The 72089-nt window shown below is 41.9% G+C and overlaps 1 protein-coding gene across 5 annotated transcripts; it reads right to left on the reverse strand.

The window, feature by feature from the left end:
- Positions 1-15989: 15989 nt before the first annotated feature.
- On the reverse strand, positions 15990-35990 carry LOC130874635 (NAD(P)H dehydrogenase [quinone] 1). Of its 5 annotated transcripts, none has more exons than XM_057770036.1 (8): positions 35944-35990; positions 33908-33985; positions 28552-28716; positions 28351-28481; positions 25697-25810; positions 24182-24283; positions 21292-21618; positions 15990-16012 (listed from the first exon to the last, which is right to left on the reverse strand). In XM_057770036.1, the coding sequence occupies exons 2-7, from the start codon at positions 33912-33914 to the stop codon at positions 21313-21315; spliced, it is 825 nt and encodes a 274-aa protein (XP_057626019.1). In that variant the 5' UTR covers positions 33915-33985; positions 35944-35990; the 3' UTR covers positions 15990-16012; positions 21292-21312. The 5 variants fall into 5 exon arrangements, 4 of the variants coding, with proteins under 4 accessions (XP_057626019.1, XP_057626014.1, XP_057626018.1 ...); XR_009057145.1 differs by lacking the exon at positions 15990-16012 and adding an exon at positions 20089-20740 and having other exon boundaries at positions 21210-21618; XM_057770035.1 differs by lacking the exon at positions 15990-16012 and adding an exon at positions 20090-20543.
- Positions 35991-72089: the final 36099 nt, after the last annotated feature.

A 72089-nucleotide genomic window follows, 5' to 3' on the forward strand; every position in this document is an offset into this window, starting at 1 on the left:
GTTTGAGTGGAAAACTAATGTGTGAAAATTCTTGCGAAAAACATTGGCAAAAAAAGAGAAAGGAATGTATTGTGGAGTGTTTAACATATTGTGAGCTGCACTAATTAAATCCTTTAAATACCAGTTTGAAATACAGATAGGTAAATAGAAGAGAAAACTTCGAAGTCAATGAAAACCAGCAGTGTTCACACTGTCCAGCCAGAAATCATGGGGTTCCTAAGGTCCTCCTAGAGAGATGTCACCACCCCAACACTACTCCTGACATGACCATGTAGCATTCATGTGAGATATGAACATATGACACCACAACAGCTGGCTTGGTGGTTCACCACTTCAATTGCAGCACTCAGGAGGTAAAGGGAGGTAGATCTGTGTGAGTATGAGACCCTGTCTAAAAAATAAAACAAAAAAGGGCAGGGGGATCTTTAGAAGCTACACATCAGACAAGGGGATGATATCCAGAATTTACAAAGAATTACAGAAATTAAATACCAGGGAAATAAAACTTCCAATCACCAAATGGGCAAGAGAGACGAGAGAGAGAGAGAGAGAGAGAGAGAGAGAGAGAGAGAGAGAGAGAGAGAGAGAGAGAATAATAAATTGGCTGAAGAGACAGATATATGAAGCCAGCTGCCTTTTTGCAAAAACCAATGAAAGAGCGCTTGACTCACTGAAGCACATTATTCGTGTTAACCAATATTTGACACGTTATGTTTAATAAGTATTTAACTTCTCTCTCTCTCTAACAGAATGATGTCAGCATTCTGGGGGACTTATTCTTCCCTCATTTCTTTCAGTGCACACTGTAGAGAACTCACCCCACAGAGCCTTTTTCACACTGCCATGCCTCCCACTTCTAAGGAATTATGAATAAACTTCATCCTTCATGACAGTCACTTGCCCATCTGCATCTTACAGATTTTAACTGAAATATGCCCTGAAGCCTATCCCAGACTTGGAGAATGAGTTTTCAATCCCACAGTCTTTCTTTGTCTCCACAGCCCCTTGGAAACTGCCACATGATTCTTGGCAAGGTCTTGTACTTATAAGAGGCCAGGCTTTAGTAGCTGGCTTCCTGTCACTGCTGAGACTGAGCCCAATGACTCTACTTCCATTTTTCTCTCCCTCCTTATTTGGTTTCCAGTATCCTGCCTGATGCATTACACCCTTAATGGCTCTGGTCACTATGTTATTCTCTGAGTCCTCTTTCTACATTTTGACGTCTTGAAATCTAAAAACAAACTTCCCCATTTCTAATCATTCCTATAATCTATGTCCCAACATTTCAGCCCTTCTTTACTCACTGAGAAATAATTCCCAGGCATCGTGCCAGGCATATAGCTGTAAAACAGAGAGACACAGTCTAGACTTTCCAGTAGGTCCAATGATTCCCTTTAGATGATGGAGAGATCCTCCTTTGTGTATGAATCTGAACAGTGTAGTACAATTCTATAGTCTGTCAATTATGTTTTAAATAAACACTGATTGGCCATTAGCCAGGCAGGATGTATAGGTGGGACAACCAGACTGGAAGTAGAGGTGGGGCAATGAGAACAGGAATATTCTGGAAAAAAAGAAGCTCTTCCCCAAGTCCTGCCCAGACCACTGAAGTAGAATATGACCTACCCCGCTGAAAAAGGTACTGAGCCATGTGGCTAAAACAGATAACAATGGGTTGATATAAGTTATAAGAGTTCGCAAGAAGCCTGAGCTAATGAGCCAATCCGTTTATAATCTTATGGAGACCTCTGTGTGATTTTCTTTGGGGCTAAATGGCTATGGGAACTGGGCAGGACAGAAGCCCCAACAAGCCTGCTCCTCATGTTACAGGATGGGATGTTGACACCTAACTGGACAGGTGCTCCATGGTATTCTCACTGCATTAGGAATTACACTTTCAGGTCCTCACATTGAAACCTCCTCAAATAGCTACAGGTCATGAACTTTGCCTGTCAGAAGCCCGACATACGACAACAAGAGGTAACCTTCTATACTTAAGGTAAGGGGGCAGGGTTCAAACAACTTTAGAGAATGCACAGAACACTAACTGAGATGAATCGCTCAACTTAACCTGGAAATAAGACCTTTTTAGAGCTGGAGAGATGGCTCAGCAGTTAAGAGCATTACCTGCTCTTCCAAAGGTCCTGAGTTCAATTCCCAGCAACCACATGGTGGCTCACAACCATCTGTAATGAGGTCTGGTGCCCTCTTCTGGCCTGCAGGCATACACACAGACAGAATATTGTATACGTAATAAAGAAAAAAAATATATTAAAACCTTTTTATCATTGTTGATCAAATTTAATTCATTCAATTCAAACTCTTTGTGGCTTAACACAAATTGGTAATAGGTGGGGAGAGGAATATCATAGTGAAAAGCTAATGTGGTTGAGCTCATTACATTTCAAGGTATTTAGTTTAACCAGTCAGGGTGGCTCATGCCTGCAATTCCAACATTTGGGAAACTGAGGCAGGAGGCGCTCCATGAATTTGAAACCAGCCTAGCTGCAGAGTAAGCTGCAGGTCAGCATTAGCGACCCTTCTTCAAAGAACAAAGCTTCATTTAATATTCCATACCTAAGAAGTAGATTCTATTGTCTGAATTTTATATACCAGAGCATAAAACTAAATAGCTAACCCAAGATCATACAGAGAGCAAGTGGTTGTCCTTGGTTAGCTGAGTCATATGCCAAATCTCTATCTCTTAGGACATTTTCTATCTGTCTTAGTTAAGGTTTCTATTGCTGTGAGGAGACACCGTGACCATAGCAACTGTTATAAAGGAGAACATTTAATTGGGTGGCTCACTTAAAGTTTCAGGGGTTTAGCTCTTTATCATCATGGTGGGACATGGTGGCATATAGGCAGACACAGTGCTAGAAGGCCGAGAGTCCTGCATCTTGTCCTGCAAGGCAACTGGAATTAGTGTCTGAGACACTGGGCATATCTTGAGCATAAAAGACTTCAAAGCCTGCCCCCACAGTGACACACTTCCTCCAACAAGGCCACACCTACTCCAACAAACCCACGCCTCCTGATAATGCCACTCCCTGTAGTGACATTTCATTTGTATTTTAATAAATAAAGCTCGCCTGAAGTTCAGAGAGTAAAACAGCCCCAATGGTCAGCCTTACAGACCAGGCAGTGGTGACACACACCTTTAATCCCAATAGCCGGGCTGGTTTGTCATAGAACCCAGGTGATAGTGGTGCACGCCTTTAATCTCAGCCCTAGAGAAGAATATAAGACGGGAGAGACAGCTCTCAGACACGGTCTCATTCTGAGATTTCTGGAGGCAGGATTGCCATTTCGCACTGAGATAGAAGTAAGAGACAGTGCTGGCTGTCTTGCTATTCTGACCTGCAGGTTGAAGCCCAATTTCTGTCTCTGGGTTTTTATTAATCGTGCTACAACTCCCTATGATTTTGGAGGGTCCAGTTACATTCAAGCTACCACACTGTCATTTAAGAGTATGCAGCTATTTCTATATAAAACCTTAACATTTCTGGCAAACATAGGTTCAGATTCTGTGCTATTCAAGCCCCTCCAGTTTCTCTCACACTGTAACCATCACATGAATTTTCTGAGATTTTTGTTAAAATGTAGGTTATGATTCAGTGGGTCTAGGATGAAAGCAAAGAGTAACTATTTCTAAAATGCTCCCAACTTCTGTTGGTATGGCTAGTCCACAGAATATGCTCTGGGAAGGTAATATCTCAGACCACTCCACTGCATTTTATGAGTGAGAAAATCAAGAGCCATTGTAGAAATCAATTAACCAGAGAAACAGCAAACAAGACCCAAAGTCCAATGCTTCTTGTACTCCCCTACAATCTCTATTTCACATAAAAAAGAATATTACAGAAGAGTATGTAGTGTAACAAGTCTAGAAATAGATTTAAAAATTAGAAAAATGCTGGCATTGATACAACTTTCTGCTTTTTATTTTTCAGAAAGAGTCAAAATGTTAGGGATAATTTTTTTTAAAACCTCAGTTACACATATTCTGGAAAACATTTGAATTATATTAAGTTTATATGCAAGTTTCAGTTACTGCCAAACAAATAACTTTCTATAGAACCATACGTGAACTACAAGGATTTTTAAAAACTGCTCTGGGGCCTGAAGAGATAACTTGATGACTAAGAAAACTTGTTTTTGTCACAGAAGACCCAGGTGCAGCTCACAGCACCTGCATGGTGGTTCACAACCAATTATCCAGTAGTTCCAGGGGATCTAAGGTCCTCCTCTGACCCCCACAGACACAGGCATGCATATGGTATACATACATACTGCAGGCAAATAAGCATACATGTGAAATAGATACATTTTTATTTAAATATAAGTTTATACTTTTATTTTTTCATTTTACTTAAGAAACCACTTTAGTTATAAAAAAAACTTCTTCAAAGGTTTAAGTCTTTCTTTCAACACAAAAACTTCATAGACATAAAAAAAATAATTCATCAAGTCTTAAGTCCCAGAATAAGTAATGTAAGAAAATATAAACCATTATAAATATGCCTAAATAACAAATGCATAAATGTAATTGTTTCCCAGATTTCAAGCACATTGCATATTAGGTCATAATTTTTCCATATTTTTTGAACCATAGAAGTAAATTTCCTTCCAAATTTATGCATGCCAGAACTAAATATAGATACCATTTGATATCCACAATAAGGAAAGGAAACTTGAAGAAAAAATGAGATACCAACAATCAATAAGCTATGGGGATTATTTTACTGTTTTATATTAAATTGCCAAGTAAAGACAAAGTCTTAATTAGAGCAGTCATCTCATGGAGGTGTGATTCTTAGGCTGATGCAGTTTGAAGTGTTGGACAGCTCAATTTGTCTGAGATACAGCCAAGTCAAAGCTCATCTTTCTTTATGGAGAAAAAAAGCATAATTAACTCTGTAACCACAGACTAAATAAAGTTATTGGCTTTTTATCTTTTTTGTAAGCATTCATTAAAATTGCCTTTAAGAAGTATTATAACAAGCATCTTAAGTCCCTTTAAATTGCCAGTTACCAACATTATAGCACGTGAATTGTCCCAAACTGACTGAAATCCTCATACTGACTCTGAAACATAGCTAGCCAGAAGGACGAACAGAATTTGGGACACAGCATGTTTCTATTAAAGGACTTCATCATTCCTTCCATCTTTGTCTTGTATTTGCTATCCACTGCTTGTGGAAGGTGCTTGAGGAATCACCCCAGCTCTCCATTAGAGTGGACAGTAGAAGACACCAGTGGTAGGGGTGGCAGAGCAAAGTCCCCAAGAAAGAATGACCAAGCTTTAATCCTAGAGCTCCCATAAGGTCTCCGTCCATGGGCAAATCACTCCAACTCTCTCTTTGGCCACTACAGAGCGATGGCTTTTCTTGGGGAAGATGCCACATGCATGCCCAATCAGACCAGAGAGGGAACTCACAACAGAACAAAGTACGGACACCACCAGAGTGCAACTTGGTGAAACAATGAGATGTATTGGGGTTACTTACAGGAGCAAAAAGGATTCAAAGACAACTGCCTCACTCAAACTCACCTCAGCATGCACCCCAGTTCATAACAGCCGGGAGCACACTGCACAGCTTCCAGGTGCCCTTCAGTGACTCTGGCCTAAACCTCTTCCAGGAAGTTCACTTCTTGCCGCTTCTTCCAGTCATCCCCCAGCTCTCTTTCCACTGTATTGTTTCCATTTTTGGGTCTTCTCATCTGACAGCAAGAGAGATGACACGTGCTACAGTCTGAAACCGTTCTCCATTACCCCAACACACAAGACAATGGTCCTTAAAATCCACAGTGTCTAGGAATTTCACCCCATTGGCCCATGTGGTTCACACACTGAACACCATGGCTATGGGAAAGGAGATAAAAACCAGTATATTAGGCTTGAGTCTCCTGCCTCTCTCAGACCCAGAGGTGAAGTAGGTCCCTGAGGCACCCGGATTAAGAGGTAGGATGACCACCATCTTGTCAGCAGGATGACCACCTCCTCAACATGACCAAAAGAAGTGTAATCAGATAACAGCACACACAAAACTAAAATGAACTCAGGATTTATCTTCCTAACTCTAACCAGCGATCAGCCACAGTCATCAAATAAGTGCACAAACTTACATTTTGAGATTCAATATTTGCTCTGAATTTAGTGTTTCTCCCAAATTTATACTTGATCTCTTCTCAAAACTGAGATGGTGTCCTATGGCCTCATCGGGTTTATTTTTATTGTTTCTGTCCATAACCCAGAGGAAAAAAAGAAATTGTTCTAGATTTCCTTCTTTCTCACCTTGTACACAATACACTACAGAATCAACCCCCAAGAGAGCTTCCAGTGTGTCCTGTGGCCAGCATACCGGTGTTGTGGGAGGTCCTTCCACTCCTCCAGCCAATAGCCGCTGAGATACCAGCCCATTGGGGCGTGGTCTCTCTCTTTAAAAAAGCAGCCACTTCCCTCTCGCTCTCTCTTTTGGCTTCATGCTCCCTTTCTGGCGACTAGACTCCTTCCTGATTGCGTAGAGGGCTGTTGTCTGGGAAGGTGATCTGAAAGTTTTTTCCCCTTTAAATAAATACCACCCTATTAATCATAATTCCAAACTGGTGTGGGATTGTTTGTGACTTACGCCTTCATACCACTGGCGTTTTGTTTCCAGTTCTAACTCTGCACCAAGAACTGTGAAAAGGGCTGAGGCTCTGTGTTGACAATTTTCATCCCATTCCCTCGCCCTCCACACTGGCAATGATGATCATATCTGCCCTTGGATTGTGAACCTTGAAAGTTCCACAATGACTTGCCTTCACTTCCAGGTAAGACAGAAACTTCATAAGATGCACATGACTGTATGCTTCTCCCCTCCGCCATTTTTTGTGAAGCAATAGAACTGAACAAATTCCACATTGTTTACCACGCTGTTCTTTTTAATCCCTGACTGAAGTTTCTAAAACGTAACTGGATCAGTATTACTTTTTCACTATCCTTCCTTGAAGCCAACACTGTACCTCCCTCCCAGCCTGCTCAAAGTGACTGTCAAGCCCGATCAGTGACTTCAGCCATTACGTCCATCCATTTTGCCTCTCCCATTGTCAAACAATGCAGGACAAGGATAAGGACCCATTGTTCTTTCCTTTATCTGATCATATAGCCCAGCACCTAGCTAAACAGGGTGCTTAACTGAAGTGAGTGAGTAGACACGGTTACGTGGGAACTCTGGTCACACCACTCTGTGATATTTGCTGTGTCCTGACAATAAACCTCACACAAGTCATGTGAAAGCCACAAAGGTAGAGAGGGAGCCAAGATTCAAGATTTAGTCTTCTTCACTTGTCCCACACACTCTAATTTCTTTGACCCTCAATAGTATTGGCATTTGTTAGGCACTAAATAGTCAGTGAACTTTCATATATGCATTTAAATGTCTATGAATGAATGAATGAAATGCATATTTAATGTGCATGTATGTGTGCATGTACATATAAATATATCGACAAGTATTTGGTGTCAGGTTGCATTATTATGCAGCATGTAAGTATTTTCTAAATCCTCATTCCCTGTACCCTTATGCCCTGCTACATGGATGCATGTGGTTCTTTTACAGCTGATAGATATTCTGCTCTTACGCTGATTCGCCCATGTTTAATTTATCCACGCCACCTCTCTGAAGCTGTACCTGGCATTTCTTGAAATATAAATTACAGTATCAAGACAGAATTTCCTCTCTTATCTAGATTCTAAATAGATGGGAAGCTCATTGTCTCACACAAGGCTTAGCGGAGAAAATACACATTAACATTTTACTGAATTCGGTCATTTAAGCTTAGTCCTTTTCCCAAGGAGGAATTATTGACAAATGAGCCACCTCCTTTATTTAATTTGTCTTCTTTCCAGGAATGTTTGAATTGCCTTATATTTTAATTCTAAAAGTATAAGGCTTTTTCCCCAAAGCACAAAGTATAGCTTAAATAATAACATCTAGAAGAAATTTATCATGTGAACTGAGGGATCTCAGACCCCATTCCTCCCCCTGCCCTTTCCCCTTGCCTCCTCCTCAGACAAAGCACAAAACGGGGGGGGGCTCTGTTCCACTGACTTTCTTTTCCCATCACCCTCTCCTTCATCATCAGTCCATCTCAGGAATCAGGACTCAATAGATCAGAGTAAGTTCTTGAACAGAGTGTTTATGTCCTGAACATAGTGTTTCTCACAGATTCTCAGTCTAGGATATTCTAAGGCCTCCCTGGCTGTGAGAGGCCTGAGATGTGCAGTCTAAAAGGCAATGCCACAGAGACTGGCTTAGCGTGTTCTCCAGATGGAAACGCTCAGTTGATGGATGTAGATGTGGACAGATTGACAGCTGACAATCTGTCAAGTCCAGAATACAAAGACTAAGAGAAGCAAGAAACTGGACTCGTGTGATGCTTTCTAGTTAATACAAATTAATCGGAGCCTGAAGGTGATTGTGGCAGGGGGAACCATGTCAATCTACTGTCGAGTTTCTCATGGAAATCCCTCGCAAATAAACTTTAACTGGGTGTTTACACATTTAGGCAGCTCCATCTGAAACATCTTTGCAGTTAAGAAGCTCACTCACGTTTCTCAAAATAAAGTGACTGAAGAGCAACCTTTTAAAAAATAGCTCATGAATACAAATGGATTTTAATAGGGGTCTATTATCGCCTCAATGCCTGTATGTAACTCCATTAATATTAATGAGAGTTAGACATATGCATTTATGAGAGATGAATAGACTCAGTGTGTTTACTGCAGGATTGTTTTGCTTGTCCACAAAACCTGTGGTGTTGAACTTAGCCAGAGTTCCTAGCAACAAAGAAAGTGGATTTTGTTGTTTGTTTGTTTCATATTAAAAAGAAGAAGAGGAAGAAAAAGAAACTTTCTCTGATTTGTATTTCTTTTTTCTCCAATCATTTTTATTGAAACGGGAATTAAAAATCATATGAATTTCTTGGTTTGTAAATTTTTGCTTCGTTGTGTACAAATGATTAATTTGATAGAAATGAATATGCAGTGGCCTGTTTTCATTCCTCCGCTGGATTAAGTTCCATCTCTGTAAGATGGTTTGTCCCATCTCAGGTCTGTGAGCCTTTACCTCCGAGTTTGTTCTGACTCTTGCAGAGTGTTCTGAGATCATCAGAAACTTGCTAATGATTGACCTGTTTGGACTGCACATGAGTGGCATCTGTAAAAAGACAATGCAGTCTTGCTGTTCACCATTAAGCGCTGGACACAGTATTAGCTTATGGCTAAGCAGCTACAGAGGCTCCCGAGACACCGTTTCCCTTACTACTTCAGCTTCTCCTTACCGTAATCTCCATTAGAAACAAAGCACTTTGGCTGAGAACAAAGATGTGCACTTCATACCGCTTGTCAGCCCCATGCATGCAGTCATTGGTTATCCACTCGCTAGGGTCTCATTTTCATTCACCCTTTCTTTCCTTTGACAGGCTCCCCATCTGAAGAATAACAGCCATGAACATCATCAACACAGCTCCTCTCGGGAGAGAGAGGATCAATATGATGGGAAAGTCTGATGAGCTAACCTCTTCCACTTACTTAAGTGACGCAGCCCACGACCACTAACAGAGCCTTTCTAGACCGAGGATGGGGAACACTCTTGTGGTTTCTTGCCAAACACCAAGACATGCTTTGTTTAGTTGGAAATGTTCACATCAGGGGGTTTCTTGTTTTCTCCTCATCGCATTCACGTGTGTCAACTGGAATTGAACTGGAGATTTCATACAGAAGACAGAGATATCAAGGAAAGGCATCTGCTACCTCTGCTATGGAGAGCAGAGCAGAAATATTGCTAATCTGTGCATCTGGGAACAATGATGCTAGCAAAACATCATGTGGCCAGCAGTGATGTAGAGGCTAATGAATGGTACATGAGACGGAGGTTACTTTTTCAAAACGTTGAACTGAGCTCAGTTATCGTGCCCTTAAATCAATAAGCGCATTTAGACAGTTTGATTAAAAACTGCCTGAAAGCAGATGGTTAGCAAAAAGATATACAATGTGTGTCCTTTTATACATAAACTGACCATCAGAGTAACGCAGAATAACATTATCAAGGAAAACACATTTTGTTCGGATAAGAAACTGTAAGGTAATAGTTTTTAAAAGAGAAGAAAGAAGAAGCGAACAGCTGTACGTATGTGTAGCAGTAGAGCGCTTGTCTTATCATGGGCAAGACTCCGGGCTTAATCCCAGCATGATGATCTTAACTAGTTAATAAATAAACCAGGTCTCTAAGGAACAAATGGATGTGACCAGTGAGCACATCCCTTATTAAAAGCCCTTCAATAAGAATGATGTAAATCACCTATTATTCTTTGAAAATCTGAGATGTTTGTGTAGCGCTGCACTATGTGCCTTTCCCCAGTCTCTCCAGACATACACTACTCATTTTTAGAAAACAGTTTTAGGGTTCAGGAAAAAGCTTAGTTCATCAAGTGCTTCCCTTACGTGTGTGAGGACCTGAGTTTGGAGCCCAAATCCATATGGACTCATGCTTGTGATCCCAGCACTGAGGGGCAGGGAAGGGCAGGGAAGGGTAGGTCCCTGGCGCCCCTGGTCAGGTAGTCTAACATACCAGGTGGGATCCAAGCCAATGAAGGACTCTGTTTCCAAGAAAAGGAAAGGGTGGCTAGACTTGAGGAACCTCAGGTCCTCCTCTGGCTCCCAACGCATGAGCATGTGCTTAAACTGTGCACCTACACACAAGCACACACACATGCATACGCAAGAAAGGAAAAAAAACACTTTCTAGCATAAAGATGTATATAAAGAAATTCTGAGTCACAAATAAGCTTGGAAACACTCATTACAAAGTCATTTTAAATGAAAGTGATACATTGGGTTTTTCCATAATATTGTCCATAAAACACTTGAAAGTATAAGAGTGTATACAGGGGACCTGAGATTGAGAATACAGAGTCCATGGATGGTACAGAAGAAAATTGGCTTTGCATTTGACAGTATTAATATAAGGACTCTGGGAGGCAGGCTATAGCAACCAGGATGTCCACTCAATATTTCCAAGGTACTGGGCAGCGCCATTATGGTCCTGGAAGGAGGTGTGGGCTCAGCTGGTTTGACAAAGGCCTTCAGGCAATATGGGAGGCATCTGGAAACTGAAAAAGATTACTAAGATATAAAGGTCTGAGACAGTTTTAGTAATGTTCCAGGAAAATGTAAGGCCAATACAGAAATTGGCTACAGTCAGGACACTGGGGCAAGAACTAGACCTGGTGGAACACACAGTTCGGTAGGGTTGCAGGTGAGGAGCAATGTAATTTCATGGATATATAAGTTCAAATCAGAAAAGGGACCTTGGGAGAAACCATTGTGGCCAATCTAGGATTCTTAGCATTCTGCAAGCTGTTTCAGTCAGCATTACCTCAGGCTCAGAGTAGCACTGAAACTACAGGGTCGGTAAGCAACTGGGTTGCCTTTCTTCTTCAGCACCACATGAACTACACATCCCTGCATTTAGGAGAGGCTATGGGATGGGTGGAGCTCTGCTCAGTGAAGTAGATAATGAGTGGAAGTGAGGGAACTTGACTGTCAGTCCTGGCTCTTAATATCCTCCTGCCTCTCTGACGCTAACTGACGAGAGGAGCTCCAGAAGCCTTAAAGCAAAGTGGAGTTATAGGACAGAACCAGAGACCATGCTGATATGGAGGGCTTCCCATTCCTAATGCTTACTGGACTATACAGAGGTGAAAAGTTAGTCTCTCCTCTTCTGCCTTTAGTATAGCAATCTTACTACTTCAACCTGGAAGTTCTATAGCAACCATTGGACAGAGATGAAGATACAGGTGAAAAATAGCACTCCAAAATTCAATAGGTTCATGGGGTTATTCCAGTTCAAAATAAAATTATGTAAATTTGACTGAGATTGATATGCATATAGCTAGTATATCAAAAATCAACAGAACTGAGAAAAACAATGAACTCAATGAGATTATTTGATAAAATGAATAATATTGATGAAACATCAATACAGTTGATTAGAAAGAAAGAGAAGAGCCAGCGACATCTGTGGGACCAGGCCCAGGCCAGGGAGCTCCACAGGATAGGCCCAAACCAGTAACCTCTGCCTGAGCAGGCCCAAGTTAGTGACCTCCACAAGAGCAGATATGAGGGAGCAACCGCTGAGGGAACAGGCCTGAGCCATTGACCTCTGCAGGATTGGGCCTGAGCCAGTGACCTCCACAGGAGCAGACCCAAGCCAGCGACCTCCTCAGGACCAGGCTGAGCCAGCAAACTCTGAAGGAGCAGGCCTGAGCCAGTGCTCTCTGCAGGATCAGGCCTGTCCCATGGACAAACTGAATTCAAGAACACATCAGAACCATCATCCACCATGATCAAGTCAGCTTCATCCCAGAAATGTGGGGATGGTTCAACATATGAAAATCTGTCAATGTAATCCACTTTATAAACAAACTGGAAAAAAAAAAAAACCCTGATCATCTCATTGAATGCTGAAAAAGTTTTTGACAAAATACAACATCCCTTCATGATAAAGGTCTTGGAGAAAGCACAGATACAAGAAACATATCTAAACATAATAAAGGCAATATGCAGCAAACCAAGAGCCAACATCAAAGTAAATGGAGAAAAGCTCAAAGTGACCCCACTGAAATTAGGAACAAAACAAGGTTGTCCACTCTCTATATATATCTATTCAACATAGTACTTGAAGTTCTAGCTAGAACAATAAGGACAACAAAAGGATATTAAGGGGATACAAATTGGTGAAGAAGTCAAACTTTCATTATTTGTTGATGATATGATAGTTTACATATGTGACCCCAAAAATTCTACTAGGGATATTATTATTGTGTTTTCTTTGAAGTTTTTGACTGTGAATGAGTTAACTACAGAGAGACATTTCATCGTACAGGCTGCTAAGCTAAACCAACATATCATTTTAAAGGTATCTTGACTTCCAAATTTAAGTCTAAAGGCATACTACTTTAAAGAAAGGGTTCTGCTTTTGTTTCCATAGAGGATAGAAAGCTGTGGATTCCTTACCAGCTAATATGGTTTGATGGAACAAGACTCCCTGAAAGGTCTCCATGAACTCTAAAAGTATTTTGTCCAACAACAGCATGAAGCAGTTTGGAAAAAACTATGCCCAAATTCCCAAAATGATTGTTTATAAATGTTTATTTTTATTTTAAATGGGTAGGTTATACATGGCTGGTGGTCACAGTCAATTTCTAAAATAAAAAGAAAGAAATGGGAGGATATGATATGGAGATAAATACTTTACATTAATATGGATTTTGGTTTATTGATATAAATTTAAGGTTGGTTTTGTTACACTATATATATATATACGTATATATATATATATAGTTCAAGGTGTTATGCTTATATATAAACATTTAAAGTATAATTTATAATTAAAATTATGGTAATGGATAGTCATCTATAATAGTCAAACTGTAGTCATGTTGGTTTGGTTTTCTAAATGTAGAGATATATTTCAGATGTATAGGTATTCTTCAAACCTTTCAAAAACCTATAGAATTTGGCATTTAAAATGTTTTAAGAACTTAGACTTTTCTCAACAGTGAAACACGTCTGCTTCTGGAAGCACTAGTTACTTCAGAGAGGCTGATGGGCAATGAAGAAACTTATTATGGAATTTGCCTTCAATTTGACAAGGCTAGCCATTTGGGCAAGAAACTGACCTTTCCTGGACTGCTTGATGATATGCTGTATGAACTGGGCATTCAGAACAAACAGAAAAGTGACTGCTGAATTTCCAAAAGAGGAGATAGTCCTTCAGGGTTCCTGCTTCACAAAAGAAACTGCTAAACATTGTGCAGGACACAGAAGAAAGCAACTGACAAACTTTGCCAGTACAAGGCAGAAAAGATCTTCAAATTTCCTGATTCATAGAAAAGTTTGCCAGATATAATGGGCCTGAAGGCTGAAGATGGGTGCTCCAGCATTACAAAAGAACTTTGGACTCGGGAGGCAGAGGCAGGCGGATCTCTGTGAGTTCAAGGCCAGCCTAGTCTACAAAGGGAGTTCCAGGACAGGCTCCAAAGCTACAGAGAAACCCAGTCTCGAAAAACCAAAAAAAAAAAAAAAAAAAAAAAAAAAAGAACTTTGGGTAACTATCCAGGCAACGAAATGTCTCTGTCATTTCTAGTACTTTGGAAAGTGATTAAAATGAACTTCCTGTTCACCTAGGTAATATTGTATCCTTATGGAGTCTTTGATGGAGTTGAAAACTAGAGAGTTATAGTTTTTCTTAGTTATTATAAAAAAAAGAAATTATATATAAAACTTTAGACTCACAAAGATAAGATAGATTATGTTTTCCTTAATTTGTCAAACGCAAAGCACTAAATATTAGAACTATAATTCTTGCTTGATAACTGTTTTGTATATGTAATTTTACTATGTTAAAGTTAAAGCTTTTCTTTTTAATTAAACAGAAAAGGAGAGATGATGTGGGATGTCCTTCTGAATGTGTATTGCTTTTATTGGTTGATGAATAAAACTGTTTTGGCCAATGACTTAGCAAAGCAAAGCCAGGCAGATAATTTGAACAGAGATATATATAGAGAGAAAGTAGGCAGAGTCAAGCAGATGCCAGCTGGCTGCCAAGGAAATAAGACATGTAGAAAATGAAGTGATGCTATGGTCATATGGCAATACATAAACTAATAGAAATAGGTTGATTTGAGATATAAGAGCTAGCGAGAACTACACCCTAACTATTGACCAGACCATGTTGTAATTAATATAGTTTCTGTGTGATTATTTGGGTCTGGATGTCTGAGAAATTAAAAAGTGGTCTCTGTCTACAGTTTAATGCAAAATGGCTAGTCAAAAGTTCATAATTACCTAATTACTCATTTCAAAGGTACTGAAGTGGATGAAATGCCAGATGAATTGCTTTAAAATTACTTTTTAAAAAGATTAACAAAGGGACTGAAGAGATAACTCAGTAGTCAAGAACACTTGTAACTCTTTCAGAGGACTAAGTTAGGTTTCACCATTCACATTTGGTGGCATACAGCCACCTATAACTCCATCTCTACCATTCTAACCTAGTATTCTTGCCTCTATGGGTGTATACACATGACTTTAAAAAAAATTAAAAAGATTAATAAAGTACAAGGAAAATCTTTAAAACAGTTGAATGAATTAAAGAAGATAAGCCAGATAATGACAAGTTTAATAAAGAAAGATATTGAAAGAATGGGTTTTTGAAATTAATAGCTAAGCAAGTCAAGTATAAAAACCAGTGAAAAGTTCCCCCGATTAAGCTAAGTCTAATAGAAAAAGAAAGGTGCAGAGTTCAAGACTTAGACACTAATGTATAACAGTTTCCTGTAAATTGAAACACCCTGAAGAGAAGCTTGATAAGACTTCCAAATAAAACAAACTTGCGGAACAGGAACTAAACAGCTCACAAGTTTCAGGAAGTTCCTAAAACATACAAGATTTAAAAAGGTTTTTTTTTATGTTTTGTTTTATTTTGCTTTGTTTTTTTTGTTTTTTGTTTTTTGTTTTTTTTTTTTTTTTGCCTAAGGTTTTTACAAGCAGTAAGAACTCCTACAGAGAAGAGATTCTCTGGCCAGTAGAGCTGCCGACAACTTCTGCAGGACACTCCAGAAATGTGGGATTGCACAGAAGGGTGGGCTGGCATACAGGATGTGCATCTTGACCCAAGTCTGAAGGTTATGGACAGCAGGCAGGTAGAGTTCTCCAGAAGTGTCAGAACATGGGATGTTCAAACCAAACTATGTTAATTTTAGGGGTGGGAAGAGAGTTGGTATGCTGTGGGAACTCCTTCAGCCAATAGCCTTTAAGATACCAGTTCACTTGGGTGTGGTCTCTTTTACTATAAATGAAGGTGTAAAGCTTGCTGAGTCACTCCCTCTCCCTCTTTTTTAGCTGCTGGATTCCATTCCTGTGCTCCCCTCATGCAAAGGACTGTTGATCTGTGAATATACCCTGAAATAAAGAGCCCTTTATTATACTCAATTATGAACTAGTGTGGGACTTTTTTTTTTATCATGTTCATCTATATCTGGTGTCCATGTGGATCCTGACTCCACGCCTTCTGGGACCAGCTCAAAAGGTCTGCTGCCAATGGTCTCCCACCCCTGCCCACCTGGCTTGATTTCACCTACTAAGTAGTTTTTTGCCAAATACCTGCCACAGTGGAGCTACCTCTTTAATGGACCCACCAGTTGGTGACTTGGCAATTTCCTGGGCTCATGCAAGCTCCCCCCCCTCCCTGCCACTTTCCCTGCCATATGGCAACTTGTGCAGCTTCAGATTTGTGTACCCAGCTTCCAGTTTGTGTTCCCGGCTCACGATCTGGGTTCCTTGATATTCTGGCCACCAAAAAACTCTCTCTGTGTATGGAATTGATTTAATTGCTCTTAACTTCTCAAGCATATTTGTCAGTATTTAAGCAGGTGGCCACGCAGAACCAAGCAGGACTGTTCACACTGCCCTGTCTCTCCGCAAGGCACTCACTACCGTGACACCTACTGGTCAATAAAGAGTATTACACCTACAACAATTTGCTGAAATTCATAATGGAGGTAAGTTCATTTAATATATAAATAAAATCAATAAATTTGAAAGTTATATAATTGCAAACAATATCACCATCCTGAAATTTAATAACCTTCATGCTTATACAATGGATGATATTCTGCAAGGCTGATATGTTTTTTCTGATTCATCCATTTATTTGATACTAGGAAGTAGCTTTATCTTTCATATTATATCTTAAAAAATGGTTTAATAAGAGAGCCAAGAATGAGGCACTTTTAGAGATGATACATTCTTTACAGACTAAGAATGAACCATCACAAAATTAATATAGCTATCTATTGTTCAACTCCATCAAACACCCCAGAAGGATACAATATTACCTAAGAAAACAGGAAGTGCATTGTAAGCACCTTCCAAAGTACTAGAAATGACAGAGAAATCTTGCTGCCTAGACAATCACCCAAAGTTCTTTTGTAACATTGGTTAATAAAAAAGCTACTTTGGCCTATGGCAGGGAAAAATATAGCTAGGTGGGAAATCCAAACAGAGGGAAAAAGAAGGTAGAGTGGGAGGCAGGGCACATAAGCCACAGGGCACGTGGCGATACACAGATTACTAAAGATGGCTTAATTTAAATATATAGAGCTAACCAGTAAGAAGCCTGAGTCATCCACCAAACAGTTTGTGATTAATATTAAGCCTCAAAGTGGTTATTCTGGAACTGGTGGGCGGGAGAGAGATCTCCAATAACACTGGTCAAATACACCTGTTGCTTCTATTGTATCAGCACCCTGGGAGAGCCAAGTCCACCCTAATCTCTTACGCTTGATTGCTCACACACCAGCCAGAATTACTCTTTACAAACAAGCCTTAGCAGCCCCCTGCTCTAAAGCCTGGAAAACTTCCTTACAGCTGGGACCCACAGCCCCATTTCTTCTGACCCCTGCCAGTCTCCACTTTCTCTGTTTTAGCTCACTTCCAGTTCCTTGAACCTGTTTGCATGATCCTATCCCAGGGGGTTATTAAAGATATCCCAGTGCCCGGAGTGCTTCTCCTGGTATCCAGGCTCACTTAGCACTTTATCTGACAAGCATGGACTTAGTGGGCACTTTCTCTATTGGCCCGTATGAAACAACTCTCTCAGCCCCAGTTCTGTCCCTTTCATTCTTTTCTCCACAGTCCATTGGTTGGGAATGTCAGAGTAAACACTGACCCCACCCCCAGGCATCCACAGCCCATTGGATGGGAATGTCAGAGTAAACACTGACCCCACCCCCAGGCATCCACAGCCCATTGGTGGGGAATGTCAGAGTAAACACTGACCCCACCCCCAGGCATCCACAGCTCATTGGATGGGAATGTCAGAGTAAACACTGACCCCACCCCCAGGCATCCACAGCCCATTGGATGGGAATGTCAGAGTAAACACTGGCCCCACCCCCAGGCATCCACAGCCCATTGGATGGGAATGTCAGAGTAAACACTGGTCCCACCCCCAGGCATCCACAGCCCATTGGTGGGGAATATCAGAGTAAACACTGACCCCACCCCCAGGCATCCACAGCCCATTGGATGGGAATGTCAGAGTAAACACTAACCCCACCCCCAGGCATCCACAGCCCATTGGATGGGAATGTCAGAGTAAACACTGGCCCCACCCCCAGGCATCCGTTGACCCCCTTTTCACTGTGTGATGTAATACCACTTTCTTTCCCAGTGCTCTTAAAATAATGAAAGCAGGACAGAGACTGGTGCTTTCAATCCCAGCACCCGAGCAGAGGCAGATATGGACCTCTGAGTTCCCGGACAGCCTGGGCTACACAGTGAAACCCTCTCTCAAAACAAAACGAAACACAGGACTTTATTGCGTTATTTGTGTTTCCACACGTGTGATTGCTTTCAAGCACATACGCATGGTACATGTGCATATGTATGGTTTTCAGGAGTAAGTTCTTTCTTTCCATCACTAAGTACCAGGGACAGATGATTCCATAGTCATTCAATATGAAGCAGCCCTCCTGGGTCAGCTCAAGCTGCATCACCTTGCCTACACCTGGCCACCACTTCTTACTGAATCGCTAAGATGATCTCTCTGGAGATTCCCCTTCGACCTATATGACACCAATTCTTGGTTGTCAACTTGACTACATCTGGAATTACCTAAAACTCAAGTGGCTGGGTATACCTATGAGGGAAGTTTTTCTTAATTAAATCATTTAATATGTGAAGATACACCTTTTTTTGTTTGCTTGCTTGTTTTTGTTTTTGTCTATCAAGACAGGGTTTCTCTGTGTAGCCCTGGCTTCCTGGAACTTACTCTGTAGACGAGGCTGGCCTCCAACTCAGAGATACACCTACCTCTGCCTCGTGAGTGCTGGGATTAAAGGTGTGCACCACCACCACCCAGCTGGGAAGATACACTTTTAATCCAGATTTTTGAGGTGGGAAGATCCACACTTAAGCTGGCTACACTTCTGCTGGCAGCCTAGATAAAGGATGTGGAAATAGGAAGCTTGCTATCTTTGCCTGTTTGCCATCACTCTCACTAGCAAATTCATCCCTTCACTGACATTAGAGCCTGCTTCTTGAGAACTCTGGCATACACTGAATACCAGCTGAGACATCCAACCTCACGGACTTAACAACTACTGGATTCTTGGTCCTGTTGTTAGACAGCCATTGTTGGATTAGCTGGACCACAGCCTGTAAACCATTCTAATAAATCCCATTTATTTATCTACATAGATTCATTTTTAGGTTCTGTTCCTCCAGAGAACCCTGAATATATCAACCTGGATGCCTGGACCACTGGTACCAGTAAAGTGGGTTTATTGTTGAAACGGATTCAAAGCATCCAGCTCTAAATTAGGTCTGCAGATTTTCTGTCCACCTAGCTTTGCATGCCTTCTTACATTTGCCACAAGAGGGTGCACTATTGTAATCGCCTTGAGTTGCACCCACAGTGGAAAGAGATGCACCTAAAGATTTGTTTGTTTCCCAAGATGGCCTCAAACTCACTAAAGCTCAGGATGATCTTAGACTTCTGACCCTCCTGTCTCAGTTTCCTGAATGCTGGGATGATACTCAAAGCAACATCAACATGCCCTGCTTGCATTTCAAGAATTTAAATTGGAGGTAGAGGTAGGGATGGAGCTAGGGAGATGGCTCAACATTCAAGAGCCCTTGCTGTTCTAGCAGAGGGCCCAAATGGACTTCAATTGTGAGCACTACATCAGGGGGTTTACAACCAGATGCCCCTAACTCCAGGAGTCGTGACTCCATTCTAGTCTCCATCGGCATGCACATTCGTGTGCATACACACCTAAATAAAAATTAATCTTATGCCAAAATGAGGAACCGAGAATGTAGTTCAATGGAAGAATACTTGCTTCATATTTGTGAGAAAGCTATTCTTTAGCTACTCCCACAATATACATACATACATACATACATACATACATACATACACACACACACACACAAAATTACTTGTCATAAACAATAAGACCTACAACTTTATTTCAATAATCATAAGATACAAATATTTTCTTAAAATGAGTGTGATCATCAGGGCTGGAGTTTGGTTTTCAGCACCCACTTCCAGTGGCTCACAAACACCTGTAACTCCAGCTCTGGGTGATTAAAGGCCCTCTTCTTGCCTCTGTGGACAGATGTACTCATAGGTCCACAAACCCTCAGGCACACACACACGTAATACATACAAATAAAAATAAAACAGATCTTTAAAAATAAAAAGGCAATGTCATTGATTTCCCAATATTATAGGAAAAAAAAAAAACCCTTAAGACATTTGAATAGATCAAACTTTTATTTTGGTGGAAGGCTATTGTTTTTTGTTTTGTTTTGGCATTTAGGACTTATTTTATGTATATGGATGTTTTATTTGCATGTATGTCTGTGCACTGTGTGCATTTGGTGCCTGCAGAAGCCAGAAGAGAGCACTGGATCCTTGGACCTGGAGATAGAAACAGCTTTTAGCTTCCGTGGAGCTGTCAGCCGGCTGGAAGCTGAACCCAGGTCCTGGGCAAGAGCAGCAAATGCTCTTAACTACCATCAGAGCCAACTCTCCGGCTCAGTAGGGGGCTATGATTTTTAAGTATTGAAGAGATTAAAGGCATGCACCACCATGTCCTTGTGTGCTTTCATTTATTCCTGAAGAAAAAAAAAAAAGTGGAAAAATGGGACAGAGACCTGTTTTATGTTCCTTCCCTAGGACCTGTGTGTGCTGTGTACAGACAGAGGCGAGCTGGAGAGAAATCCCCCGGGAGGCACATCAATCACAGCACAGTCATTGAAACCGGGATGCACTGTAAACAGACTTCAGCTCACTAACTCCTAAGCAAGTATCCCTCGGCCTTTGTTTTCCTTGAGCAATTCCCCTCTGCCCTAAACCACAGGGAGGTAATTAAAAGAGACAAATCTCCTGAGAGTCGGATGCCCTGTGGCCAGGGCTAGCCCTAAGAAAAGGTTTATATTGTGTAGATGACCTAGAGGAGTATCTCCCAGCTCCCATACTCCCGCCCCCCCAAATGTCAAGCGACCTGTGGCACCTCATCTGCACTGCAGTCACAGTCATACACTCCTGACAGAACTATCCAAGAACGTTAAGAAGTCAACCTACTTCTTTTCCTCTCCTTGTGGAATAAAGGGGAAAGCAAAAGCCAGGCAAGCTGTAAAAAAAAAGATAACTAGGTTAAACTTACATGTTAGGGGGGAAAAAAGTCTTATTTTTCAGCTTTGATCTGGTTGTCACTTGGAATGGATTTGCCCAAGTGATGGCCCACAGAAAGGCCAAATTTATTCTTTTCCTGCTCCTCTTGAACCTCTTTTTTCAGTAAGAATCCTGTTTGGAAGTTGAGGTCAAACATGCTGTTTGGAGGAAAGTAGAGAGGCTTCTCCTCCCAGATAGTCTCCAGGCGTTTCTTCCACCCTTCCAGGATCTGCCTCCGAGCATCTGGTGGGGTGTGGCCAACGCCGTAAGCCAGTTGTGGTTCCAAGACCTGGAAGCCACAGAAATGCAGGATGCCATTCTGCAAGAGACAGAACACAGAGTTGGGTCTGCAGGAGCAGTCTGGCAGACTGTACTGTAAACAAGCATCAGAAGTTGGTCTGGGAGCTGGAGAGGTGGCTCAGTGGTTAACAGGGCTGCCTGTTCTTCCAGAGGACCTGGGTTCAATTCTTAGCACCCACATAGCAGCTCACAACTGTCTGTAACTCCAAGATCTGACACCCTCATACAGACATACATGCATGCAGAACATCAACGCACATAAAATAAAAAATAAATTATATTTTAAAATGCACATAAAATAAAATAAAATATATTAAAAAATAAGTTGGTCTGGGGGCTGAGAACTGGCTCAATCATTAAGATTTCCTACTCTCTCAGAGAACCCAAGCTTGATTCTCAGCACTCATGTGGAGTGACTCACAACCACCTGTCACTCCAGCTCTGAGGGACTGGATGATCTTTCCTGACTTCTGTGGGTGCCTACATAAATGTAGCATACACACACAGCAATAAAATAAATAAGTAGAAATCTTTTAAAAAGAAAAATAAACAAAACTGCCTGGGAGTTGGAGAGAGGGCTTGCTGGTTAAGAGCACTGGCTGCTCTTCCAGAAGACCTGGCTTGGGTTGCCAGTACCCAAGATGGCAACACCTGTTCCAGGAAACCCAATGTCCTTTTCTGACCTTGACTGACACTGTATACACACGGTACAGAGATACATGCAGGTAAAACTCATAAAATAAAAATTAAAGTTTTAAAATTTGTTTTTGGTTTTTGAGACAGGGTTTCTCTGTGTTGACCCAACTGTCCTGGAACTCACTCTACAGACCAGGCTACCCTCAAACTCACAGAAATCTGCCTGCCTCTGCCTCCCAAGTGCTGGGATTAAAATTGTGCACCACCACCGCTCAGCTAAAGTTTTAAAAATATTTTAAAAGGGTGATTTGGAGCTGGAGAGATGGCTCAGAGGTTAAGAATACTGCCTGCTCTTGAGTTCAATTCTCACCAACCACGTGGTGGCTCACAACCATCTATAATGAGATCTGGTGCCATCTGGCCTGCAGACAGACATGCAGGCAGAACACTGTATAAATAATTTTTTTTATAAAAAAAATGATCTGGGCTTGCCAATTAGAGAGTCCAGTCAGACCTGAAGTGCCCTGGGGAATTGCCACAGTTCCTTCTCTTACCTTCTGCCTTCCCTCCCTTTCTGTCACCTCATTTAGCCTCCTTGGTGGCACTTTCCTTTGAATGAATTAAATCTTGAAACTGTGCCAACCTGGATCCTCTGCCAAAAGAGCCAGAAGTTCTATTACATTAGGGAGAGTGCTTGCTCCTTGGCAGTGGCTCATGTCAAGGCATGTGGATGTGCATTTTCTGCCACTCAACATGGTGAGCTTAGTCTTTAAGCTGCACAGCTCACTCACTGTCTCCTCCAATCCCCTTCCCTCTTCCAATCCCACCTCCAGAACAAGCTGAATGAACTCAGTTCTTATCTTGGACAAGGGAGTCAGATGTGCTGGTCTATGCCTTAAACCCAGCACCCAACAGGCTGAGGCAGGAAAACTGCCACAAGTTCAAATCACCCTGGGCTTACATAATGAGACCCCCCTTTTTAAGATTGCTATTTTTATTTTATGTGCTTTAGGGGTTTGCCTTCATGCATATATGTGAAGGTATCAGATCCCCTGGAAGTGGAGTTACATACAGTTGTGAGCTGCTATGTGGGTACTGAGAATTGAACCCTGGTCCTCTGAAAGAGAGGTCATTACCCTTAACCGCTAAGCCATCTCTCAGCCCACGACCCACCACACTGCACCACCACCTTTCCCTTTTTTAAAAGCGGGGAGGGGAGGCTGGGGAGATGGCTCAGCTAGTAAAGGTACCAGCCTTGCAAGCCTGATGGAGTAAGGTAGAACCCAGGGCCCATGTAAAAAAGTGAACGCAGTGGCATGAGTCTGTATGCTAAGTCAAGATGGGAGGAGGGGCAGGAGAACTGCTCAGAAGCTCCTTGGTCTGCTAGCCTCCACTATGCAGTACCACAACACACACACTCTCTCTCTCCTTCTCTCTCTCTCTCTCTCTCTCTCTCTCTCTCTGTCTCTCTCTGTCTCTCCTCTCTCTCCTTCTCTCTCTCCTCTCTCTCTCTCTCTCTCTCTCTCTCTCTCTCTCTCTCTCTCTCTCTCTCTCTCTCTCTCTCTCTCTCTCTCTCTTCTTCTTCTCTCTCCTTCTCTCTCTCCCTTTCCCTCCCTCCCTCCCTCCTTCCCTCCCTCCTTCTCTTCTCTCTCTTTTATAAAGGAAAAACAGAATGTTCTGGGGCTGCAGATACAATTCCAGGAAGACTGGGGAGTCCAAGGCTTTGACTGCACACGCTGAGAGCCAGGTGCACTTTGGTTAGGAGAGACTGTTTGACCCTGTGCCCCAGCGGCACAAGCTCCTGAAGGAAGCCCCGGTGCTGCCGCGTCATTTCCCGGCTTTCCTTCTCACACCTTGGGTCAGTTTTCGGTTACTGCCTGGAGGTTTGGACTCCGAGGAATGCTCAGCTAACTAACTCCCCGGGAAGTTCACCCACAACAAGGTACCTGAAGTGGCCAGAGGGTGACGTTTATGTCCCCGTTGATACCCTGAGGAGAGAACATGGAGCCGCTACTCCCAGTGGTGAAGGAAAGCAAGGCCTTCTTATTCTGAAAGAGAAAACAAGTGTCACCCCCTCTTCTCCTGGGATCCAGTGAGTTAATGAGCGGGGCCCCAGGGAGATGGACAAATCCGTTCATCCTACTGGGGCTATCATTTCAGACCAACTCCTCTGCAGCTTCAGCGTGACTCTGCACATGTTCAGTGGCTGTGACCGGCATGTGGCTGTGGACAGCCATGACTGCAGCACAAATCACAAACTCACTCCAAACATTAGGAGATGGCCTGGCATGGTAGATGGCCCCGCATGGTGGCACATGGCTTAAATCCCAGCACTCGGGAGCTACAGGCAGGAGGATCTGTGAGATTGAGACCAGCCTGGTCTACAGAGTGAGTTCCAGGACAGCCAGGGCAACACAGAGAAACCCTGTCTCAAAAAACAAAACAACAAAAACATTGGTGGCACAAGTCTTTAATCCCAGCATTCAGGAAGCAGAGGGAGGTGGGTCTCTGTGAGTTCCAGGCCAGGCTGGTCTGCAAAGTGAGACCCTGTGTCAGTTTTTTTTTAATTTAAATTAAAAAAAAAAAAAAGCCACAAGATATTTCTTGCCACTATTTATCCTCCAAATAACAAGGTTTTTTTGTTTTCGTTTTTTTTGTTTGTTTTTTAGTTGTTTTATTTTTTTCCAGGCAGGACCTCAAGTATCCCAGGCTGACCTAAAACTCTCCAAGTAGCTGAGGATGACCTTGAACTCCTGATCTTCCTGCCTCTACTTCCCAAATGGGATTTTAGTGTCTGACACCTTGTTAGCAAAATTTTCATTTTATTTTTCCTATGGCAAATCTCAAACATGAAGAGAAAAGCAGCACAGCAAGTGTCCACCAGACATCTTAAGTCTAGTTCATCTGTCCTTCGCTGCTCACTTTCCCTCCACATTCATTTTTTTCATTTTTTCTGGAATATTTTAAAACACAGTCCAAGGGCTGGTGAGGTAGCCTAGCTGGTGAAGGTGCTTGTCAACAAGTCTTAACCTGAGTCTTAACCCCCAATCTGCAAGTTTACCTCCACATACACACTGAGGCACTGTGTGCCCCTCCCACATAAACAAACATACTAGAGGACTGGAGAGATGGTTTGGGGGTTAAGAGCACTTGCTGCTCTCCAGTCGACCCAGGTTCAATTCCCAACACCCACATGGTGGCTCACAACTGTCTGTAACTCCAGTTCCGGGGGATCTGGTGCCCTTTTCTGGACTCCTTGGGTGCTGCACACATGTGGTACACAGACATACAAGCAGGCAAAACACCTATAGGCATGAAATAATAAATAAGCGTAAATAAAAATCAAATCCAAAACATGGTATCTTTTGATTTATAAGAGCTGTACAATGTTCCCTGGTCTTAGAGTCAGGCTGTGTTCTCGGAGCAGCATCTATCCAGGAAATGCCCAATGGTCCACCTACCTGGAAAGGACCGTTGTCATACATGGTAGCATATGTGTAGGCGAATCCTGCCACGAGCACTCGATCAAACCATCCTTTCAGAATGGCAGGCACTCCAAACCAATACATTGGGAACTGCAGGGCAGAGGACACCCAAGGTCAGCTCTAGGTACTACCCTGCCGTCCCTTCCTCCCGTAGCCAGGAAGAGCTCAGGTGTTGAGCAACTGTCCACAGTGTCACCGTAGAGCACCTTCACCCTTGTGATTCCCTCAGGAAAAGTTAGCACATTTAGCAAAACAGGGATAACCAGGGGAAGTGCCTTGCTCCCTTAGTATGAACTACTTGGTGAGGCAGGGCTGCAGGATTGCTGAATGCCAAGAGTTTGAGGCCAACCCGGGTAGCAAACACACAGACACACACACACACACACAGAGAGAGAGAGAGAGAGAAAGAGAGAGAGAGAGAGCTCCCCCACAGACACACACACTAAAACTGGATGTGGTAGCGAGCATCTGCTATCCTAAAACTCAGGAGGCTAAGGCAAGATACTGAGGAGTTAGGGCAGCATGGGCTATATACCTAGACCATCTCAAAAAAGCAAGAGAAGAAGAAATATAACAGGACATCCTATCAATTCAGGAGGCTGAGGCTGAAAGATTGTGAGTTCAAGGCTAGCCCAGGCAGCATAGTGGTACTCAAAAATAGTCCCAGCACTCAGGAGGCAGAGGCAAGTTGATCTCTGTGAGTTTGAGGCCAGCCTGGTCTACATATCAAGTTCTAGGTTAGCCATGACTATATAGGGAGACCCAATCTCAAAAAAATAAAATAAAAATCAAAAAAAAAACCCACAACAACAAAAGAAATCAAAATAAAAAAAACACAGCATTAGAGAGAGAGTTTACATGTTAACAGCATATACTTCACCAGGCAGTGGTGGCACGCACCTTCAATTCCAGCACTCGGGAGGCAAAGACAGGTGGAACTCTGTGACTTCAAAGGCCAGACTGGTCTACAGAGTGAGTTTCAGGACAGCCAGAAGTACACAGAGAAACTGCCTCAAAAAAAAAGTACATACTTCTCTTTCAGATGAGCCAGACTCAGTTCCAGCACCCACATTGTTAAGTGGTTCAGAAGTCTAGCTCCAAGGGATCTAACACCCACTTCTGGTCTCCATAGGCACCTATACCTACATACACATACTCACTCACAGACACGCAGCCTACATAATTTCAAAAAATTTTTCCTGATATGGTGGAACACACCTTTGAAACCAGCGCTCTGGGGGTTCTAGGGCAGCTTATTCAACATAATGACTCGAAGCCAGCCAGGGCTACACAGAGAGACCCTGTCTCGAAACAAATAAAATACTAAAGAAAAATATATGGTAGTGCCTAAGTCAATAAGAAAAGAAATTCTGCCCTTGGCCCTGACTCTTTTTTTTCTCCTAAAAACTACAGCTGCTGGCTGGGTATGAATAAAGTTGCATGCAAATAAGATCCGTTTCCATGGAATCCAAATGGTAGCAAAGTCCAAGTAGCAAGGACTGCAAGGCGCCTTTGCCTCCGCAAGCAATGACAGAAGATTTTCCCAAGAGCTTGTGTTAGCAGACGTCCTCCCAAGACGAGCCTCCCTTGTGCACACAGATCTACAACCCCATCAACTAGAACAAACAACCTCACTCAGAATGTAGACCGCTGGTCACTATGACTAAGGTGTATCAGGGGCCCCATGAGAAAGTCTTATCTGGGGTACTGTTCAGTGGCAGAGCACATGCCTTGCACACTAGTCTGAGGCTCTGTCATCCATCCCCACACCCCAAAACTGCATATTATCTGCCCTCTGGTCCCAGTGAAAGCTGAGGAGAATCTGCTCAAACCTTTACTCTCCGCAAAACATGGTTCAAAGCTCATGAACACATCCAGGAAGAAATCCAGGACAGAGAAAGAAACTGTAGGGCTTAGAGACATAGCTCAGTCCATAAAGAGCTGGTCTCAAAAGCATGAGTGCCTGAGCCCACTTCCCAAGCACCCCTGCGAAAAGCTGGGTGTGGTCTCACATGCTTCTAATCCCAGTGACTGCAGCTGCTAGGATGCTGCACGTGCGTAGAAGTCACTGTTATTCTCAAATGGTCTGGGATACAAAAGGAGCAGAAATACACATTTAAGAGAGCCCACAGGGAGAGTCCACTAACTAGGCACACTGGGGGAGAAAAGCCGGGGACTTCTGTGTCATCCTCAGACCCGTGTTCCAACATGAAAGTATACTTAACCCTAGTCTGGTCAACAGATAAAGTCACCAGCCACCAAGCTTGATGATTTGAATTGGATCCCCCAGACTGCATTGTGGAAGGAGAGAACCAACTCCTGATAGCTGCCCTCTAGGAGCAAAGGGCAAGTGTGCTTGCACGCACGCACGCACACACACACATTAATGTAACTTAAATAAGTACACAAAGTGCAGGAAGCTAAGCTGGGAACTATACACACACACATTAATGTAACTTAAATAAGTACACAAAGCGCAGGAAGCTAAGCTGGGAACTATTTGTGAACCTAAGCAATGCCACCCTCTGAATGACATCATTTGTTCAGAGAGAATGCAAAGAGTGACAGGTCCAGGGCACTGGACGAACACGCCAGACATCGCTTCCTTATGATTTCTGCCCTAGCCATACCTGAAATATCACGAGGTCTGCAGCTTCCAGCTTTTTCTGTTCAGTCACAATGTCTGGGCTCAGGCGGCCTTCCTTATAGGCTAGAGCTGTCTCTGAAGAGTACTGAAAGTTTTCGGGATCCTTCGGCTTACCTGTCGGGAGGAAAGAGGGGCTGAGGCTGGGCCACAGGGTTCACTGTCAAGAAAGAGAGACAGTTCTTACCTGTGATGTCCTTTCTGGAAACGATGGGGTTAAAGTTCATAGCATAGAGGTCGGATTCAGTGACTTCCCAACCTTGCTTCTTCAGAGCCTCTATGGCAGCCTCCTTCATGGCGTAGTTGAATGAAGTCTTCTCCTCATGGGCCAATACAACCAGGGCTCTTCTCACTGTTTAGGGACAGCACAGTGAGATGCGGAAGGGAAATTCAAACAGGCTGAATGAGTCACTCATCTAACATGCTTGGGACCAGACATGTTTCCACCTTAGTTTTTTAGATTAGGGAATAATGGCTAAGATTATCAATTAAACAACTCTAATCTGAACATCTGAAGTCCAGCTGATGAGACGGTTCAGCAGGTAAGGGCGCTGTCACGTCTGATGACCTAAGGCCAATCCCCAGGACCCATAGGGTGGATGGCCTCTGAGGTTATCTTCACCTCCACATGGACTATGTACACACACATATACACACACACACATATGCATACTCCCAATAAATGTAATTTATTCATTTTTAAAAATCTAAAGTCCAGAGCCGGGCAGTGTTGGCACACGCGTTTAATCCCAGTGCTCAGGAGGCAGAGGCAGGAGGATCTCTGTGAGTTTGAGGTCAACCTGATGTACAGAACGAGTTCTAGGACAGCTAGGAAACTCTGTCTCAAGAAATAACCTATATAAATATGAAGGTTTATTTGGTTCACACCAGTTGTACCACAGGCGAGCCATGCTGCCGCTCTCCCTACAGCCGCTGTTAGTGGAAAACAAATGCCCTGCACAGTCCAGTCACTCTCAAGACTGAGTTACTGAGCACACATAACACTAATTCTATCAGCCATTTCTGTAACATCAGTATCTGAGAAGCTGAGGCAGGAGGACTGCCACAAGTTCCAGGAAAGCCTGGGCTACAATGTAAAACCCTGTTTCAAAAAAACAATATTCAAATGTTCCTGTTTCTTCCTCAATAACCCTCATTTCGTATGTACACATAAATACACAATGTTCTGTAAGATGGTATGCTTTTTTTTTTTTTTTTTTGAAATGAGTCTCATAACCCAGGCTGGCCTTGAACTCGATACATAGCTGAATTTGAATTTCAGATTTTCCTACCTCTCCCTTGTAAATGCTGGCAATTGTGAATATGCACTAGCATGCCTTGCTGTAAGACTAGAAAATAGAAAAGTTATTATTTAGTTAGTTATTTTGGGGGGGGTTGTTTGTTTTTGAGACAGGGTTTGTTTGTGTAACCTGGTTGTCTTGGGACTTGTTCTGTAGACCAGGCTGGCCTAGAACTCACAGAGATCTGTCTACCTCTGCCTCCCGAGTGCTGGGATTAACTGCACCACCACCTCCTGGCTAATTCATATTTTGAAAACCAGTGCGCTGGGTAGTTTTTGCCAACTTGACATAAGCTAGATCACCTGGGAGAAGGAAACTTCAGGTGCTGAAAACCTTCCTCCTTCAGACTGGCCTGGGAATGTGTTTACATACAGAAAAAGGGGAAATGATGTGATCCTAGAGAAGCTAAATAAGAAGGTGAACTCAAAGAAAAACATATAGGCATCCTCCTGAATATTAACCTTCATTAGGCGATGAAAGGAGACAGAGACAGAGACCCACATTGGAGCACCGGACTGAAATCTCAAGGTGCAAATCAGGAGCAGAAGGAGAGAGGGCACGAGCAAGGAACTCAGGACCACGAGGGGTGCACCCACACACTGAGACAATGGGGATGTTCTATCCGGAACTCACCAAGGCCAGTTGGACTGGGTCTGAAAAAGCATGGGATAAAACCAGACTCGCTGAACATAACGGACAATGAGGACTACTGAGAACTCAAGAACAATGGCACTGGGTTTTGATCCTACTGCATGTACTGGCTCTGTGGGAGCCTAGGCAGTTTGGATGCTCACCTTACTAGACCTGGATGGAGGTGGGTGGTCCTTGGACTTCCCACAGGGCAGGGAACCCTGATTGCTCTTAGGGATGACGAGGGAGGGGGACTTGATCGGGGGAGGGGGAGGGACATTTTCTTCATTAACGATAGATTTAGGAGCACCCAGCCCACTGTGGGTGGTACCACCCCTTCGGAAGCAGTCCAGGGTTGTGTTAGAAAGCAGGCCAAGCAATCCTATAAACAGCATTCCTCCAGGGCCTCTGCTTCAGCTCCAACCTCCAGGCTCCTGCCCTGCCCTCCCTCGGCGATGGACTGTTAGCCTGGAACTGGGAGTGGAAATTTACACTCTCCTCCTCCTCCCCAAGGTGCTTTAGGCCAGTGCTTTCTCACAGCAAGAGGAAAAGAAACTAGTACTGGACCTGGCATCAGAGTGGGCTCGTTGCTGTGATGGACCTCACAGCGTTGTTTTGAAGACTGTGGGAGGATTTTGGAGCTTTGGGCTAGAAGAGCTATTGAGCGCTCAGAGCATAATAAGCCTTTGTTGGGAGCATGGAAGATAAAAATGCTCAGCACAGTGCAGATGGGGGCCTGGCTTGTGACGTTTCAGAGGGAAGTTTGAGAGTCCCTCAAAGACTCTAGAAGGTCAATAAGAATGATTTTTTTTTTTTTAAGGACTCTAGAAGGGCTGTTTTGTGATGTTTTATATTGAGACTCTGTGGCTTCTGGTCAGCTGAAGAACTGGCTGTGATTGACAGGGGTCCTGCATCACTGAAGTGAGCCCGTTGCTTTACCGGGCCATCTAATCCTGGTCTGCTGCAGCTGAAAAATCGGCTGTGGTTAGAAAACATTAAGAGCACTGAAACGAAATCCCGGGGTCAGCACTCAAAAGCTGTGGTCCCAGAACAGGGGAACAAGACTCAAGGTGGCAGCTCAACTCGCTACTGCGTTAGCGTCACCCAAGTGGGATCGGTTTTGAAGTCATGAAGGAGTCATGGAGAGTAGCCGAGGCCTGGCACTGTGAGAGACCAGGGGAGGCCATTGGTGAAGGTCCAGCCTCGGTTACAGTGGAGACCCCAGGATATTGGAGACACGAGGACTGTGGGATGATCATCGAGGAAGCGGCAGGTGTGGAGTGGAACTGTCCTGAGCCAGAAGACAAGCTACATGAGCCGCAGGTGGCACAGGTAAAGAGGCAGGCCTACCAAACTCCCAGGAGTCCCAGATCTCAGACACGAAGCCATTTACACTGTTGGATGTTGGTTTTGCTTCGGACTGATTGTAGCTCTGCCCTGGTGCTTTCCCTCTAGAATAGGAATTATTTAACTGGTCTTTGAGTTTACAGGAAACTGCAGTTAAGAGACTTTGACTATTTTAAAGGAAACTTTGAACTTGTAAAATATTGTAACTAAGGAGTGTGGTTTTTAAAAGATGGACTGTCTTACCCTGTGACATTAGCATAAAATCTTGTGAACAAGAAATAAAAAGTAGTGGTATGTCTACTTGTCCCCAATTGGAATTGCCTCCATCAGACTGGCCTGTGGCCAAGGGGGGGTCATTTTCTTGGTTAATGATTGATTCATTGTCCTTGGTGTCACCCTTGGACAGGTGCCACTGGGTTATTTAAGAAAGCGGACTGAGAAAGTCATGGAGAGCAAGCCAGGAAACAGTTCTTCTGCTTCGGGTCCCGCCTCCAGGTTCCTGTCTCCCTCAGTGATGAACTGTGCTGAAACACACCCTTTCCTCCTCAAGTTGCTTTAGGCCGATGTTGTAGCACAGCGACAGAAAGCAAGCTCAGACACCTGAGTTAGAGCCATTGTTATCATTTTTCTGGTTTATTTTTAGTTTTGTTAATCTCCTCTAATTTACAAATTAAATTTAGTCAGGCATGGTGGCACACAGCTGTAATCCCAGCACTGGGAAGAGAGGCAGGAGGATCAAGAATGTAAGAGCAGCCTAGACCAAAATGAGTTCGAATTCAGTCTGACCAAAATGAACAAATAGATGAACAAATAAACAAACATTAAACTGAATCGCAGGCATGGGGAATAAGAGAAATGTAATATGCATGCTCTCTGTCTGTCTGCGGTTCCAATGGAGGGGTCTTGAACATTTACCCCTCGTGCATAAATGGAGAGCAATATACAAAGAGAAATTAGCAGACACAGTCTCACCAGCTCTTGGAAACTCTTCCCTGCTGGCTCTCCCAGCAGTTCATGGTAGAACTTAGCAGACACTCCCAGCCAGTTCCCTAGGAACTGCAATGGTACCATGCCAACCTCAGCGTCGACCTTATCCCCTGCCTGCTTTTAGTAAGGGAAGATCCTGAGTGTATTTGTGGGGGCTGCAGTAGTTTTAGGGGGGAAGTAAGTACAAAAAGGTAGACTTCTGCCCCGACTGTGGAAAGGCTGCCTAAACCTTAGCACTGCCCAGACTCAGAGTCAGCCGCTGTGGGGAAGCACTTAGCCCCAGGGGCTAGTTGTTCAAGCAAGCAGCAGATGCCAGTTCGGTACTAGACAAGTGGGGTGGTGACCTCCAAGGACCTCTTCCCATACTTACCCCCTGGGATGATGACAAAGTGGAGAGACTATCACAAAAATAGACCAAATAGCAAATCAGATTTCCCCTTCCAGGATCACCATAGGAACCGTCCAGGGCCAGTTTCTCGGACCAGGCTGGAGCTGGGTCCCAGTTCTATTACACTGCTTCCCAGCTCCAGCCCAACCCCATCTCTACATCTTGTTTTCTTTCAGAACTCGACAGTCCCTTTTTCTTTTGTTCGTTTTTTTAAGACAGAGCCTCTCTCAACTATGTAGCTCTGGCTGTTCTGGAACTCACTTTGTAAGCTGGCCTCCAACTTAAAGAGATCTGCCTGCCTCTGCCTCCCGAGTGCTGGAATTAAAGGGGTGTGCCAAGCCCAGCAGGAGTCCCTATAAATTGCCTCTGCATTTTTAAATGTTAGCACCTTATTTCCAAATGCTTAAATACTCTCTGGCCTCAGCTGGGAGATGTGCGCAGAGCTCAGGTGGCGGAGAGTTCGCCTACTATGCACCAAGTCCTGGTTTCAGTTCGGTTCCCAGGGCCATAGAAACCAGGCGTAGCAATGCACACCTACAATCCTGGCGCTCAGGCAATGGAGGCAAGAGGACCCTAAGTTTGAGGCTGTCCTTTGCTATGCAGCGGTTTTATGGCCAACCTGGGACATATGAGGCCCTATCTCTAAATAGACCAACTCTGTTAGGGAAGGGGCGTTGAAGGGGCAACGCTTAAGCTGCCCTCGGGTGAGGATGGGCTGCAGAATAATTTGCGCCTCTGGCTAGGAACAGAGGCTCCCCTTCCAAAGACTAGTTAAGGCTCATCCAGGACCCTAATCACTTCACTTTTCCTCTTTGAGGAAGGAACAAAACTCACAGCAAGCCCCTTCATACTCCTGGGGATGAATCGGCTGGAGCTGGCGCTGCACTCACCTGCCATGGCTCCTGATGTTGAGCGCAGACTGTAGTACCAGATGCTGACTGGCTGAGCAGCTGGTTGCTCGGACGACCCTGCAGAGTTATGGAAAGATCTGTCCAGCTGCAGCCTGGGCTGAGCACTTGTTGGCTTTATATCCTGCCTAATCGGCCCTGCCCATTGTGTAGGGCAGCCATTCAGCGAAGGCGGGGCTGGATTCCGGAGCCCAGAGGCTCTGTGGGGAGGATCCCAAGTTACTGGTTGGGAGAAGCAGTTTAGGGCTGGAATAGGACTCCTGCATATGGAAGTCAAAAGGGTTTCCTGAAAGCCAGGCAGTGAGAGGGGATTTAAGGACATGGGTACATATGGGGTAAATTCAACTGCCCTCTGCCGGAGACCTCCTGGGTACAAAATGGAAATTTCCAACAGTAATTACCTGAGCTTTATTGGGCTTGCTCACATATCCGGCCTGTATGGATTAATCTTTACAATCTTTTACTCAAGCCCTGAGAAGTAGCCTTTCCGTGCAAAGGGAAGGGTAAGGCTAGCAAAATCCTGGCTCAGATTTTGCCAAGTCACTGTGACTCTAGACTGAGCGCCTAGAGATTCACACAAATATTTACATCAGAGCATAGAACAAAAAAGGTTTTAAATCTCCATAAGTAAACATTATGGTTGTGGGGCATGTAGCACAGGCCTTTAATCCCAGTAGACAAGAGTCAGAGGCAGGCAGATCTCTGTGAGTTCAAGGCCAACCTGGTCTATGTAGTGAGTTCTAGGACAGTCAAGGCTACATAGTGAGACCCTGTCTCCAAAACAAAACAAAACAAAAAACCAAATTGGTAAACTCATCCTACAGAAGAAAGAGGAAAGGGACTATCAGGAAGTCAAGTAAAGAGGCTGGAGAGATGACTCTGCTGTTAAGTGAACGAGCTGCTTTTTCAGAGGACCTTTGGTTCCCAGCATCTCATGGGGCTGCCCATAGAGGACCCTTTGGTTTACAGCATCTCATAGGATGGCCCACAGAGGACCCTTTGGTTCCCAGCATCTCATAGGGTGGCCCACAGAGGACCTTTTTGTTCCCAGCATCTCATAGGGTGGCCCACAGAGGACCCTTTGGTTCCCAGAATTTCATAGAGCTGCCCAGAGGACCCTTTAGTTCCAATCATCTCATGGGGCTGCCCACAGAGGACCCCTTGGTTCCCAGCATCTCATAGGGTGGCCCACAGAGGACCCTTTGGTTCGCAGCATCTCATGGGGCTGCTCACAACCAGTTGTAATTCAGCTCCAGGGGACCCATCATTTTCATCTGACCAAAGACAGGGAGGTAGGATGTTTAGTCTCAAACCTTGTACCTGACAGATCCGACCTCCTGGCTAACTGAGGTTCCTATTTAAAAAATCAAAGCAGACCTGCCTAGCAGGATCTCCCAGCATCCCTCAGTCCCTACCTGTCACAGGGTATGGCTGCCATATTCTGACCATACCCTGAAAACTTCAGCCCAGGGATCACCGACCCACCACCGGGAGGTAAGCTGGCCAGCGCCACCGATTCGTTAGTCTATGTCTGTGTTTGTCTGTGTTTGTTTCTGTTAACTCTGTACTCTCGGATCTGAGTGCTCCATATCTGGCGGGATCCGGACCTTCGCAGTCTCCGTCTGAAATTTTGCTTTCGGTTTTACGCGGAAGCCGCGGGGCGCGCGTCTGTTTTGTCTGTGTCTAATTGTTGGATTTTTATGTTTAATATTAAGTTTTCTTTCCTTTGAAGTTATGGGGCAATCTCTAACCACCCCCTTGAGTCTCATTGAGTCTCACTTTACATCGTTACTTGGGAGAGTCTGGCCCTTTTGTTTCCTCTGCCAGGCCTCCACCCCCTCTTACCCCCACGGCCCCTAAGGCACTCCCTCCTCCAGGAGGGACACCGCTCACTCCTCCTCCCCCTCCCTCTACCCCCCTCCTCCTCCTTATATCCTGCTATCCTTAAGAAAGAACCCCCAAAACCTACTTCACCCCCGCCTGTTCTTTCCCCGGACCCTGAATCACCCCTTACAGACCTCCTCTCTGAGGAAGCTCCTCCACAGGCAGGTCCAGTGGCGGCCGAGCCACTCCCACAAGAATCCCCTCCCCCTCGCCTATGGCCAACCAATCCTGACCTGACAAGTTCCCTAGAGGGGATTCCTCTTGGGGCCTCTGGAATCCCATTCAGAGAAAAGCTGCTAGGTTGCTGTGAGTACTGAGGTGGGGTTGTGGGAAGCTTGTGCTATACAGCTAGGAGCTCAGTGTGGATGGAGCTAAGGCTGGAGCCAGGTCCTGGGAGGATCCCCAGTGGGGTTAGTAGCTGGTGCTAATTCCTCCCCCACAGGACCCAGTAAGCCTGGGAACCTGCAGTAGGCTGTATCTCTGGGGTCAGATACCCTTTAGAAAGCAAAGGTCCCCTAAAGAGTCTGGACCTCTTCATTATGGCAGCAGGGCTGGGTGTGGCAGCAGATAGAGAGATTGCAAGTAAGTATCCCTGTGGCTGTTGGTAAATGGCGAATGTGGATTCAGGAGTGGCAGGTGAAAGACCCCCATGCCCATTTACTATGTTAAACTTTGCTGAAATTCAACTGGGCCCCTCAGCTCAGCCGATGCTAAAACTGGATATCTATGGGCTGCAGACTCACTGACTAGGCTAAGGAGAGGGAATCCTCCACCCCCCAAGGCAGTCTATATAAACTGTCAAACTTGCTGCAGAGTGCTCTATCTAGCTTTGTGGTTTTTCGGGGATACTCCACCCCCCAAGACATCCTATCTAAATTGTCAACTTGCTACAGGATGTTTTATCTGTCTTTATGGTTTTTCGGGGAAATCCGAGAATAGACATGGGGCCATTCCTAGGATGAGCTAAACCCACCAATTTGAGAGCCAATGAAATGTTTGCACTATACTACCCTCTTATGTAATCATTTTTCCCTATAAATATGGCTGTTTGAATTTGCCTGGTGTGGGCAGTTGGCATAAGCTACTGTTACACCCTCAGGCGCCTGTGTAATAAAGACACCTCTTGCTGATTGCATCTGTTGGCCTGAATTATTGAGACTGGGGGATTTCTCCCACCTCCCTTGAAAATGAGGGTTTTTCACAGGTAGTGGGGCAAGCTGACATTGGAAGGGCCTACCAGTCCTGATAGCATCTCTCTTCTGGGGATGCTCTGTTCCAGTCATCATGTGCTGCATCCAGGGTAAAAGCCTCTGGTTTAAAAATTGGGGAAAATTAAGCTGAGTCACTTTAAAATAATGTGCATATAGAAAAACTACAGATTGTTGGTTTCTATATTTCTTACTATGCAATGTGTCCAGAGGAAAGTAAATTCCCAGCTCTGTTTAGATGGGTGCAGGACTACACTGTCTTCAAGAACTATTGCTGTAAAAGCCCTGACCCAGGGCCAGGGCCATATGAACAGCCCAGCTGAGCTTCTAAGCCAGCCCATGTTTAGATCTGAATTTGACACTTGACTGCTCGTCATGCTTGTGATGAGGTAGGGGCCCCGAGTTGCCCCACATGGCAAAGATTCTCATTTATTATTGATATAAAAGAGGTGCATTTTGGGTTGTTTTCAGATTCTGTCTATGATAAAATAATTCTGCTATGTAAAATAGGTCCAAAAGGGATATCGCTAAGTTTTAAGGTAATATGTTATCTAATTCTGGAAATCCACCATACTAATGTTCAAAGTAGCTGTAAGTGTAAATTGTCAAATAATATTTTTAATCTTGGTCATTTTTACAGGGATAAGATAAAATTTTAGAGTTGTTTGATTTGCATTTCCCTGATGATTAAGGATGTTATATTTAAGCAAATTTTAAATATCTTTTAGTTATTTTAAGTTCATTTGTTGAGAGTTTACAGTTTTGGTCTGTGACATAATTGTACTGGAATATTTATTTTTATGAGGATTAAGCTTCTAAGTTCCTTATATGGTTTTAAAATAATTGATAAAGATACCTTCCTATTCTACAGGCTATATTATGTTCTGTTAATTATATCCTTTGTTATACAAAAAGCTTCTCAGTTCTGGAGATTTCATTTACTGATTGTTTCCTTTAATGTCTATGCTACTGAGGTTATGTTCACAATTGTATTTATATTGTTGGGTTTATGTTAAGGTCTTTGATTCGTTTGAATTTCAGTTTTGTGCATAGAGGTAAATATGGATCTATTTTTATTTTTCTACATGATGATGTCTAATTAATTCTTAAAGGGAGAAACTGACAGTCATAACAGCTGGGCTCATGGCAAATCTCAGGGGGGGGCTGCAAGGCACCCCACTAATTCGGCCAAGGTAAGAGAGGTTCTCCAGGGGCCAGTTAGAATCTGTGTTCCTTAAATGATTAATGGAAGTTTACAGGCATTTTACCCAACCTCTGAAGGTTAATAGGCAGCAGTAGCGATGGCCTTCATAGGACAGTTAATATCAGATATAGAAAAAAAGTTACAGCAAATAGATAGGTTACAAGATTATACCTTGCAGAATTTGGGGAGACAGAGAAAATGTTAAATGAGAGACCGAGAAAATGAAGCGAAAGAAAAAGAAAGGCAGGACTCAGACAGATAGGGAGCCTGGGCAACAGAAGATCAAAGACAAATGATGATGGACTGTTGTAATAGGAGCGGTGGGGCTGTGTCCCATCGCTCAGCTCCCAGCCACCCAGCTAGCTTTACCCGAAATAATTACATGGAAACTGTATTCTTTTATTCACTGCCTGGCCCATTAGTTCCAGCCTCTTATTGGCTAGCTCTTACATATTGATCTAACCCATTTCCAATATTCTGTGTAGCACCATGAGCTGGCTTACCAGGGAAGATCTTAACCTGTGTCTGTCTGGAGTGGGAGAATCATGGCGACTCCTTGACTTGGCTTCTTTCTCCCAGCATTCTGTTCTGTTTACTCCACCCACCTAAGGGCTGGCCTATAAATGGGCCAAGGCAGTTTCTTTATTAAATGAAAGTAACTCCTCCATCATTTCCCCTTTTTTTTGTTTAAACAAAAAAGAAAGGCTTTAACTTTAACGTGGTAAAATTACATATAACAAAATGGTTATCAAGCAAGAATTACAGTTACAATATTTATATCTATTTTATCTCTTATCATAACTAAGGAAAACTATAACTATCTATCCATTCTTCAACTCCATCAAAGACTCCAGAAGGATATAATATTACCTAAGTAAACAAGAGATCCAAAACTCTAGAAATGACAGAGACATCTCACTGCCTGGACAGTCACCCAAAGTTCTTTTGTACCATTGGGGCATCCATCTTCAGCCTTCAGGCCCATAGTTTCCAGCAGACATTTTCATCAAGCAGGAAATTCCAAAGACAGTTCAGTCACTATCTGCTGTGTCCTGCAGAATGTCTCACAGACTCTTTCATGAGTCAGGAACCCCAAAAGACCATTTCACCTTCAGGCAAGTTCAGTAGTCCTCTCTCTGCGGGTTCTCTGTGTCCAGCTTATGCATCAGTCCAGGCAAGAGCAGTTTCTTACCCAAATAGCTATCAAACTCCATAAGGAGCCTCTTCGATGCCCATCTTCCTCTTGAAGTAGATTGGTGCTGCCAGGAGCAGACGTGTCTCATTGTCATGAAAAGTCCTAAGTTATTAAAACATTTAAATGCCATATTCTGCAGTCTTTGAAAGATATGAAGAATGCCTATCTAACTGGAATATATCTCTATATATCTAGAAAATCTAACTAACATGACTACAAATTTGACTATTATTGATGATTATCCATTAGCAACCTATATTTCCTAATTATACATTACATTTTAAATGAACTATACAATCACAATACAGTAATCAAGATCAGAAATACATATACATATAACAAAATTGACCTTAAAATCCATACCAATGCAAATTATTCATATCTATATCAATGGACAGAGGCACCCCTTGAGCAAAGGCCAATGTGCTTATGACAAGAAAAAGGACATTAGATACCTCTATAGCTTTTCTAAGGGACACAAGAACTGAGTACTCTTAAAAAATGGTTAAAACAACCATTAAACAAACTGGACACCTTACGAACTATAAATTTGGGAAAAGGACAAATAAATGACTCGATCCTCCCTGGTCACTCCTGAATGTATGATCAAAGCCTTTTGTTGACCAAACGAGGGACTTTCGCCTTCCCTGCTGTTCTCAGTTCTGCAGGAGATGCAAGCTGCTTGTCTGCATTCTCCTCCACCATGCCCTCCTCACTGAGGATGACCACCTCCCCTTGCAATCACCACAGAAGAAATCCTCACCTCCTAGCAACTGCCTTGGTGCCGCACTTGCCCTAAAGCCAGCATGAGCCTTGGCTGCTCACCCTGCAGTCTCGCTCCCCTCACACATGTCAGACTGCGATAGAGCGCTCACAATGCTACCACAGGTGCCCTCCTGCACAGGGCTGCTGCTCCTGTGCCCTGCTCACATCGATGAACTACAGATCCCACCAGCATCTGCAGAAAGACAGGTGGCTGGTAGAGCGGCAGGCTGAGCTGTGCCAGGCAGAGCTGGAAATGATGGTGAAGCTTGCCTGGGGCACAAGGCTGGGGGTCTGAGCCAAGCAGGTATACAAGACTGAAGGTAAGCAGAAGGCAGGGGCAGCAATGGTGGACAGGAAGCAAATGATCTGGGCCAATAGCCTCCCTAAAGGGATGTTGGCCCACCCAGAAAGCTGAACCTATGACTTTGATACAAGCTCTACGTGGCAGAGGATGAAGATAGCCATCATACATTGACCAGGACTGAGGCAGCCAATGTAATGGCTAAGAAGATCATAAAAATCTTCCCCAGGTTTGGGATGCCCAAGGAAATCATGTCCTATAATAGACCTGCCTCTGTTGCCCAGGTAAGTCATTGGGGACCAATTGGAAATTGTGCTTACCAACCCCAAAGCTCAGGTCAGATAGATAGGATAAATAAAATTCTAAGAGAAAATTTTTACAAGTTGACATAATTGGCCCTGGAGACCAGCAAAAATGACTGGACAGACCTCCCTCCCTCTGTCCTGTTCTGGGTTCAAAACACCCCAGCAATCGCAGCCACTAGTTCTGTTGCCTGGCTAGTTAGCTGTTGCTCATGCATCCGCTGACAGTGGCTGACCCTGGTGATGGATATCCTGAGCTCAAGGCTTGCACAGGGCAGGCACATCTGCTATAAGGTGGGCTTACAGCACCTTTAAGGCTCTTCTTTCCTAAGTCAGAAACCCACAGGGCTCTGCTCATTTTTTAGTGTCTTTTGAAGTACAATATCAGATAGCAGAAGCAAAAAGCAATTCTGCCCTGTTCCTCCCCTGTGTGTCTGGGACCTATTGACAGTAATTATTTTGTACGGTTTGAGATTTTTCCAGATCAGACCGTTTTGTGCAGATAACTGCAGAGAAAAGCAAACACACCTAAAGCTTCCTTACCTCTTGACAGGTTTTGTTTTTCTACAAGAAAATCTTGCTTTAATCTGTGGGGTTATGGAATGGTGTGGCTTTCAGAAGATAAACAGATGTGGTTTTGTATATGATAAAATAGATGTTAATGGGATGTTAAAACTTTTTTTAAATGCTGTACTTACAAATGTAAAGCCTGGGTAAGGTCAGTCTCAAAAAAAGGTATTTATGTCCTCATTGGCTGTCCTCTGGCTTTAGGGCTTTTTGTTTTGTTTTGAACATTTGTCATCCTGTATTGCATCATCGTTCATTGCTTGTTGAAGTTCTTGCAATGGACACAGCCCTTGTACATTTGGATGAAGCTGGTGCTACAGAACGCAATGGAAGCCGGTAAATGCCATGTGGCACCAGCTGGGCCAAAGCTGACCTCTCAGGCGCATTCTCTGGAGTTGAGGATCAACACTCCCAGTGTCTACAGCAGAGGAGATTTGTCTTCATAATACTGAACTTGCCTTTTAAGGGAAAAATACATTTCACGAAATTTGCATAAGGCCATTGTTTTACAATGATAAGGCATCCATGTGTTTCTTAGGGCTGAGTTAAGCTCTTTGTAGTCAATAGACTATTATTGCCGCAGTGATGGGTGCTTTTCCCGGGTCTGCAGTGGTTCACAATGTCTACCATGTAGTTACTTTCAGGCCTCATTCAGATAATCTTGCTAAGAGCTATTCTGCACGACCTAGAGGTGTTTTACTATCTTCTCCCAACACTGCTGTGTGAACAGTACGCTGTAAAGTGTGAGTTATTTTGTCCCATCAGTGGTACTAGTTTTCATGTGGCTTTTGTCCGAGCAAATCTTCCAGAGGTGGTGCTCCATAACAGGAGGGGCCTGGATCTGTTGTTTTTAAAGGAAGGGAGTCTTTGTGCTGCACTCAAGGAAGAATGTTGCTTTTATGCTAACCATACCAGATTGGTTAGACATTCAGCCCTTACATTTTAAATCGCCTGGTGCAATTTATAAAAGACAGGCTTTCAGTTATCCAAACCATGGTACTCTCCCAGCAATATCAGATATTAAAGCAGAATGACGTAGAGGTTTTTGAAAACACATGGATTTATGATTAAATCCATGAGAAAGGAAAAGGGGGGAATGAAAGACCCTACGGATCCCCCCCCAGAACCCGCAGCTAGCCTGCTCCTGTGAGAACATCCTGTTTGTTTGAAAGATTTTCAGGACCTGCAGTCGGCTGTTCCCATGAGAATATCCTGTTTGCCTGAGACCCTCAGGACCCCTTCAGGATCTGCAGCTAGCCTGCTCTCATGAGAACATCCCGTTTGCTTAGGAGAACAGGATATCTGTGGCCATACATCTGTGCTGGGAGAGGATGTCTGAGGTCAGGGCCCCTAGCTGCAAAACCGGATATCTGTAAAATGGGATATCTGCAAAACAGGACATCTGTGGCCATACATCTATGCTAGGAGAGGAAAAACCACATATGCCCCTCGCCTCATTCCAACCAACCAATGAGATCCCTGTAACCATGCATCTGCTTCTGTATGCCTGCTTCTGCCACCCTTTTCCTATAAAAAGACCTTCTCCCAGACTGCAGGCGTGCAAGTCCTCCGAAAAGACTTTGCCGCCCGCAGGTACCTGTGTACACCCAATAAACCTCTTGCTATTTGCAGCCGGTGGTCTCGGACTGTTTCTTGGGTCTCGGGGTCACCTCCTGAGGGAAGGTCCTCTCCGAGGGTCTTTCACCTTTACCCCCAAGCAGTTCTTCCCTATATAATGCAGACATCTGGCCTACACCAGTCCTTTTTACTCTTTACCCTCCTGGTCTCTTGATCTCCCTCGTTTCCTGACTCTCCCATCCCTGTTCTCCTCAGAGGCAGGGCTCAGGGTCCGGTTCATTCTGAACTCTCCCAGGTGTTTCTGCCTCTGGCTATGCTCTCCCTTTTATCTACAATAAACCTCCTTCTCCACCACACCTAGGAGCAGTCATGTTGCCTTTTCTTTCCATCTTTCATTCAGGATCCGGAGTTGCAGTCATCCTCGGTGTTGAGGTCAGGCTATGCTCTATTCTACGTCACTCCACAGTGTATAAAACAGTGGTTTGTCAGGCAGTAGCCCTGCCTCATAGACTCCATTTTACAAGGACCTAGAAACTATTCCATCTGTCCCACCACCCATCCAGCATGGAGTAGAAATGATTTACTCCTGGGAATAGAAAGAACATTCTTAGGTTTACTGGAGAAACTTAAAACTGGGAGGGTCACAAGGGATAGCAGGCAAGGAGGTCCTTGTGCTCACAGATAGGCACTAGGGGAACCGAGAATGCTAAACACACATGGTTGTCTCTTCAAAGGGAGACATGGATAACCTGTTTTCTTGTTTTCTACCCAGAAAGGTGGGAACAGATGTGCTTAATAGCCTGATAACCTTTGGGCTATCTATGTGGCCAAGAGGACACCAGATCCTTCCCGGACCCTTGTCTCGAACTTGTTTTCTCAGTTAATATACAGAACTCATCTTTATGGAAGATGTCATTTGTACTTAACAAAGAGTTTTGATGTGGTCTTGTTTTCAACTTGCTGTGCATATGAGATTGAGTGAATTATCACCAGGGAGCTTTTCACCAAATTGTTCCGTGCTTAATAATGCCTGAATTAAACTACTTGGCATCAGACTTGAAGTTTGTTACTCTTCTGACTGTGGTGTTTGCAAAGACCGCCCCCCCCCAACATGGGTGCATTAAAATCATATCAGGGAATCCAGGTCCAAGGACTTAACGGATATTCCCAGTTGAGGAAAGGGCATAACTCCTTCACGTAAACTGCATAAAGTGATGTCCCCTAAGACTGGAATGGCAGGAGGTGGGGCATAGCTTAGTAATAGAGCCCTCACCTAGCATGTGTGAGAACTTGGGATCAGTTCCAGTAGTCTGAAACAGGCAAACCCTTAAACACACCACACACACACACACACACATACACACACTGCAATGGCATGACTACCGACTAATTTATCATCTGATTGTTGGTATGTGGCAAGAACAACTGAGGACTCCCCTATTCTGCCCTGTCCCTCACTGTTGATACAGCCTCCTTGTCTGTTTGTTCATCCACCTGCCTACCCTTCTGGACCTGGACCTGACCCACTGCTGTTCCCTGCTCCTGATCCATTTCTTGCTCTGGACTTGGTTCAGGCCTTTTCATCTCACGGCCAAATCCTGCAGCTTCATTCTCAAACCTGACTCCAGCACAGTATTGCCATAGCTCCCTCCAGACATCGGCCTTGCTCCTTAGCTATGGAGCTATTTTCCCAGTACACTGTTGAAGCTCTTGCACTCTGCAGTAGCTTCTTTTCCTTAATCTGTCTGGATGTGGAGAGATATGTAGCTACATTCACAGTGTGATGTGAGTTAATATTAGCAATCAAAATTGGAATAAAGTCAGGCAGTGGTGTTGTCTGAGTTTCTGTCCTGCCAAGTTCCCACAATCGTTAAGTCCCAAAGAAACCACACAGAGATCTACATTAGTTATAAACTGATTGGCCAATTAGCTCAGGCTTCTTATTAACTCTTATAGCTAATATTAACCCATTACTCTTGTCTGTTCTAGCCACATGGCTCAGTACCGTTTTCAACTAGGCAGTCACATCTTGCTTCTTCTGTGGCTGGGCCAGGACCACAGAGGGAGCTTTCCTCTTTCCAGAATTCTGTTCTCATTGACCTGCCTCTACTTCTTGTCTGGTTGTTCCACCTATAGGCTAGTGGCCAATCAGCATTTATTTAAAATATGATTGACAGAATACAGACCATTGTCCCATAGCACTTTATCCTCTTTTTTTAAAAAAAATTTTACAACAATGTTCTTCCCAACCAAAGTACTGTTGTGGGAGCCACGGGCTGCATTCCTGCCACCCAGCCCCTGGCCACCTGGCTAGCTTATGCCCCGAAATAACAACACACAAACTGTATTCTTATAAACATTGCCTGGCCCATTATATCTAGCCTCTACTAGGCTAATTCTCATGTAATAATTTAGCCCATTTCTAATAATCTGTGTAGCACCCCAAGGTGCTCTTACCAGGAAGATTCTAGCCTATGTCCATCCTGGGTCGAAGCTTCATCGCATCTGCCCTGGAGAGCAGCAGCCTGGCATCTGAGCTCACTTCCTCTTCCTCCCAGCATTCTGTTCTGTTTACTCCACCCACCTATGTTCTAACCTATGAGACCAAGCAGTTTCTTTATTAGTTAACCAATGACCTTCCTCCATCAAAGTACAGGGGAAAATTTATAGGGAGCCCATATCTGCTCCTATAGGGAGGCACTTTAGGGAGGGCACATCCCTGCACATGCCCAGTTTTTGCCATAGAGCTTCATCTGTAATAAAAGGACACCTATCATTAAAACAGGAACTCTGCTTGAAGGTGCCAGCTCTGCTTAGCTACTAACAATGTAAAGCCAGTGAAGCTACATGAAATCTTGTTTCAAAACCAAAACCTAGGAGCTGGGGACAGAGCTCCATCTGTAGAGGCTTTCTATTTCCTGACTGTGAATGCAATATGACCAGCCACCTTCAACTTCTACTACCATGACTGTTCTGCCATGACAGAATGTACCCTCCAACAGAGCTATAGTAACCTCCTGAAGTCACTATTGTCTCAGCAACAGGCAAATAACTAACATACCACATTGCAATGTTGGATGTTGGGTTTTCCCGTATTTTCAAACATTTAGTGGCTGGGGGCAATGCTTCATGTTATCTCTCAGGTGTAAAGAAATGGCAACATAAGAATCACAATTTCCATACTAAAAGGCATAAAAGATGGTTTATTCTGGATCCATTTAGAGTGAGCATGGCCCAGAAACACAAATTTAGGTTACTCAAAATTCCATGTTCTAATGTGGAAGCAGTTTCACAGGGTTTCTGCAGTTTCACAGATCAAAGAAAGTCTAAGTCAAGGCAACTTTACAATTTGTGGATACACCAGAGTGGCAGGTGCATTGAGATAGGGGTGGGGAGAGGTATTTTATAGCCTGAAGAGGCAATCTGATGACATTCTTGGAGCTCTTGGGTTGGCAGAAGCTAATGCTCTGCTAAGTTAATAGCTTCAAGGAGGTTTTCATTATCATGAGATGTTAGTTCAGATAGAGTGGGAGCTGGGCAGTGTGATACACACCTTTAATCCAGCATTCCGGAGTCAGAGGCAGGCAGATCTCCAGAGTTCCAAACCAACATGGTCTACTGAGTGAATTCCAGGACAGCCAGGGATACACAAAGAAACCCTTGGTGTTTTGAAAAGCCAAAAAAAGAAAGGAAGGAAGGAACTCAGATATTGATTATGACAAGAAACGAAGACTAGCCCAAGGTAAAGTAGTTAGCCTCAGAACTTATCAAATTCCAGTCTCTTCACCTGGTAAATCCATCTCTGCAGACACAACACAGACTCCTTCCAGGAGGTTTGTCTTTGTTGTTGTTGTTGTTGTTCACAGCCAGACAGATTTTTTTCAGGCATTTTTCTTCACACAAACTAAATGAACTATGGTGTAGGAGGTTCTATGTGTTGCTTTCATTGCTTGAATAAAGAAACTGCCTTGACCTTTTGATAGGGCAGGAACTTAGGTAGGTGGGGAAGACAGAATTGTATGCTGAGAAGAAGGACAGAGTGGCAGATGCCATGAAGCTCCTGCCTGAGACTGATGCTGGTTAGACTCATGTGGGTAAACCACGACCTCGTGGTAATACACAAATTACTAGAAATTGGTTAAAACAAGATGTAAAAATAAGAGGCTAGAGATAATTGGTTAGGCAGTGTTTAAATGAATACAGTTTCTGTGTGGTTATTTCTGGTGTAAGCAAGCCAGGCAGCGGGACACAGCCCGTTACGTCCTACTACAGAACTATTTCCTTCAAAATACAAAGTAAATTAAACCAGGTATGGGGAAGAACACCTGTAATACCAGCACAGAGAATGTAGAGGCAGGAGGATTCCCATGAGTTCAGTATGAGTTTGGGCTATATAGCAAGTATATTTAACAGCCATATGCTGCAAACACACATACACATAGAAACACATACACGTAGGAACACACACATACACATACTCATGATAAGTAACCACCTTCAGCTAATGGCTTTTAAGAGGCTGGATCAGGTTGGGTGTGACCTTGGATACCAAAAAGCATGCAAATACCCACTCCAGCCTCCCTCTTGGCCCCCATTCATCTCACCTGGATGTTGGATTTAGTTCCTGTTTCCTGTTGTGATCTGTAAGTTTCTCTTTAATAAAAAGCCCCGATTTATACTCTATTTGGACCTAGTGTGGGATTGCTTTATTCACATTCCCACACAAAAGGCATCTTCCTCTTCATCAGCCACCCAATGTGGGAATGAGCCCATGCTTACCAGGCCCCCGCTGTCCCCCCAGCTGGGACCCAAACCACCCTGCCCACAGCACAGTGCTACAACTCTCTCCATGTATGGAATTGCTTTAATTATCCTTTTTAACTGCTCTAAAATTGTCTAGCAAAGCATATTTGTCAGTATCTAAGTAGGCACAACACCACCCAAAAACAAAGTGGAGCTGCTCACCTCTCTTTGCCACATGACTGCAACAGTGACACCTGCTGGCCAATAAAGATTATTATACCTTCAACAATTCACTGAAATTTCCTTTGGAAGGAAAGTAAATTAGTTATTTGAAACTTGTATGATGACAGACAATATTACCATTTGGGAATTAATAACCACTTTGTTTACACTGTGGATGGTACTCTGCAAGGCTTATGTGATTTTCCTTATACACCCATTTATTTGATTTTGGGAATTAGCATTGTTTTTTATATCATATCCTTAAGAAAATGGTTTGATAACAGAGCCAAGAATAAGGTACTTTTAGAAATGATACAGTCTTTACAGACTAATAATGAACAGCATTGAAAATGATAACATACATTAATTTGACAGACAAAATTAAATCCATGTCAATGGGTGCTGAGAAATTATCTGAAAGAATTAATAGTGTTGAATTTAACAATCAGAATCTGTTAAAAAGTTATGATAAGTTAATGGATAGGTTATCTTTCCAGGAAGACAATATGCATGTCATCCAAATAATATCCAAGGATGAGATATTATCTTTACTGGACAAATTTCATACTTTGGAATCATATGGGCAGAACAAGGACCAGAAGCTAACTGAATCAATAAGAGCCCTAAAAGAGAACAGAGGACAGGAGATTCAGACTTTACAAAAAGCAATGGTAAAAAAATTTGAAACAATTGTGAAGGTAAAAGAACAGGATTTAGCCTGGTCAGTACATACCAGAGTCCAAACTGATTTACACAGAGTTATAGCTGCTTATCCAGTAATATCCTCCGATAAGCCATCTGGTACTAAATACCCTAAAGTATTCAAAGAATGTAAATAGTAACTTATAGGTATGAGTGATCTAAAGGAAATTAAGCAAGCAATAGTATCTCATGGCTTACATTCACCATTTGTTAGGGAAATGGTGAAAATGTTGACTTTAAGCAATAAGGCTTGCCTACACAAATTGTCTTCAATTAATTTCAGCAGTTCTCAAAGAAGGAACCACGGCTGCTATGGAGGGGCTACTGGTAAGAAGAGGCAAAAATTTAGAACAACAGAGAAAAGCAAAAGGATTTGAGGCTTCCCAAGATCAAATTTTTGGTGAGGGCTGATACTCTGACCCACAGGACCAGGCTCTATAAAGAAACACACTTTGTCCCTATGCCATGTAGCAATATTAAATGTTTGGGACAGGATTCAAGAGCCCGAAAAATAATTGAATCATATACCAGGGTTAAACAGGGCCAGAGAGAACCCTTTAGTGACTTGTCACAGAGATTAACTAAGGCTGTACAAGTATGAGTAAAACCCAGAAGCTAGATGAGTACTTATTGAATCTCTGGCTTTTAAAAATACCAACTTAGAGTACAAAACGAAACTTGGGCATTTAAAGGTCAGATCCGCATGAATGGATGAATGTATCCTGCATACAATGAATGTTGATACATTTGACTATAATACTGAGGATTGGATAGGAGACGCAATTTCCAGTGGTGTGAGGAGACACCAAAATTCCAAATGTTTTAATTGTGGTAGAATGAGACATCTAAGAATGGATTGTAGGCAAGGAGTTCCTAGAAATAATGTCTCTTCTGGGGGAGGCAAAAACAGTCTCAAACTTCTGGAATATAAAGGACACGTGTCAAAGACTGGCATTGTACCAATGAATGTAGATCAACAAAAGACAGACAAGGAAACCCAATACCATCAGGAAACTCCTTGGGGGCCTCTCACAGGCCTCCATGTCAAATGTGGCCCAGTCATTCCCAGTCACTGTGGAGAATTAAAAAATTTAATTTTCACCAGGAAAATTAAAAAATCTATTGCCTACTATAAAAAACCATACTGTTCTGGATGATAAAATAGACATGGAGGATGAACCAAAAACTCCAGTAGAAAATGGGAAACATATATTTTGGAAGACTTCTATAAATGATCAAAGACCAAAGCTAAGAGTATATATAAATAACATTGTAATGAGAGATTACCTGATACAGGTACTGTCATTTCTCCAGAATCTTAGCATCTAAATTGGCCTCTTCAAGAGGCATATGTTCAATTCTGAGTAATTGGAACCCTATCTCAAGTGAAACAAAGCATGAGATGGGTTGAATGCATAGGAACAAAAGGACAGACAGAAAAGGTGAAGCGTATGTGAATAATATGGGGTTGTGACTTGCTGCAGCAATGGAATACCCAGATTAACATTCCTGCAGTCCCAGAAACTTATGTTTCTGGGAAGGATATTATAAGGTACTATTTAAAAAATGTCACCAGCCATTCAGGCTGCACAAGAACACAAAACAACTAGCACACCTTCAGAGGTACCAATGACCCTACATTTAAAATGGTTAACTGAGGAACCAATATGAGTTAAACAATGACCTTTAACAGAAGACAAACTGCAGATTTTAGAACAGCTGGTACAGGAACAACTAGATGCTCACCATATTGAAGAATCAACCAGTCCTTGGAATTCTCCTGTGTTTGTTGTAAAAAAAAGTCTGGGAAATGGAGAATGATAACAGATCTAAGAGCTTACAATAAAGTAATCCAACCTATGGTCCCTCTACAATCTGGAATTCCTTTCCTTTACCTATTGCTTAAAGGATGGTCTCTCATAGTTATTGATTTAAGATTTGAAGGCATAAGTCATAAACAATCCCACACCGGTTCAGAATTATGATTAAATAGATAGTTATTTATATAAAGGGGAAAACTTAAAGATCACCATCTCAGACAACAGCCCTCTGCACAATCAGGAAAGGAGCCTAGTCACTGGAAGCAGAGCCAGAAGCAAGAGAGTTAGTGGAGGGCAGTTGCTGCTTTTTTAAAGAGAAAGAGAGACCATGCCCCAATGGGCTGGTATCTCAGAGGCTATTGGCTGAAGGAGTGGAAGGAGCTCCCGCAACAAAGATTGTTTCTTCACTATAACCTTACAAGAAAAGGACAGAGAAAAATTTCCCTTCTCAGTGCCTACTTATAATAATTCCTACTAGGAGACATCAATGGACCGTCCTCCCATAGGGAATGCACAATATCTGCACCCTGTGCTAATACTTTGTAAGTCAGCCATTGGAAATAATACATAAGCAATTTTCTAAGTCTATAATTTACCATTACATGTATGACATTTTGTTATCTGATTCAAACACAGATACTTTAGAGAGAATGTTTGAAGAAGTAGGGAAAGTTTGGCCTAAATGGAGATTAGAAATTGCTCTTGAAAAAATACAATTAGGAGATTCTCTCAATTACCTAGGTTATAAAATAGGTTTACAGAATATTAGAGAACAAAAAGCCCAAATTAGGAGAGACCAATTGTGGACTCTTAATGACTTTCAGAGATTGCTAGAAGACATTTCCAATCTATGACTCACTGTTGGGATAACACCTGATCTAATAATTCATTTAAAGAAAACCTTCCATGGTGACAAAGACTTGAAAAGTCCCAGGGAATTAACAGCTGAAGTTGAGAAAGAATAAACTTTGGTTAAAGAGAAATTACAGAAGGTACATGTGGATCATGTGGATCCAAATCTTAATTATATTAAAGTCATATTGCCTTCCAGAATTTTATCACAAAACTGAGTAAAAAAATTAAAAATGTATGTGGAAAAGGTCTCTGAATTAATTATAAAAGGAAAACTGAGATTTTGTCAACTAGCAGGAATAGACCCAGAAGAGACTATAGTGTTTTTTACTACTGAAGAAATTAAAAATTATGGGAATACAATGAACCCTGGCAAAGAGCTTGTGCTAAATTTTTAGGAGAGATTAATAGAAATTATCCCAAAAGTGATAGAATTAACCTCATAAAAAGAATTACTTGGATTCTTCCCCACATTGTACATGACATATCAACAACTGGAGCCCATACATTCTATACTGATGCAAATAAATCAGAAAAGGCAGGTTACAAATCAGAAGATTTAAGTAAAGTGAAACAAAGCCCTTATAATTCTGTCCAAAAGCTAGAATTATATGCTATTTTCATGGTACTAAGGGATTTTAAAGAACCTCTCAATATAGTTATTGATTTGCAATATGCAGAAAGAGTTGTTTTGCATATTGAAGTCACTGAATTTATACCAGATGATAAAAAATTAACTTCATTATTCATTCAAGTTTAAGATATAATCAGGAATAGGCTTTGTCCCATATACATAACACATATCTGATCCCATACACATCTGTCAGGTCTTCTAGCAAAAGGTAATGCATAAATTAATTGATTATTGATTGGAAATGTGCTGAAGGCCACATAATTTCAGTTTTAAAAAATTTTGTCAGTATCAAAGGTTTAAAGAAAGATTTTTCTATTACATAGCAACAAACTAAGGAGATTATAAGGAGATGTCCTTCTGGCTCTTTCTACAATCAAACACCACTACCTATAAGGAATAACTTAAAGGGTACTCAAAAGAATGAAATCTGGGAGATAGGTATGTTCCACTTTACAGAATTTGAAAAATTAAAGTCTATACACCACACCATTAACACTTATTCAGGTTTTCAATGGGCAGCTGCTTTGAGATCAGCCTGAAAAGGCTGATTCAGTAGTTACATATTTATTAGAAGTTATGACCATCATGAGTACACCTGCACAAATAAAGACAGATAATGGTTGAGCATATGTCTCTAAGAAAATAAAACAGTTTTTATTATAATATAAAGCACAATACAGGTATACCAAACAATCCTATAAGTCAGGCAGTTATAGAAAGATCAAATCAAACTATAAAGGATATGTTAAACAAATAGGAAGGAATGGAAAATACCCCCAGAAATAGATTGCATAACTCTTTATTAATCTTGAATTTTCTTGATGCTAATGAGAAAGGAGCAATGTCAGCAGAGAGACAATGAATAATAGAAAAAACTTCTGAATTAAATCAGACAGTGTATTTCAATAATGTGCTCACCTCAGAATAAAAACCAGGAGATGTGCTATGTTTGGGAAGGGGTTTCAGTCTTGTTTCCACAGGAGAAGAAAAGCTATAGATACCATCAAAACTAATAAAGATTTGGTTTGAAAAAGAAAAACCTCTTGAGACAGAGAAATGACAGCTTATCCACAGAAGTAACATACAGGTGGTAAAGAAACCCCATAAGGGTTAGGGCAGGGTTATGCTCTTGTCTTTGTAGGAAAATACTCATCTCCAAAAAGTCAAGAGACCTTGAACATTTAGGTACATAAAGAAGAAAATATAACTATCCAGAAGGAATGACCAAAGAGAAAATCTGGCTTATGGTACCATATCCTCTTCAGGGTAAAATTTCATTACCTGAACACACACACACACACACACACACACACACACATATATATATATATATATAAAGCATAAATCACTTAAAAATCAAAGCTTTGGAATTGGACAATGGCTATCCTTTTCTGAAACCAAGCATGTTGTTAAAAGAAAAATTCAGAGTTTCTATCTCATATCAGGAGCCATCTGGTATTGGAAAGAAAGAAGAAAGAATTTAGAAAAAAATTTTAGTTCTCTCCACACCTATTTTTGTCACTACTATACCTTTCATTGAATATACGTCTACATGAATAATGTTTAAGTTTTCCACAATGAAGAATAAATTTTCCTGCAGTAATCTCTGAAGTTTCCAGGAGAAAGATGGGGCCCCATAACAATGACTCCACCTGGTTGATATGACATCATGATGTTGATAGTGCTACTTTAAGACCAGTTTTGGGTACCAGCTGCTCAATATGGTTCCAATTTGGTTAGCTGAAAATGGTACATCTTCAAATAAGAACTTCAGAAAAACCCTATTGACTACTCAGAGACTATTTGCAATTATGCCAGACTATAATCTTGAAACTTAACCATCATTTTACTTTCATAAGATCCCATAGAAAGACCATTGCCCCCATGACAGCTGGAAGTAATTCTAGAAGACAACATCCCCTCTCCCAACAAAGTTTGTCATCAGGGTTAAGGACATCAATTAGGGGTTGATTATAACTGGTATAAGGTTGGGGGTTGGGGTGGAAATTATGTAGGCTCAGGGATCTCCTTTGGGTGGGGGAAAGGAAACTGAATGGGATAATAGGTAGATTAGTGTGAGCTTTTTCACACTGACAATAATAATGAGTAATAGAATGAATACTTGTGAACTATTATTTACAAATAATTTACATTGGTATAGATTCTTGTATATTGATACCAATTCAAATTATATTTGTTATATTGAATATGCTCCTATTTCTGTTTACAATATTTGTACACTTAAGCAAAGTTATTTTGTCATATTGTATGCATGCATATTTCTATGTCTTCTTAAGACATTTTGCATATTGATACAATTTTAGGATATATTTAACATAATGCACTATACTTTTCTACCTCTGACCAAGATACTTATACATTGTTTACATTTTGAGGTCATTGTCCTCATTTGCTGCACAGTTGTTTAAAGATTGTTTAATATTCTAATATTAAGTCTTAGTCTTTAAGTTATATAGGTATTAAGAATTACAGGTCAATAGTCAACTATGTTTGTCATACTTATAGTCAGATTAATCAAATTCTTTAGATATATAGAGATTAAATTCTGCATAGATAATCTTCAACCACTTCAAAGAGCTGTAGAATATGGCACTTAAATAACTTAGAGATCTGTTGACAAGAGACATGATTGCTCCTGGCAGCACCCATCTATTCCCAAGAGAATGTTGGGCACTGAAGACACTCCACTTGGAGCTTGTTTTCTTCTTGGCAAAACTGGCCATTAGGCAAAGAATGACCCATGCCTTGACCACTGGCAAAATGCATGGTGTCAGAACAAGATAAGCAGGATACAAGAAAAAACCTTTCCAAGACAGGGTAAGATGGTTTTGAAAATTTTTCTGCCTCTGAAAATGGTCTGTCATTTACTCTCGGTAGGCCTTAATCAAAATTTGTTGCTTCAACATGGCAAATGAGACTTTGAGTGATTGCCCAGGAAGCCAGTTGTCTCTGTCATTTAATGCACATTTTGGAAGTTGCTTGATTGCACTTCTTGTTTACTCAAGTAATATTATTTCCTTTATCAAGTCTTTGATGGGGTTAAAGACTAGATAGTCATAATTACTTTCCTTTCATGACTTAGCCAAGCCATTTCTAATACAAGACTCCTTAGGATAGGATAATTATTAAAATATTTAGCATATGTTTCTTGCTTGATATTGCTCATTCTGGTGATAATTCTAAGTTTTATACTTGATATATGTTCATATTGTATATAGTTTTGTATTGTGTTTGGGACTTTCTTATTTATACAAAAGGGAGAGGTACTGTGGGAATTCCTTCAGCCAATAGCCTATAAGATACCAGCCCACTTGGGCATTCATCTACATCAGTAGGCTAGAATCAGGAAGGCTTATCAGCCTGGGTCAGAGCACAGGATGTGCATGTCAGGCTGTGCCTAACAATTATATATGACAAGGGCAGAATAATGTCAGGTGGATACAAAGGTCACACAGGGCAAGGATAGTTGCAGAGTTTGAGGAGGTAAATATGATCTAAGTACATTATATGCTTGCCCAAAATTTTTACAACCAAACATCCAACTTTATTCCTTGGAATTGAAAACTAATATGCAAAGACTTGTACACAAATATTCATAGCAGCACAAAAACAATGAACAAAATTGGTCTACATTGGTCAAGTATCAATCTTGAAATATTCACAGGGGGTGAAATAAGACACACATGAACCATTACACAGCAGCCCCTTCTAACAGAAGAAGCATATTAGTTGTTGCCTGGAGAGGATTATAAGAAGCACCAAGAGCCAGGCGGTGGTGGCACATGTCTTTAATCCCAGCACTCGGGAGGCAGAGGCAGGCAGATCTCTGTGAGTTCGAGGCCAGCCTGGTCTACAAGAGCTAGTTCCAGGACAGGCACCAAAGCTGCTGTAGGGGTGGTGGGTGTGTTCATTAGCCATCTGACAGTTTCACAGGTGTGTGTGCATGTCAAAATTCATTAGCTCCATGCTCCAAATATGGACAGTTTATTTGTGGTAATTACTCTTCAATAAAGCTGTTAAGAAGAGATTAATTAAATATCTAGATTTTATCACTTCTAGATGTCAGAATTATTAATTTTAAAAATCAGATTGCATTGCAGAGCTTGTAGGGCAATTATAAAGTGTTTCTATTTTTAAGTGACTTCACTCATAATCAGACTATTCTTTCACCTGAGTCGGGGAGCAGGAGACATAGCAGAAGGAAGTAATCACAAAAGCTTCAAGTGATGCTGATGTCACCCAACTGTTCTCAAGCTCTTTGTGTGAGAGGCAATGTTCTAAGCATATTAAATTCCCTCTTAAGTCTAACAGCAAACTGAGAAATGTGTTAGCCTAGATTTATGTCTGTGGAAACCGAGACACAAAATCACTCACTCATCTTGTTCAAGGTCAGATGTCTATTAAGTATCAGATAGATAGTCTGTGTGAGCTATTAAAAAGTAAAGATGGGGGGCTGGAGAGATGGCTCAGAGGTTAAGAGCATTGCCTGCTCTTCCAAAGGTCCTGAGTTCAATTCCCAGCAACCACATGGTGGCTCACAACCACCTGTAATGGGGTCTGGTGCCCTCTTCTGGCCTGCAGGCATACACACAGACAGAATATTGTATACATAATAAATAAATAAGTAAATAAATAAATAAATAAAAGTAAAGATGGGAAAGTGGAAGTAAAATATTAAATGAAGGTTTCTGAACTCCCAATCAAGTGTGTGTTGTATTCTCAGAGAAATAGATCTCTTAATGACCACTTATTGCTTACTAAGTGGTAAGCTTATACAAAATTGTTCATACTTTTGTCATATTGGCCTGCTTAGTTCTACAGATGAAAGCAGTTGGACTTAGAATGGGTGAGGAGAAATCTGTCCATGATACACATTGTTTAAGTACTCAAATCTAAACCTAAATCCAGCTAGAGTAGTCCCAGCTTTTTAGCATTTTCCATGTCCATTGACTATTACAATTGCACCATCACCTTAAACTTAACAAACACTAGTAAGTCTTTTGTGCTTAGAAGAAAAAAAAACTAACTCACTCATTTAGCCCTCTCTAGTCCAACTAAGATATCCCAGCAGCACATGACTGTTAACTATCATGCAGCAGGGAAAGTCTAGTTCAATTAAAACTCCTTTCCACCACCATTCACTGACACTCTACTCCCACAAACGATCTAAGTTTTCGGGATGAAAAAAAAGTCTACATGCTATTTTGGCATTGATGATGTTACAAGGGTCTTGGGTGAGGGGTGGTTGTGTAGGTTACCACTGAGTTCATCCCATGGGACAAAGAAGAGAACATCTGGAAATAAGACCCCTCAGACAGAAAAGTGAAGTGGCAGTTGGAAAGGGGAGGGGCACTGACCAACACCTGGAGAACTGGGGCCAGGACTAGAAAGCAGGGAGAGGCTGGAGAGAGAAAGCAGGAGAAACCTTGGGGGTCCCATGCAGAAGTAACAATCACAGGTCTAAAACAGCTAACACAATCACCACAATCCTAAAGCAGCTGCCTCTGCCCAAAAGTGAAAATGGAGATCTAAGGGTCCTGGACACAAAGTGACCACTAAAGATCTGTAGAGCTGATGACAGAGAAACATCAGCTACAGAGGGAAAATGAACAAAACAAAAAGCTGTAGTAGAACAGACAACTCCCATCAATGGGATGGGATGGATCCCCAAAGTGGGAGTCAGCCAAGAGACTCTGGGTCAGACTTTTTATGGGTTCCTTGGGCCCTCCAAGCTCTGGTCTTCTGTTCTTCCTGACTGATCCTTCCCAGGGGACCCCTGGCTGAGCATCCTGCCATTTTCTCATAGTTGCAAAGCAGGATATGGGAGAGGAGTTGTAGAAATAGGAGCGGCGGGCTGCGTTCCCACCTGGCTCCCGCACGGCTAGCTTTACACCCTAAATAATTACACAGAAATGGTTTTCTTTTAAACACTGCCTGGCCCGTTATCTGTAGCCTCTTATTGGCTAATTCTCACATCTTGATTAACCCATTTCTAATAATTTGTGTAGCACCATGAGGTGGTAGCTTACCAGGAAAGATCTTAACCTGCGTCTGTATCGGAGAGGAGAGTCATGGCGACTGCTTGACTCGGCTTCTTTCTCCCAGCATTCTGTTCTGTCTACTCCGCCTACCTAATTTTCTGTCCTATTAAAGGGCCAAGGCAGTTTCTTTATTAACCAATGAAATCAACACAAAACAGAAGACTCTCCCACATCATTTCCCCTTTTTCTGTTTAAACAAAAAAGAAAGGCTTTCACTTTAACATAGTAAGATTACATATAACAAAACAGTTATCAAGCAAGAATTACAGTTACAATATTTATATCTATTTTATCTTTTATCATAATTAAGGAAGACTGTAACTATAACTAACCATTCTTCAACTCCAAAGACTCCAGAAGGATATAATATTACCTAAGCAAACAAGAAATAAGCAACTTCCAAACTCTAGAAATGACAGAGACATCTCGCTGCCTGGACAGTCACCCAAAGTTCCTCCGTACAGTTGGGGCATCCATCTTCAGCCTACAGGTCCTTAGTATCCAGTAGCCTTTTTCCATGAAGCAGGAAATTTCAAAGACAGTTCAGTCACTATCTGCTGTGTCCTTCAGAATGTCTCGCAGACTCTTTCATGAGTCAGGAAGCCCAAAGAATCATCTCACCTTTAGGCAAGTTCAGCAGTCCTCTCTCTGCAGGTTCTTTGTGTGCAGTTTATGCAACAGTCCAGGCAAGAGCTGTTTCTTGCTCAAATGGCTATCAAACTCCATAAGGAGCCTCTTCAATGCCCATCTTCTTTTTGAAGTAGATTGGTACTGCCAGGAGCAGACATGTCTCATTGTCATGAAAATCCCTAAGTTATTAAAACATTAAATGCCATATTCTGCAGTCTTTGAAAGACATGAAGAATGCCTATCTGAAATATATCTCTATATATCTAGAAAATCTGACTAACATGACTACAAGCTTGACTATTATTGATGATTATCCAATAACAACCTGTATTTCCTAATTATACATTACATTTTTAAATGAACTACACAATCACAATACCTTAATCAAGATCAGAAATACATATAACAAAATTGACCTTAAAATCCATACCAATGCAAATTATTCATATCTATATCATATCCCCCTTTAAATGTAAAAGAACATTTATAAATGATATTTGGGAATATGGACATAGTTATCTCTCTCCAAACTGCTTACTGCTGTATGGGGGCCCTGTTATTTAAATTTTTCATGGTATAACCTATGTGCTAGGTTCATCTCAGTCAGCAGTTGAGCAAAGTAATTTTTTGAGGGTGTTCACAGCAACCTTTCAGGAGGGTGTGGTCTATCATACCATATTGGGATAGAAGCAATCCACAGGGTCTCATCCTCTGTGAAAACAAAAGAAGAAACTCTTTTCCAAGGCATCATGTTATTAGATCCAAATTCTGAAGTCATACACTTATGATATCCATTCTGGTCTAGCCTGGCAGCCCATATAATGAAATGTCTCTCTGTACTTAGCTCCTTCACAGTCAAAAATTTTAAAGAAAACACAATGTACACAATCCAGACTCTCTGTGAATTTTCCATTTTTACATGGCTTATTTTTACTCTATCACTTTACTTTATTCTGTCTATTTAAAGACTTTACCCCCTTTTTTTTCCTCTATATTTACTTCTCTGTCCCAAGCTTACATACACTCATCCAACACTGTGACCCATTTAGTGGTCTTTTATGTCTGAATCTGTCCTATTGTGAATCTGTAATTTTTTACTATCCAGGAACACTTTTGATTTGCGCCTTTAAATCACTAAGAGCTCAAGAATCTAAGCTGTGACATTCCTAGGTCAAAAACAGGTACTGCCAGCTTGCCCTGCCCAGTCCAACATGGCGGAGCCACTTGTGACTGAATCAGTTGTGCTTCTGAACTGCAGAGCCGCAGGCTGTTCTAGATGTTGGCTCTACCTCTCTCCAATTTTAAAATGGAGGATGTACCATTTTCTACTAGCTCTGGGGCCACCAGGTAGGAGCCGCACTCAGCACTTTAACTCTGAGGTTGAGCGTGTGGCACAGAAACTCTTTTCATCCAAGTTACATCCAAATCTGACTGCACAGCCTGAAAACATGTCTCTGTATGGCAGCAGGAATCCGCCATGCTCTTCCGCCTGCCTAAGCCTGATTCTGCCATCTGCCCAGGTGCAGTCGGGGAGCGCTGAGCCATCTTTCCAGCCCCATGAAGCTGCGCTTTAAAATGACGCAGCTTTTTTTCTGCTGCTGTTGCTGAAACAGGAAATCTCTCTATAGCACGTCCTAGCAAACAGCAAACAGCTGTGTTAAATTCTCTTTCCCTTATTTTTAATCCCTCTCAGGTTTTTAAGTGGATTTAGGTCATCACGTTGGAGCGCCAAATGAAGGCGTAAGTCACAAACAATCCCACACCAGTTTGGAATTATGATTAATAGAATGGTTATTTATTTAAAGGGGAAAAACTTACAGATCACCGTCCCAGACAACAGCCCTCTGCACAATCAGGAAAGGAGCCTAGTCACCGAAAGCAGAGCCAGAAGCCAGAAAGAGAGAGCACACTGAGGGAAGTGGCCGCTTTTTTAAAGGGAGAGAGATCACACCCCAATGGGCTGGTATCTCAGTGGCTATTGGCTGAAGGAGTGGAAGGAGCTCCCGCAACAAAGGAGTCCCAGCAAGAAACAGCCTTTCATAAAGGAACCTCTTTCAGTTTTACTGAACAAATTCTCAAATCCTCCTTCAAGGATGGGTGAACAGGCTTTTTGTTTATTAATATTTAAGCCTTTTACTCAGTCTGTCCAGTGACCAAACATCCTGTTGGGCTCTGTTCTTACATTTGCAATTGTCTTTCTGTCCCCACTTTACTTGGACACATTTCAGTGAAGTACCTTAGCCAGCATGGTTTTCTCTCAGCCTATGCTGTGCATCTCACTGAAGTCCAAATGTAACTTCTATTTGTTCTGGTCACATCTTAAGTTGTACACACTGAAGTCTTCACTGACAAACCATCAGTCTCCACTATGGCAGTTCACAGCAACATTCAATATTCTGCTAAACTATCCCTCCAAAACCACTGCTGTGTTCTGCACAAGATGATAGTCCAAAATGCCTTGCAAACAATACAGTGCTGTGCTTGTCCCTCCGACCATGCTGTCTTCGTGCCAAGTTGCATTTCTTAACTAGTATCAGCTAATTATTTTCTAAGGTTAATTTTTTTACAAACCCTGCTGTTATGAATTTTAATGTTACTTTTACCAAAAGAAGACAAAACGTGTAAGTTTCAAAGTCTTCATATACATCATTGGTTGTTCAAAGCAGTGTGAGTGACATTTTCATTTAATGCAATTGATAACAACATAAATATATTATTTGATAATTAAGTTATCATATTGGAATGAGATCGCCATACAGTGCGGGCTTCCTCCTGGACCCCAGATTAGGCACAAATCGCACCCAAACACCTGTTGTCACAGACAGATCATTTATTAAGTGGAGAAGAGAATTTAAAGTGGCTGCTTTCTGACTCGGGCAGTAAAACAGCAGCAAATGATCTTGCAGGCGTAATTTTTAAGAGGAGGTAAGGGGAGTTCTGTGTTAGAATGTGTTAGGATGTGGTGGTAAAGGAAATGGGTTATGAGGGAGAAAGGGAAGAGGACACGGGAAAGGGGCCAGGAAAGTACTGTCTCTGGGTAGAGAGGAGACAGACGTGGCACATAGGCAAATGGTGGTTTACAAAGGTAAAGAAGGAGACCCCGTGTTAGGACAAGGTATTTAATTTTAATTAGGCATGTTAATTAAGGTAGCCAAAAGGGGCTTTTGATTGCCAGACCTCAGTACTTTGATAGCTGGAGCTTGGAAGTCTGCCTCAGGAAGAGGAAGAGGCCAAATAAGGTGCTAGAACTTGGGAACTAACTTTAGGAATGTAATCTAATGTTTTTTGCAAAGCAGAGGGAATGGGAAAGGCAAGGCCTGCCAGAGCCACATGTTCAAGTGCACTAGTGTCCCTTAAATTTCCTCCCACTAAAATCTATTTAGGTAGCTATCTCATTATCAATGGCATTTGAGAATGAGAAGACATATCTGATCTTACTGTCCAATTTTTTAAGTGTTGATGAAAACATTTATATTTCTCTCATCAGACTGAAGAAAAATCAGGAATTTTAAAGAATATAAATGCAAATTAACTTTTCCTATAATTGCTTCCATTTTGCCTTCAATACCTAGCATTCTTATAACTCAAGTTCATTCTTACACTGTGCAATGATGTGATCTGACCTCCATTTAGCAAAAAGAGAGTTGTAAACCCAAACACTAACCTGGCACTAGTTTGCACAGAAGTCCTAAATTAACCACATTAGGCCCTTGTAGTTCCTCTATATTACATGGTAATTAAAAAAGAAAGTAAATTTAAAATTGGTTGCCAAAAGATCTTAGATCACATGAAACACTAGATATCTCATTTAATATATATAAAATATATAAATATAAATTTTAATTATAAATTAAATTTTATGAATATAAAAACACCCTTGATGTAGAAGATTACTTTAATTATGCAAACATACATTACATTTATTTATGTTGCATTTGTTTAATTATGCAAAGATGTGTTGCTGTTTTACCTTGCCTGCCTAAGGCACCTGACTGATCTAGTAAAAAGTGGAATGTCAGTAGAGGGACTAATGGGGCTGGAGGGCAGAGAGAATTGTTGGGAGTATCATTTTAAGATGTACTATTTTTGTTTATATTGTATTTGTTTAACTCTGTGAAGCTGTGATACTTTGCCTGTCTAATAAAGATATGAATGGCCAGTAGTGAAGCAGGAGAAAGGTAGGTAGGACTGGCAGCCAGAGAGAATATACAGAAGGAGAAAACTGGGTATAGGGAAGGAGAAGAAGTCAGAGAAGGAGGAGGATATCAGGGGTCAGTCATCAAGCTACACAACAATCCACAGAGTAAGAATAAGATTTATAGAAGTATGGAAAAGGGAAACACAGAGACAAAAGGTAGACAGTATAATATAAGTTAAGTAAAAAAAGGTAAGAAAAAAGTCAAGCTAAGGCTGGACGTTTATAACTAAGAATAAGATGCCATATATGATTCATTTGGGAGCAAAAGGACCAAAAGAGTAAAATATCATCTTACTACAGAGAATAAATAGTAAGGGGACTCTAGACTCAGGAGCAGAGAATGAGAGAGAAGAGAAAGAGGGAGAAAAACAGGGAGACACCTGGGGTGAGCCAGCCAGGAAGCCAGCAGTCAATAGAGAGCTAGCAGGGGAGCAGGATATACAGAATAAATAAAGGGATTTTAAAAAGCCCTGAGGCAAAATATAGAAGAGAAACAGTTTGAAACAAGAGTAAGATAAGGCCAAGCATTCATAACTAATAACTGAAGAACCAAAGTTCCTCCATTTTGTCCTCTGCCTTCATCTTGTATCTTGTGTAAACTATTTCCCATAAAACATTCCAGTCCTCAGAAAGGGCTAGGGGCCTCTGGAAAGTACAGATAACCACAGAATGTACCCACCTGTCAGCTGATAAGAAAACTTGACAAGCAACAGGTAAGGTTCGAAAATAAAATTTGTGAAAATTCCCTAGACACGAGCCAATCAGGATTGAACCCATCACCCCACACTCTGCTAATGTAACTTTTCTGGATTTTGCCTTTAAATAACGCCCTCTAGAAGGGCGGGGTACCTCCTCTGGCTGCTGCGCTGGCGAGGTCCCTGCTGGCTTGAAAACATGCACACAATAAATCTTGCTTTTGCATTGCAATGAGTCAGTCTCCCTAGTGGTTTTTTGGGGTCCCCACAGATTGGACATAACAATAACAAGTCTCTATGTCATGATTTGGGAACTGATTGGTGGTCCAAAAGAAAGCGTGCTATATGCTCTCCAGAGAAACATAACCATCATGTTATCTTTGTAGAAATGCAGAAAATCAAAATAACTGTCTGGCATAATAAGTAGCATGGTTATGAATAAACAAGCCAATCATATGCCAAAAATCGTGCTTTTTTCATACCAAAATTCTATGCAATTGCCAAGTTACTCTAACTAACAAATAATACCACAAAGGCATACATGATATTATTGAATGGTGAATATGTATGAGAGTCTGGGAAAGAGTAACTACTGTCTACATCTAAACTATTTTATTAAACATTATTTCTACAAATTCCAATGACTAAAGATACCATTCTAGAACCTGTATCATCAACCTGCATTCAAAGAGTGTTGCCTATAACTTTACAAACCAGTCAGCAAGATGGCTTCCTAAGTAGGACAACATCACACTCCCAGCCCTATAAGTTTGAGTCAAAGCTACATCCTAGATAGAACTAAGTTATGAAAACCTCAACCTTTTCCAGAAACAGAATACCTTGGAAAGTGGAAGCAATATCACTAATATATATCCTCTGTCTTGCCGAACAAAGCTGGTCACAGCTTAATGGCAAACTCGTTATTTATATTTTATTTATTTATATTTATTAAATTTATTAATTTTTTTGAGAATTTCATGTAGGCATATATGTTTTGATTGTGTTCACGCTCTACTACTCCCAAACCCACTCTCTACCCTCCAACGCCTCCCAACTTTGTGTCCTCTGATCCACTAAGTCTAATTTGTGCTGCCTGTATACTCCTGGGTGTGGAGCCATCAACAGGAATATTATCCACCTACTAGATGTTACACCCTTAAAAAACTGGCTGACCCTTGAAGCATGATTAATAAAACTCAGAGAGAGAAATTGGGATTCAATCTGAAAAGCAAAGCAGACAGCCACTGGCTCTTACCTTGACCTCAGTTTGAAATGGTGACCCCGCCTCCAGGAATCTCAGAATGAGACTGAGACTGAGAGCTGTCGCCTCTCATTTTATAATCCTCTCTAGTTCTGGGATTAAAGGCATACACCTGGATTCTATGGCAAACTAATGTGGCTACTGGGATTAAAGGTATGTGTTATTGTGGCCTCATCTGTAAGACTGGCCAGTGTGGCTGTTTTACTCTCTGATCTTTAGGCAAGCTTTATTTATAAAATATAAATGAAATATCACTACACTCCCTCACCTAGAAGCCATCTGCTGTCAATAACTTTCGCCTGGGGGTGGGATTTTATCCGGTGCTAGAATGTCCATTGGCTTGACCTTATACAGATCTTGTGCAGGCAGTCGCATCTGCTGGGAGCTTATGCACACAATGGTCCTGCTGTGCATGATTCACTTGTCCTCCCCAACCTCTGGTTCTGACAGTTTTCCTATCTTCTGCAAGGGTCTCTAGCTTTAAGAAGATGGAGACGATATGGATGTTTTATTTATGGCTGAGCACTCCACAGTATCTATTCTCTGAACTTCGACCAGTTGTTAACTTCTGTGCTAACCACCACCCACAACACAAAGACATTCTTCTGGTGAGGTCTCAGAGCTACCCTAAGAGGCAGAGAGATGTGGACTTATGATGTGGGAGTGATTTCTTTCTAATCTGTTGCTTTCGTTGGTTAATTAATAAAGAAACTGCCTAGGCCCATTTGATAGGCCAACCCTTAGGTGGGTGGAGTAAACAGAACAGAATGCTGGGAGAAAGAAGCCGAGTCAGTGAGTCGCCATGATTCTCACACTCCAGACAGACAGGTTAAGATCTTCCCTGGTAAGCCAGCTCGTGGTGCTACACAGAATATTAGAAATGGGTTAGATCAATATGTAAGAGCTAGCCAATAAGAGACTGGAACTAATGGGCCAGGCAGTGTTCAAAAGCATACAGTTTCTGTGTAATTATTTCAGGTGTAAAGCTAGCTGGGTGGTGGGACGCAGCCCGCCGCTCTATACAACAGACTTAAAGGGCCAAGCCCCAATTTTTCCAGTCTGACTAAAATATTAAAATAATATTACAATCAATTTAATAAGTTTTTTCTTAAATATTCAAAGATAAATATCTTAGTGTAGAAACAGTTTTAAGGAAAAAATACATTAAGGAAAAATTCAATATTTGTACACAGAAAATTACCTTTCAGATAATTTGCTCAGATTTCAAGATAAATTAATGAAGTTCAAGCTCAGAGCACAGAAAAGAGTTACAATAAAAAAGTTCAAGGGTGGGAGAGATGGCTCAGTAGTTAAAAACACTTGCTCTGAGGAACTCAGGACCACGAGGGGTACACCCACACACTGAGACAATGGGGATGTTCTATCGGGAACTCACCAAGGCCAGCTGGCCCAGGTCAAAAAAAAAAAAAAAAAAAAAGCAAGGGATAAAACCTGACTCGCTGAACATAGCGGACAATGAGGGCTGCTGAGAAGTCAAGAACAATGGCACTGGGTTTTGATCCTACTGCACGTACTGGCTTTGTGGGAGCTTAGGCTGTTTGGATGCTCACCTTACTAGACCTAGAAGGAGGTGGGAGATCCTTGGACTTCCCACAAGGCAGGGAACCCTGACTGCTCTTCGAGCTGCTGAGGGAGGGGGACTTGATTGGGGGAGGGGGAGGGAAATGGGAGGCGGTGGCAGGGAGGAGGCAGAAATCTTTAATAAATAAATTAATTAATTAAAAAAAACAGTATTTCCAAGAGTTGACTCCACTATACCATTCTGTTCATAACACGCCAGCATTCATCTCTAGCTTCTATTTATTATTTTATCATTTTTTATGTTTGATACCTTTCTCTCCCCACCTCTGGATATACATATATACATACATACATGTGTGTAGACATAAATCACATTATATATAATTTGCACACATAGTCCTTATGTAATTAATTTATTTGTATTGGCATGCGGAGGTGCACATGTGCCTCCACAGCATGCTTGCGGAGGTCGGGACAGCTGTGAGCAGTCAGCTCTCCCCTTCTTCTCTGGTGAGGCAGGCTCCCTCTTCTTTCTACTCTCCATACTTAGGCTCTCTGACCATGGAGCTTTCGGCCAGTTCTCCTGTCTCTGTTTCCCATCTTGCAGTCTGAGTGCTGGCCTTACAGACGCACACTGCCACATCCAGCATTTTCATCTTGGTTCCAGGGATTGAACTCAGGCCCTCAGGCTAGCTAGCATGGCAAGTGTTTTTACCCGGTGAGCCGTCTCCCCTGGTCCTTTGTCTAATGCTATTTTTGAAAGCCCTGTCCAGCCCACTTAGATGTACCTTTTTATTGGCTTTGACGGTTGTATAGTCCCCGAGTGAGCTTGTGTTATATTTTCTTATCCATTTCTTTAGTAATGGGAAGTATTTTTGCCTTCCATCTCCTCCGACATTAAACTAAATGCTCAAATAAAAAAAAAAAAAAAAAAAAAAAAAAAAAAACACTTGCTCTAGAAGAGAACCTGGGTTCAATTTCCAGCACCCACATGGCAACCAACAACTTTCTATAACTCCAGTTTCAGGGAACACAACACCCTCTTCTGGTTTCTGCAGGCACTGTACACATGTGATGCACAAACACACATGCAGACAAAACAATCATACACATGAAAAACTTCAAATAAATTAAAAGAACCAAAATATTATATTTTTAGAAAATTCATAAATACGATACTCTCCCACACTAAAAAATGTTTTATTTGTTATTTATTGATCACAGTAATAACAATGCATAGAATCAGGCTGTATCTATGTCTCAGCTACATATAGACATATATGTAGATATAGATATAAATATGTATGTGTGTATGGGGGAGGAAACTACACATTCACAAGAAGTATGTTTTTACACATATTGGCCTTCATTAAGGAAATGTTTTCTTTGCATCCTCCCACATTCTTATTTTCTAACTTTTAAATTTAGCCACCCTTGGTGGCTCATTAGTATTTTCTTCCCCTTCTCTGGTGACTTTTAATGAGGAGCATCTTTTCACATATCTATGGGCTGTTTCTGCATCTCTGGAATATCTCTGCGAAGTCTAGATCCCTTTACCACTTTTGTTCATTTATTTCTGTTTTTACTACAGCATGATGGGAATTCTTTACACCATCTGGATTCAAGATCTTTATGATACATATGATTCAAAATTATTCCTCCTTTCTGTGGACCATATTCTCATTTGGTTGGTGGCATATAATAAAACATAAAAGTTCTTGGTTACATAAAGCCTACGCCATCTTTCTTCTTTTGTTGTTGCCAGTGTTTTCAATGTCATATTGGAGACAATTTTGTCAAATCAAAGGTAATAAAGATTTATCACAATGTTTTCATTGAGGGTTTTTATGTTTAGGTTGCCTTGGTTAGAGTTTTTGGAAAAATAAACACAAGACATCTATTTTATCTTTCTAATTTCATTTTATGTTTATCCCCAAATGCATTCTGTCTATAATTCCAACATCACACTTCCTGGAATGAGCCTCACTTTGAAGCTCATCAACAAAATGAAATCCTTTTAAATCAGTAAATGCTTTAGTCGGTTCCCGTGTTCTATACAAAAGATAACTAAATAGAAAACATGAATTTCCACAAAATCTGCTTTCTTCACGGAATAGAGGAAATGGAGGTGTATGAAAATTACTAGATGCTGAAGGTTAAGACCATTTACAAATTTGTGTTTGGCTTCATCTTATTTCCCAACAAAGCAAATAATAAACTGGGGGATAGGAGTGGATCTGCTAAAAGAAATCAGACATAGGAAGAGTAAGGAAGAACTAACCAAAAAGGGACTCTCCTGGGCCAGTCTGGTGAACAGAATTGAAAATGAGGATTCTAATTCATTCCCTGACTACCTGATTGAATGAATTTATTTAGGAAAAAGATAAATAAATATTTGCACAGAGAGGTTGCTGTTCTCTCAGTGTCAAAAATCCTTCAAAGGTCCATGTGTGGGCTGGAAAGGAGGCTGACATGCATGGCTCTTGTTCAGTTCTTGTTCAGTTCCCTGCACCAACTTTGGGCAGCTCACAGCCACCTGTAACTCCAGCTCTAAGGGACCCAATGCACTCTACAGACTACACAGAAGACTACACTCACATATACATGTACACATCCAAATGTAAATATACACATAGTTAAAAACACAAATAATTATTTTAGTGGGCCATGTGTTAAAGGCTTGGCCCTGCCTGTGGCACTCTAAGAGGAGATGCCTAGTGAGATGTCCTTTGGTCGTTAATAACAAGCCCTAGAAGGAGATTGTGGTAGCATGGGATCTTCTCCATTCTCCTTTATTTCCCACCCAGGAAGACAGTGGCTTAGTTCTACCATAAATATTATTTTGAGTACTACCACAAGTCCAAAGGAACTGCCCAACACAAAAACCTTTGGACCTGCGAGACAGCATAGTCCTTTCTTCTTTATAGACCACTTCACTGGTCTATAAAGCCAGATGATACAGTAGTCTTTGAGAACAAGAAAACATCTTCTACATTCTAGGTGAAACGTTGTGTCATGGTGTCTAAAATACGATGCTTAGTTCTATAATTCAAAACTCAAATATTCAGAAAGGGAATGTTTTGATATTTTTCAACCCATTTCCATTCATGCATTATCTTGCTTCAATTCCTCTGTTGGGGAGAATACCTTTGAAGAACTAAATTTCCATATACTCATATTTGAAATATGCATCACACTGTTTGAAATAGTTATGAATACCAAGTCTCTCTTCAAAAGTATGTTTGCTATTTGGAAATAGAAGTAATTCTGAGCCAAACGTACTTAGTAAAGTGGGCAATCAAGCTACATAATGTTTGCTAAAAACAAAGTAGTGGATGTGTTCATGTGTTGCTCCATCCACTTATTTAACAATTATTTCTCCCATACCTGCTATGTGCCAGGCTCCACTGGAGCCTCTGGAGACACAGTGCAGGGCAGAACAAAGGTTCAAGTTCTCAGAATTCATAGTCAAAATTAGTAAGCATGATAAAACATCAGTTCAGTGGAGGAAAAACGAAGCAGTGAGGAAAGGGTGGGAGAGAAAAATGCTGGACAAAGAAGACCGCTCTCATCAGGCAACAGGAAGTTTCAGTAGGGAAACTAACCGTGTTTTGTGCTTACCCATCAACACGCCCAGCCATCCAATACACTGTTTACGAGTTCCTCGGGAAGAAAGTCCTCATTACTGAAACCTCTCTCGATGTCGTGAGTATTTAGAAACACTGCTGTGTCTATATGGAGAGAAATCACTTTGATATTCAGATATCTCTACCAGGTAGAAATGCCAAGTCAAAACCATCTGGACATGCTTACCTCTTCCACAGAGTCCCAGGAGGTAGTCTCAAGTTGGGTCTCAATCACATTAAGAGCTGATGTTCTTGAATTTTATAGTTTTCTCAAAGGGTCACGAGGGAAAGTATAGTCTAACTTCTAGAGATTGTCTCAACCATTCCCTCACTCTTCTTAATACAGCTGAGGGACTGGTTTTTTGGTTTTGTTTAGTTTTGGTTTTTATTTTATTTATTTTTTTGTTGAGTTCTTCGGGTTAACTATTTATTTAATTTCCTGGAAGAGACTCCAATGCTGTAGGAAGTATTACAGCTTGTATTTGCCCGCCTACTGGGGAATGGCCTTTTATACTATTTACTGGGAAGCCAAAGGTGTGCGCCTCTTCTCTCTCATTCCCTTTGCTCTGTTCCCGCCGGCTGCTCTTTTGGATTGAGTGATTCAACTGGTCAAGAAGAGAATTCTGATTTGTGAGTTTACCCTTTAATAAATGACTATTTATTTCTTGATTCTGAGCTAGTGTGGGATCTCTTTTAAGCAGGTTCCCCACAACACTCACGGTGGATTCCCTGCAGCACTCCAAACTGCTGCTTATCCATTGGCTTTGCCACAGGTAAGTACAGACATAACTAGCAACAGATACTCGGGTCAAATGATGCCATTATTTTGAGTTTTCTAAAACATACATTTTGCATATACTCCTCAACCAATTACTTGAGAGCCAATTCTGCAGCTCTCCTTTGTTTAAAGCCAAAGAATCCATTGGTTTCACTAGCATCTCAATTATTACCAGGAAGGTTTTACCTATTCCATATTGCATTAAGCAGAAATTCGGCCCTTGAGCTTTTACAGCAGATGCGAGCTTCAAAAGACTTTTTCAGGAGATGTTTGAACTATCCTTTGGTGTGAGTCCCCACACGTTTATCTGTGGCTGTGTCCCTCCACGCCAGAGTAAGAGTCTTCACCATCAGTTTTGAAGTTCTCCCAATCTGATATTTTTGAGAATATTTATAATTCATGTGGTCAGGAAAAAAAAAGCCTGAAGAAGTATTCATTATTGCATGTTAAGAAAGACTGGTGAAAATAAAACAAAACAAAACCCTCCCTTCCATTCATGATTCCCTTTGCCATCTATTAGAGTCCTGGTTCTAATGGCAGTTATTTTAGGAAGTTATCTCCTGACACAAAGGCAGTCTCTTGGTTTTAGCTTCTTAATTTACCTTAGTTCATGTTGCAGCCATTGACATCCCACGCACTTGGGATGGAGGAAATGAGATCTGACCAAGAGTCTTGGGGTCCAGCCTCCATGAAACTCACACGTTCCAGGGTAGGAATATAAGGATTAGAATTATTAAGACAGAGATATGAGAGAAACACAGAAGCACATCAAGAGGGAAATTTAGTGAATACTGAACCACCCTGTTTATTTTCCACATGGTTATAAATTTCACTCCAAAAGGGGAGGGGAAGTAACAGACTTTATTAACATGATATAAGGAATAGACAAAGTGTCCTGCAGGCAGCCATTCCCTGGGACCTCATGCCAATCTCCTTGAAGGAGCAGGAATAACAAGATGAAGCAAATCCAGCTCTATACTCAAAATGTTCATTTTCCACACCCTAGGTCAGGATCGCTTGTTTGTAACCACACCTGTTGTCAACAACTTTGAAAGAGTAAAAATTAGCTCAAACTCTCTGATATTTAGTCAAGGTGGAACAGGCTCACATCTATGGGCCCCCACACAAGAGGGCAAGAAGAAACTCCAGACATTTAACAGACAAGTGACGTCAATGGGGAGTGCACAGTCTGAGCTTTTTTTATTATTATTTCAAGTAAAGTAGAATCTTTTCTTCGGCTGTCATCAAAGCAGCTCTACTCCAGAGGAGCGGCTCTAAAGCAGCAGTTCTCAACCTGTGGGTCTCAATCCCCATAGCGGTCACACATCAGATACCCTGCATATCATATATGTATATTATCATATATGTATAGTATTATATACATATATTATCATA

This window comes from Chionomys nivalis, chromosome 5 (genome assembly GCF_950005125.1).
Source record: "Chionomys nivalis chromosome 5, mChiNiv1.1, whole genome shotgun sequence".
Classification (NCBI taxonomy): Eukaryota; Metazoa; Chordata; class Mammalia; order Rodentia; family Cricetidae; genus Chionomys; species Chionomys nivalis.

Excerpts from the sequence above, each read along its gene's own strand:
- LOC130874635 (XM_057770036.1), bottom strand. Across the intron at positions 28,482-28,551 it reads TTCCAGAAAGGACATCACAG|GTAAGCCGAAGGATCCCGAA; the intron begins GTAAGAACTGTC and ends TCCTCCCGACAG. Across the intron at positions 21,619-24,181 it reads TCACCCTCTGGCCACTTCAG|AATGGCATCCTGCATTTCTG; the intron begins GTACCTTGTTGT and ends TGTCTCTTGCAG.